This window comes from Mauremys reevesii, linkage group 25, assembly GCF_016161935.1.
Source record: "Mauremys reevesii isolate NIE-2019 linkage group 25, ASM1616193v1, whole genome shotgun sequence".
In the NCBI taxonomy this organism is placed as follows: Eukaryota; Metazoa; Chordata; order Testudines; family Geoemydidae; genus Mauremys; species Mauremys reevesii.
The window spans coordinates 13,465,624-13,523,170 of record NC_052647.1 but is presented as its reverse complement, the minus strand read 5'-3'; the positions used below and the strand labels follow the sequence as shown (position 1 = coordinate 13,523,170).

The window sequence follows — 57,547 nt, the reverse complement described above, 5'->3', positions numbered from 1 at the left end:
CAAAGTGGATGTTAAAACAGTGCTAAATCAGACTGGAAGTGCGTTGTACCCACGTTGGGCAGGTGTAGATAGATGATGGCACCGGTATTTGTTGCCTACAGGGACTGTAAGCCATAGATCTCTGCTCTACAGGCTGTTCTTCTCCCTTTGCAGGATGTGGGTGTGGCTGGAGCTGGAATGCTGCTGCTCATGCAAAACAGATGTCCTTGGGGCTGCTGTGTTTTTTTGGAGGGGTCGTCTTGCTTTCGCTTCTTGGAACTTGCATTTCCATGCTGGTGAAGGGAGAGAAGGTGCACCTTTCATGTGTGCCAGACCCAGTTTACCTTGAAATGCAGCTTTCTGTCTCTCTTTGGGCTGCCTGGGTTCCGCTGGGGCTGAATTTCTCTGCCACATCACAGGAAGGAGGTTGCTTTCTCAGTGTCTGTCAGTGAAAACAGTTAGTGGCAGGGAACTTAGGGGGTAGGTGTCAAATCCAGTTCCTCCCTTCCCTGACCACAGCTCAGCTGGTATTGACAGTTATTGTCCCTCTAGTGTGGACAGAGCCAGCTAAGTTTGGCCTTGGCTACAGTAGACTTTGCCCTAAAATTTCCCACCATTGCTAGTACTGGTATAGCGTCTCCATTGGGAATTGTAGCATAGCTAGGGAGCTGGCAGTGTTTTAACCACTGTGCTATCTGGATTTGCTGTTAGCTAGGTTATGTCACATGATAGTTAAAGCACTGACAACATTGCTACCAATTGTGCAGCTGCAGCCTGGAGAAATTTTAGGCAAAACGTCTGTTGCAGACACTGCTGTCATAGCAAAGTGTAGTCAAGGCCCTGGTTCTCTCAGGAATTGGCCAGGCTTTCTAACAAAGAAGCAGACCTTGGGTGACTCCATCCCGCACCAGCAGGACAATGGTTTTAAACACTGAGTGAGTGAATGATGAATGAGCTGCCTTTGCCACCCCTCATCAAGCACGCAGGATTTTCATAATTTCATAGGATATAAGGCCAGAAGGGTCCATTATGATCATCTAGTCTGACATCCTCCATAACACAGACCCCTGAATTCCACCCAGTAATTGCTGCATCGAGCCCATAACTTCTGGCTGAGCTGGAGTGTGCCATTTGAAAAGAAATCCAATTGTGATTTAAAGATTTCAAGTGGTGGAGAAGCCATTTCACCCCTTGGTAAGCTGTGCCAATGGTTAATTCTCATCCATGTAGCTTTCAATTGTTTAACTTCAACTTCCAGTCATTGGATCGTGTTCTGTCTTTGTCTGCCTTCTACCATCAGACACCTCCCTGCATTGGTACAGATAGACTGAGAGCAAGCCACAGGTGCTATTATTTTTCCTGGTCGGTGCTGTACCCCTGCTGTGCCCCAAGGCCCTGCCTCCTACTCTGCCCAATCCCCCAAGGGCCTGCCCTTACTCCATCTCTTCCTGTCCATGCTCTGCCTTTCCCCTTCCCCAAGACCCTTGCCCACTCACTGCTCTCTGCCCTTTCCTGAGCATCTCCACCAGCCACCAAACAGCTAATCAGTGGCCAGCCCCGAGGCTTGCCAAACAGCTGTGGCTAGTGGGTGCTGAGCACCCCCTATTTTTGTTCTATAGGTGCTTGAGCCCCAGAGCACCCAAGAAGTCGGCATCTATGGATCAAGCCACCACCTCTTAGCCTTCTCTTCAATAAGATTCTTTCCTAGCCTTTGCCCTGAATATGTGTTTTACAAATGGCTTTAGCAGCATTACACATGTCCCTGCAGGAGTCACAGCTATGTCACCAGTTCTGTAATAGTGTTTTTTTTGCTGTGTAGATGGGTTCTGACACAGCTTCTTCCTAAGCTCAGAGCAGAGGATCTGATCTCTGTCTCCCTGCCATTGATCTCACTGTCAACCCTTATTATATTAATAATACTCATATTTCCAACACATAAAAAGGCCTAAAAAATTTTCTCTTGATGGCTTCATCTGCATCAAATGTGCATAGAGTGTGAGAGCAACAATATCAGAGACATTTATTGCAAAGCATCATCTGAACATAAAACATCTCTTTGGATACAGTAAGAAACTATTTTTCATTATTTTTCCATTAAATAGATTTTTTTTTCTGAAAAGCACATTATCCACCACCCAAGCTGCCAGCTTCTGCCATAAATCTTGTCATCTTTGTACTGGCCTTCTTGTAAAATTCTGCCGTGGAAGCCAAAAAGGAGACAGGCCGAGATAATTAAGTTGTTATTTTATGTTTCTGGAACTGATAGCAAGTCGAGGAATAATGCAGTTGTTGAACTGCTGCTACTTTATTGGCCGTTACTCGTGCCTGTGCTTTGCATTTCCATGCTCTGGGGGAGGCTGCACGCCCTGTGCGCTCCCTGGCGGCAGCTGGTAGCCCTGGTGGAGTTGGGCAGTGTTAATCCTAGTGAGGAATACGGGGAATGAGGTCCCGTGTGAGGAAATTGCGAGCAGTAAGAGGCCAACACGTAGATCTCGCATGAAAAGGCACTGAGCTGCAAAGATGAGACTCTGGGACTGGAGCACCTCTGGATGAATGGTCGCCAGTAGATCTCTGGCAGCTATCTAAGCCTGGCCAGATTGCTGGTCTGGTGAGTCGTTGCTCATGGTCCGGTCCTGGTGAGCCTGGGGTGGTTGGTGTTGCCAGATTAGCTCTGGACCATGACTGGCAGGGCAAGTGATTTTGGATAGTCCTGCATCAGCCTGCACTAGGGAAGGAGGTGCTCAAATCCCACAGTGATAAGGATAGCTAGCAAACTAGATTAGATTACAGGTAGTGACTGGAGATGAAAATTAAAACCTACCCAGGAGAGTAAACCCCTGGTGTGAAGATGCAAGGTAGCAGCCATGGCCCATCAGTGGAAGTAACAGCTCCATCCCTTGGTCATTAGGAAGCCTAACAAATTAAAACCAGCAGTTACGACAGCACATGATGAGAAAGGCAGCAGTGACTCAGGCTCACAGAATCCTGACTTCTGTGATTCTAACATTGTTTCCGTGTAATTTCACTGACCAAAATATGTTCTACGCCTTTGTGACATGTACCTCCCCTCCCTCCCAGACTCAATCATCTGCTGTCGCATGGGGATTCAGCAACACCCAGGGCGGGGCAGATTTACCAAGCTTGGAGCAGCAGGCTCAGAGCTAGGAGGAAATACTATAGTATTATCCATAAAAATAACAAGTATCTTCCTCCTTGGTGCTGGGAGAATGGTGGCTTTGTTCGGGGCAGCAGCTAATAACCATTCTTTGCACTTCTGCATTGCATTGTTGGCTAAGGAGTTCGGATCGCTTTACAGATGTGTGTAAAGCACCCCCGCGCCTCTGTGAGAGAAGTAAGAATTATTACCCCTTATACTGAAACACAGAGTTGTGAAGCAAGTCAGCGGCAGAGCTAGGACGAGCCCTGAGGTGGCCTGACTCCCATATTGGCGTGCCAGCAACTCCCATGCCTTTCTCAATAGCAAGGTGTACGTCTCTAGTCAGAAAAGCCTGTCTCCAAATCAGCCCATCCCCTCATGTTAGAGAATTTCATCGCTACAGTGCCATTCCGTAGTCGTTCCAGCTGCCAAGCAATGATACATATAACTGCACCATGCATTACACCAGTGTACATTAGCTATAATTGGTACTCCTGGGGGAATTCTGTGCCACTGCAGGTGAGCAGAATTCATATCCCTGCAGATTTCTTTGCTTCCCTACAGAAAAATGACTTTCTGACGGAAGCAAAGGGACACTGCAAGAGCAGTCACACACCACTCCCTAGCTGCGCAGGTACATTGTTTCAGGCACTTGGAGCAGCTGGGGGAGAGGTAAATCACCACAGGGCTTGGGACCCCAGCCAGTGGCTCCTACTCTGAGCCAGAATCAGCTGCTAGTCCCGGCTGGACTGAAAGTAGGAGAGGACAGGACTTCCCTTTCACCTGTAAGGAGTGGTTGGGGCTGTGTCAGACCCACCCCCAGAAACCTCCCCCAGCTGCAGGAAGCTCAGCATCCTCCCCTGCTTCCTGCCCCCATTCCGCCTCATCTGCGGGGGGAGGGGTCACTGTACTGGGAGCTGCTCCCCCATCTGCCCAACCCCTGTGTATCTGGACTGCTCATACACAGACACCCCTGCCAAGCCTGACCCTCACCCAGAACCCCCCTAGCCATCCCTACCTGAACCCCATCCCATTGAATCTCAACCCCTACATCTAGAACCCCCCTGCACCCAGACCCCATGTCTCCGGACTCCCACCCCTGCACCCAGACCATCCCCCACTAAGCTCCCTGCACTCAAACGCCCACCCTGATAAGCCTGAGCCCCCAGAACCCAGACCCCCCCTGTTGAGACACCCCACACCCAGACCCCTCTGCTGAGCCCCAGCCACTTTCACCTGGAAGCCCCTGCAGAGTCCCATTGCCCCTGCACCTGGAACCTCCACAACAAGACTCTATGCATCCAGATCCCTACACACCTAGGCTCCCCACTGAGCTGCCTGCATCCAGATTGTCCCACACAGAATCCTCTCACCCCATGCCTGGATCCCCCCACACTGAGTCCCTCCACACTTGGATCCTGCCTGGTTGAACCTGGCTGCCCCCACACCTGGTGTGCCTGGGAAGAGGGGTAGGGCCCCAGGGTGTTTCTGGGGCAGGCCCAGGCCTTGTGCTGTGTTAGAGTCAGGTGCAGCCTCACTGAGTCCATGTTCCAGGGGTGGGGAGGCTGCAGGGTGATCTCCCACCTTCATGCAGCCTGTGGCCTATGTGCCCCACTGCCATGCTGGAGCCGCTGCATTTGTTATTGACAAATAAAACTTGCAGAATTTTGAAATATTGTGTGCATAATTTTTGGTACAGAATTTTTATTTTTTTGGTGCAGAATGCCCTCAGGAGTAAATTGGGCATGAGCAGGGCTTGACTGTGAGCTCTCCAACACTGTAGAACAGACCTTGTCACGTGAGCTAAAGGAGTCATTTCATTAAGTGGTAGCCATAGTAGGCTGTTATCCTCTGTATGCCCCAGCCACTGGGGGAGACACAGCACACGTAGCCAGTGTGTTATTCTAATGCAGAGGGTCCCAAACATTATGCTAATATGAGTCACCTCTTATTAGAGACTTAATTTCATGGCTACTGCCTGTTTCAATCACACAGCAACCGTTTAGTAATTCCTAGCCTAGAACTGTGTGTTGAATTGCATATATACATATATGGAATGTGCATGAGCTTGTGTGTGTGTGTAAAATGCTCCTTGGGGTTGCAGTGAAAGGAGAGGTAACCACCACACATAAAAGCCCTCACACACACAAAATCCAGTACCCCCCGACAAAAAACAATTGTATTTCACCCACCAAATGATCTCACCGCTCCTACCTGAGTATGTGCATGGTGTACACACAAACACACCACAGCACACAATAGAAATTAGACATTAATTAAAAATCATTTGCAGTTCCCAAATATTTAGTTTTGTGATGTAACATGAGGACAGTTTTGTACACATTTTACATAAAGCTGCATTACACTGGACCTGGGTCTGTGCAACAACATCAGTAAAATCAGGCTCCTTTTAGAAAACTAGCTGCTATCCATGAAACATTCAAGCTTGTGTAGTAGTAATAGGAGAGTCACAGACACTTGAACAGCTCCAAGTATTCCTTCCAGCAGGGAGAGTGGGTCACACACCCCAACACACACACTCTCTCTCTCACACACATACAGGCACACCCTATGAAAACACTCTGAGAAACAGATGGGGGGGATCTACATTTCCTTCTGAGACTGTGCAGTTCTCTCTCCAGATGGAACCCCTCACTTTTGTGAAACATATTATCTCCCTGGATCGCAAAGGCTGCAATCACTGGCCTGACAGTTGATCTAATCCCATCACTGTGCAACCATTTAGTGAAGCTGCAGCCCTTGCCACTGCCATTCCTGGAGATAATGCATGACTTGAAGGTGGGGAATGAATCGGTGCAGATTTATGGCTTCGTGGCTTCTCTCTCTGCAAAAACACTTGCCAATCAGGTTCTAAAGTTCTAGCGTCAATTTTAAAATTAACTTTCCTTTTCCTTTTTCCTTTTTTTTTTTTTTTTTTTTGCTGACAGGAGAGAATTCACTTGCTAATTATACCCCTGTCCATTTCCTATCGAAATGCGTGGGGCGATTTGTCAGAGGGCTGCAGACAGCTCTCCCTTGGCTGCATCAGCAAGAATGTTCACTATACAATTTAATTTCTTGTCATCTTTTAATCCTGCTCCTTTCCCCCACAGGCATCTTCTGAATGAGAAAAGCTGGTTTATTAATCATTTTTACTAAAAGGTGGAAAAATTTGGTGCTTCCTCCATGGTGTTTGCACTATATCACATCACTCACTATTCCCAGGGCTCACTGAATAGTATTGACAGCTACGGGGTCGTAAACACTCAGCCCTTTGACATGGGAAACTTAGCTCCAGCTTGGTGAAATCCTTTCAAGTGTACCCATGATGAACCAGATTCTGCCTTCACTTACCGTACTACTCAGGATTTAAAATGGTCTAACTGCAAGCAGGATCCAATCCACAGCTGGTAGGACAGATGCTGTAGAAAAGGACACCCCCCAACCCCCCAAAAAGAGTTACATATGTGCTTAACTTTGCATGCTGGAGGTAGTTGCCCTGTTGAGTTCAGTGGGATGCCTTCCAGTGTATAGAGCTAAACATGTGCATAAGTCTTTGCAGGATCAGGGCCTAATGTTGTATTGTAATGGTGCAATAGATGGAAGGTTCTGGGACTCTGCCTAGGAATGCAGGATCCTCTGCTAAGTCAGGGTAGGGTCAGTTGCTAGAACCTGCCTGAAGATGCAGAGTAAATACTACTGACATGTATTGGCAAGTAGCTCTTGCTAGCTCCATCCAGAATAGGAGTGATTAGACTGTCCCTCTGCTGGCTGCTGGGGCTGAGTACCAGACTTCAGCCCTACAGTAAGGGTGAAGCATTGGGGAAGTGGCCCATGGAATCATAGCAGCATAGTGAGCCGTTAAAGGGCCACAGCGGCATGTGTCTGGGACCAGAAGGGCCCAGAGAGGGCGAAACCATTGCCTCCAAGGTGGAAGCCCTGGGGATATGGCTTTGTTGCCGGCTCAAAGAGCCTGAGGCGGAGCAACAGCAGGTTTGTTGCCCGGTGTGCGTCGCACTAATTATCACACCAGGGTGGAGAAGCAAAACCAGGTTTATTTGAGCCCAAATATGGTGCCAGGGAGAAAAGCATTCTCAAATCCTGCACACCCGCGCGCAGGCGGGGGTCCCAACATTTATACCCCCCTTGTTTGTGTAAGCCTTTTGTTCGGTTTTCCCCCTCACCCCTCCCTTCCCAGCAGCAGCTACATTAGGCATTACATTTCAGCGTGTTAGAACTGTTCTCATTCGCATTCTTATCTCTGGCCTTCACAGTACAAACGCATACAGATTTTCCTCCCCCCTCTCCCCCTCCTCCCCGCCGCTTCTGCTGTTTCAAACTCCTGCATCTGCAAGCTGAAACAGCTGACAGTTACACATTTTGCTTGCTGTCTGTTAGCATCTTAGGCTGGTTAAAGTTCACAGCATGGAAGACCTCTGGTTCACTCAGGCCTGTAGCCACAACTTTGGTTTACTCAGGTCTAGTGACACCAACAGCTTGATACTGCCAAGCCTAGAAGCGTCAGGCTGTGACTGGGGGACTGCTTAAAGACTGAGAGGCCTTGTGATAGGTTTCTGTTGGACTGTCTACCCTGGCAGGCGTTTGTGTTGTTTGCATTATCTACAGACTGTGTGGCACTCGTCTGGAGGGCTGAGTCACTGAAATCGCTTGAGAAGCTGCTGATAGGGGTCACCACAGACTGAGAGAGGTGCAGACACACCTGGCCAGTGGGTGCTCACAAGGGGTGGGTGCCACCCCGTTACAGATTGCGATTCACAAAAGTTAGGATGGGGGCTAGTGCCTCCCCTGAGGTAGCCAATGGGAGGTGGGGAGCTGAGGCCCAAAGTTCAGCAGTGGCCGGGAAGGGTGGGCTAGCACCCCCACAATAGAAATGTAGTGGAGGCTCTAGACCATGCAAACACAGAATGCATTTGGTGGGGGCAGGACCAGATGGGCTGGTGGGGCCCAGGAGGCAGAGGACCAGTGCTTAATTTGTGCCAGGGCTTGTCTGGCACTTCTAGGCTTGGCAGTTCATAGCTCTACCACCTCTGGGCTTGCTGCATCAGTTATGAATGTAAAAAAGAATTGCTTGAGCCCTGACACCTCTTTCATTACAAATTACGCACCGCAGAGGACCCTCCCATGACTTTTAGCCTGGTGATTAGGGGACTCGCCTGGGGTGTGGTTCATGTCCCCCCTCTCCCAAGGGATTTGCACTGCCCTCTGGCACTACTTAGGTAAGGGCTCTAACTACGGGCTATGGGGTAGTGGAATGTGGGGTTCCCTCAGTCCCTTCTGTTGAAGCTGTTCTCTGTGGATAAACAATTAAGAAAAAGTCATTGGCCCGGGATAGTGGATTCTGGGTCTCCTGCCTCCCATGTAAGGGCTCTATCAGATTACAGAGTCATTCTCATGCTTGTTCTCTTGTCTCTGGACCAATGATTCTGCATAAGTTATTCACAGTAGAAGAGCTTGGACAGGAGAGCCCGTGGCTATGGCTATGCTATGAGCCAGGGCTGTGATTCCCAGCCCTTGTACAGTTACTTGCACTAGCGCAGTGAGTGCTAACAGGAGTATAAATCGTAGTGTAGCTGCAGTAGCACGAGCAGCAGTGGCACTGCTTAGCTGCACTGAGCACAAACCTGCCTGAAGACTGTGGCTATGTACTCAGCATGGCTAAGCAGGCCTGCCAACAGTGAGGGGCAAAGGGGGGCAATTGCCCAGGGGCCCAGGCGATGTAAAAGGGCCTGGGCGGGCCTCAGGGCCCGCTCTGCAGAAGCGGCAGGCTGGGGAAGTCGGTGGCTGCCCTGCGCCGCCACTGCAAGGAAATGCCTCCTTTCCACCGCGGGCACCAGCCCCAGGCAAGTAGGGCTGGGTGGGGCCCCAGGGATGGGACCGCGCTGTGCTCCCAAGCTTTAGCTGTTCTGCCTCCTAGGACTGTGCTCAGAGCGGGGATCCCTGCTCTGCGCTGGCTCAGCAGGGCTGGTGAGTGCAGCAGGGGGGCAGGACATGGCGGAGTGGATCTCTGGAGGGAGTTCTGGGCAGTGGGGGAGGTTTGTGTGTTTTGGAGTGATAGGCAGTGTGTGTGGGGTGGGGTGCTGGGCAGTGGGGGTGGCCTGTGTGGAGTGCAGTGTAGTTGTAGTGGTGGGGCTGTGGGGAAGGACATTGGGTAGTGCAGGATGGGGGAGATCTGTGTGTGTTGGGGTGCTGGCCAGTTGTGGTGGGGCTATGGGTGGAGCACAGTATAGTGGATCTGGGGGAGGCTGGGCATAGGGAGTTGGGGAGTGTTGGGTGGGAGGGGGCTGTGTGGCACGGCATGGGCCCGCCCCAGAGGGGAAGGGGTATGCTGGCAGCACAGGTCTGGGAGGGCCAGTGTGTGTCTGGCAGCTGCCAGTTTGTAAACAGTGCCCTCGCAATGGGCTGGGCAGAGTGGGGCCGCCCCCTCCATGCCATGCCCCATTGCCCCTGGCCGGCCCCTTGCTCTGGGTACTGACCTCCCCACACCATGTTCCATTACCCCCATGGAGGCCCACAAATATGTTTGTCACCGGGCCCACAAAAGGTTAATCTGGCCCTGGCTTGAAGGTCGCCAGGTGGGCATGGCCCTTTCAAGGGGACCCATTGACTGCTCTGCCTTGGGGCCCGGAATTGCTGTCCACAGGCCTGTGGCTAAGCCATGGCACCAGTGCTTGTGAAACTGCATCTTCACTACCGTTGAAGTGGCATGAGTATGTGTACAGGGGCTTGGCATCACACAGCCAGCAGTTTTGTGTAAGCTCACTTACAGGGGCCCAATCTGGTAGAGGAGCTCAGACCTTGCCTACAAGATCAAGTCCTGCAAGCGAGTTAGGCAGAGGAATGTCTATCTGCCCCCAGTTCATGCATCGCTCTGGGGTGTAGACATCCGGATGCCTTTTGTGGTCTGAGGCAGAAACATAGGCATGGAGGGAGCTTTTACTGGAAAATATAGGTGCTGAGTGATTTTTTATGTGCCTTGGCAGCTGAGCAGCGAGGGTTTTGTGAATCCTAATGGGGTCTGGTTCTAAAATGGCAGTCAAGTGCCTAAGTCCTTTTGTAAATCTAGCTGTGGAGTGCTTGTTTGGAGTGTGTACAAGGGCACAGAAGGGAGGAGGTGGCTTGTCCCACTCCGCAGGAATTCTGCCATATTAGATGTTCACAATGGAACATCTCCCATTTTCTGGGATCATAGGAGAACATTTTTAAAATGTTGCATTAGAGGAAAATGTGTGTGTGACTCCTCATGAGGAATTGCCTGTGCCTGGGAAATGACCCCAGGCCAAGGAATAATCCCTCTGTGTAGGGTTTGCTTCCTCTATTTGTCAGATGGGGACAGAGACTCTCACTGTTTATTTCCTCTCTCCTTTTTCCATTCTCCTCATTCTCGCTGCCCTCATCATCTTGTTTCCCCTACTCTTTCCTAGCACAAAGCTTTTCCAAACAAGTAGTCCCTAGGATCTGCATCTGGAAGTGTTTTAAGCAGTTACTTTTTCTGTCTCTGGAAAGATCATGTATAAAATTAGAATGTTGCTAAAACAAGTTCATCAGGAAGGACAGATTTCCATGAAGTTTTCATGGGATGGAAGTAAGCAAGAGCTAGTCAGGGCCTTGGAAAACCATTTTAGTAACTTATTTTTATCTCCATAGGTTCAAGTTATGCTCACGTGCTAGCGACACTGGAAAATCTAACCTACTCTACTCAAAATGGACAAAAAGAACAAGGAGTTCTTGTCTAACCTTAGAGACTAACAAATTTATTTGGGCATAAGCTTTTGTGGGCTAAAACCCACTTCATCGGATGCATGCAGTGGAAAATACAGTAGGAAGATATATATACACACACTGTGTATATATATCTTCCTAAAATATATTTGTTAGTCTCTAAGGTGCCACAGATACTCGTTGTTTTTGCTGATACAGACTAACATGGCTACCCATCTGAAACCTGTCAAAATGGACAGAATTCCTCTTGGCACCTTCTTTTGCCATTAAAAACAGCACTGGGAAAACTACATTTATTTCTGCAATTGTACCATCCTACAAACACTTAAGGAAACACTGGGGTTTTTCTGTTCCTTGTGCTCACTACAGTCACAGAATTGTATTGTGTTAAATTACAACTACAGCGAGTGGAGTCAGTTAAAATATTGGGTCTCGCAAGGTGGCTGGCCTTTTAAAGGGAGTTGAATCTCAGACTCAGACCCACCTGTGGCACAGTTAACTCACCTCCCCAGGTGGGGAAAATGAAGACTCATATGGCAGCTGGGTCATGTGATCCAATCAGTCCCCTGGGCTAGATAAGAGGGAGGGTTTCTGCCTACGAGTGTCCCTGATTTCAGGAGAAACTAGTTAGGAAAGGCTGCCTGTGTATCCGTGCTGCTAAGCCTTGGAGGAAAGACTCTTATGAAGGTTTATGTTCAGGGTTCTGTTTCTTGACTTTGTTGCCAGTCTGGTGGACCCAGTGGAAGGCACTATAAAGGGACCATGGAGAACCACAACATAAGCCCCAGAAGGAGAGCTGTGGAGTTGCTTAGCTAAGAGAAAAGGGTTTGGGCTTAGCTGGCTATTGGAAAAACTCAGTAAATTAGACCCCAGAAGGGGACACTTGTTTTTAATACTTTAGGTGGTGAATGGCTACTGATAGATGCAAGGAGGCACTGAGGTTGGCTTATCCACAGGGCTACTGCATGCCATGATGGTGTACTTCAGAGGGGTGTTTCTGTTACCTTGGGCATTGCAAATTTGTAGTTAGTATACACAATGATGGCTCATGTCCACCATTGTAAGTTAGTCATGGTTAAACCCTCTGGGATCAGGCTTCAACCATAATGCTAAATGTGGCTTCGCTCTGTCTATGCTGACTGAAAAGCCCTGGCCAGCATTGTGTTAGCTAACTCAAACACAATTTTTAACACTTAAGTAGAACAGTATTTCTTTCATGTGACAAGGCCATAGAAATCCTCAAAGGTGGACTTTATGGGCCACACTTTTAATTATTGGCCTCTTTTTTGGCACCCAAAACTTTGCAAGTGCAATCAGCTGTTAATATTTACAAAACTGGCCAAAATGAGATAACAAAATTACCATCTTAGGATATGGTAGAAATAGAGATTCTATCTGGGAGAGAAGAGAGAATCACAGAAGTATAGGGCTGAAATTAATCTCAAGAGGTCATCCCTTGCAATGAGGCAGGACTGAGTATATTTATACCATTTGACATCTTACCTGCATGTTACAATCTTTTAATGATACCTGGAGCATACTATGCATTAAAATCAGACATTGTCTGGGAACTGGAGAGTGGGGCTATTAACAAAATCACCTTGCTTCCTGTACACAGTTACCTTCCTCTTCCATGGATGGCATAAGCTGCTATGGGATCAGGGAGAAGTGGTTCTATGGAAAGGAGTCCAGAATGTGCACTATGACGGGCAATTGAGGGGGAGTTTTTTCTGTAACACTTTGTAAAATAGTTTTAGGGATTTCATTGATAAAACTAATTAAATTGAAGGACCAGAGGCCAAAGTGTTCATACCTGGATACCTAAAAGGAGGTTTATAAATCTATATTCGGACACCTAAATAGATGTCTCTGAAATTGTTTAAATGCAGATTTAAGTGTCTAACTTTAGTTATGCTGGTTTGAAAACTTTGGCCAGAGTGCTACAGTTCTGCCTTCTAATTTCCTTAAAGTAGTTATAGTGATAGACAGTTGTCAGGTATGCAGAAGTATTGTTTTGAAACACAGGCATCAACTAGGCAGTGTCTGATCCAGAGAGCATTAGGGATAGAGACATCAGCACCTAAGCTTCCTATCAATCATAAATAGGACAGTGTAAAGGAGTGGGGAGAGCAACAAGCTTTTCTGTTTCTAGGCATCAATATAGATTCTGGTCCAGGCACTGCACAGAACACACACACACACCAGTAAATATGAGGATCAGATCGATTGAGAGTGTTACTGGGGTTATTGTGTTCCCTGCAGATTTAAAGCTTCAGTCAGTTCAATCAATAAATGCACCAATACTAATAGAAAGGTAATGCTCTGCTTGGAAACACGATTTCATGGATGCCAGCAGAGTTCTGGGAACTCACAGCTGTATATTTGTGTTTGCTGATACCAGCAAGTTCCTTGAAGTTTTCTACAGATAAAACCTCTCAGCCTATTTGCTTGACACAATAATTGTCCCAAGTAATGCAGTGTTACTCTTATTTTGACCGTCAATATATATTGATTCTGGCAGTGTGGGTGTCTGTAAATGGTAGTGAGAATAAGATGCTCTCTGATTAAATGAAAGAGCCAATGCTGTATTTGGGATGGGATAAGGGTTTTCCCCACTTTCTATAGGTGGAAGGCTTTATTTTCTGCATCAGGTATGCAGCCTGGAGCCTAACCACTAGACATCCTTCCTTTCTATAACAAAACGTGGTCAGTTGTGATTCCCTGTCTTCTTCCTTGGGTGATCATGCCTGTCATATGATGATAGATATATAGGTAAGATGTAAGGATGTTATTTCCTCACTAAAAACATCACTGTACAAAACACAGACAAAAGACATGTAAGCTCTGTAGAACTGGGACTAAGTAGCATCCTGCATATAAGTACAGACATTGAAGAGGGAGTAACTCAGGTGGCAAAATCATCATGGGAAGCCCATGATGAAAGGGGCAGTAATTCCCACAAGCCTATTAAGCTTGAGTGCCTGCCCCAGAGAAAGTGTCTTGTTTACATATGTTCTTCTTGGTCAGGGGAAACTTGCACCCAGGTGCCAGGGTTCTTCATAATAAATTAATGCACCAGCTTATTCTTAGTTTCATCCAGCTAAATTTATAGGGAATTTCTTCCTAGGGAATGGGATGGATCTAAGTAGTGAGGCAGGTGGACTACTTTTGCTACTACATTCAGAGAAGACTATTGCCATACGTAGAGGTTGAGTAGAATCTAGAAGTCACTGTTGTAGATTTTTAAGAACCAAGTCTGTGTACTTTTTCAGTTGTCTTAAACACTTCTTGTCTTCTTCGCCTAAGGATTCAATATAAATGCCTTAATTAGTCAACTTCTGGACTGAAGTCTTTGCTTCTTCCAGTACTTTTTCAATTGATAGCTCTCTGATTGATCCAAATGTAGCTGCTTTTGCTGGACAAAGATCTACTACTGTTGTAGCAGATGCCTGGATGGCATTGTTTAATGACCCAAGTGATTTCAACAGTAGACTTATGAGAGAGAGAATGGCAATAGTCTTCTCTGAACGTAGTAGCAAAAGTAGTGCACCAGCCTCGCTACTTAGATCCATCCCATCTTGGTAGATACTTTCCAAAGCCAGTAATAACGGCTGGAGTAATTTTAAGACAACAGCCAAGGATCACTCATGAGAGAGCCAGCGGGTTTTCCCAAGTTGGACTAATTTTAAGTTCAGTCTCAGTGTTTCTTCTATCTTTTCCAAGATATTCAGTCTTTTTGGACTCTTGCTGAAAAAAGAATATAAAAGACATTAAATGTATAGCTTTTGTAATGTCTTTTGAAGATTCTGCAGTGCTAGTGCTAGTTGGAGTAGATGGCCTCTGCAGTGTGTATAGGAGAGATTAGGGTTACACTTTTCTCTGAAAAAGCTTGTACTCCACCATGTCTTCCAGAGAAGTTTGCAGCTCTATCAGATGCACAAGTAGCCATTTGTTTGGGGTCCAATTGACAAGCATTTAACTCTTCTAAGATGTGGGTTGTCACAGATGCAGCCGATGTGTCTTCTATAACTTGAACATCTGGAAATGCATCTACTGGCCTACCCCTGACATCAAGATAACATACACAATGACTTAATACTTGATGTCCATCTGCATTGGTGCATTCATCAGGCATGTATGCAAATTTTTTGAATGTGGTGAGAGAGTTCTTCACTTTTTCAACTGCTGAGTCTTTCACTGTTGCACCGCATGCTTCTAGCCAGTCAGTTGAGTTTCTTGCAGAAAGATAGTGAGCATTTGCTGGTCTTGTTCAGAACCAGTGTTCAACTTGAGGATGAACAAGTGACAATGCACTTAACATTGGCCTCCAGTTTGTAGTGTGTGCTATCTCTTGCTTAAATAGAAAGTAGGATGCCACAGCCATGTTTGTTCGCATGAACTGTGTTGTCTCTCCAGCATTCTTAACAGCCTCATTAAGTACTTCTAAAATTGGCATTGAAAGTGGGCTTATAAGGCTTTCTGCATGTTGATGCACTCCAGAGGCTTGGTGTTTTGCAGCCTTTTCACGTAGTTTGTGAGCATTGGCTTTGCTGATCGGTTTGACAAACCAAGCTCCTCCACTTTTACCAGTTACAGCATTGGGAAGCTTTTTTGCAAGAGGTGCACCAGTAGCCATCTTTTGTAACTTCAATAAATGAGAACTCTGTGACTGACAAACATCGGGAACTGCCTTTAGGTTTTGGAGACACTGTTTCTTCAGTAGGTAGCTGTATTTGTGCTTCGGGGTGGTCGGATGTAGATATACCACTTGAACCTTCAGATGACATGTTGATATATTCTTGGTTCTTGATGTGTTCTTCACCTTGGTTAGTTTTTGAGGCCTTTGAGTGGAAAAATTGTGGGTTTTTTTTTTTGGTCTTTTCATTTTCACTTTGACCTGCAACATATAAAAGAAATATGAATAAAGTAAATGTTTTGTTAGGATAATGCAAATTTAACATAAGGATAATGCAAATTACACCAAAACACATAACAGGTCTAGATTTCTAAAAAATATAAATTTAAAAAAAAATGTATTTAATTTAAATTGACTTTTGAAAAGTAAGCCATCATAAGATAAGAGGGAAGTGCTCTCATGGATCAGTAACTGGTTAAAAGATGGGAAACAAAGGGTAGGAATAAATTATCAGTTTTCAGAATGGAGAGAGATAAATAGTGGTATCCCTCAGGGGTTGGTACTGGGACCATTACTGTTCAACATATTCATAAATGATCTGGAAAAATGGGTAAACAGTGAGGTGGCAAAATTTGCAGATGATACAAAACTATTCAAGATAGTTAAGTCCCAGGCAGACTGTGAAGAGCTACAAAGGGATCTCACAAAACTGGGGGACTGGGTAACAAAATGGCAGATGAAATTCAGTGTTGATAAATGCAAAGTAATGCACATTGGAAAACAATCTCAACTATACATACAAAATGATGGAGTCTGAATTAGCTGTTAACACTCAAGAAAGAGATCTTGGAGTCATTGTGTATAGTTCTCTGAAAACATCCATTCAATGTGCAGCAGCAGTCAAAAAAGCAAACAGAATGTTGGGAATCATTAAGAAAGGGATAGTTAATAAGACAGAAAATATCATATTGCCTCTATATGCATAAGCTTTCGTGGGTATTCACAGGACTCTGTGGGTGCCACAGGACTCTTTGTTGCTTTTTACAGATCCAGACTAACATGGCTACCCCTCTGATACTTGAATACTGTGTGCAGATCTGGTCACCCCATCCCAAAAAATATATATTGGAATTGGAAAAGGTACAGAGATGGGCAACTAAAATGATTAGGGGTATGAAACAGGAGGAGAGATTAAAATGACTGGGAATTTTCAGCTTAGAAAAGAGACGACCAAGGAGGGGGATATGATAGAGGTCTATAAAATCTTGACTGGTGTGAAGAAAGTGAATAAGAAAATGTTATTTAATCCTTCACATAATACAAGAACTAGCAGTCACCCAATGAAATTAATAGACCGCAGGTTTTTAAAAAAAAAAAAGGAAGTACTTCTTCACACAACATAAAGTCAACCTGTGGAACTCTTTGACAGAGGATGCTGTGAAGACCAAAACTATAACAGGATTAAAAAAATAACTAGGTAAATTCCTGGAGAATAGGTCCCTCAGTGGCTATTAGCCAGGATGGGGAGGGATGCAACACCATGCTCCGAGTGTCCCTAGCCTGTTTGCCAGAAGCTGGGAATGGGCAACATGGGATGGATCACTTGATGATTACCTGTTCTGTTCATTCCCTCTGAAGCACCTGGCCGTGACCACTGTCGGAAGACAGGATACTGGGCTATATGGACCATTGGTCTGACCCAGTATGACCATTCTTATGTAAAAAATAATTATAATAATAAAAATGTTTAGTACAGAAACTCCCCAACATAATGACCTCTCGAGATAGCAACCATGTGAGATAACAACCTTGGCAAAATAATGCATTTTAAAAATCTTGGCCTACTAGGAAACTGTGAAGAAGTAGGAAGCACAGACTGTCTGTGCGGGGGAGGGGAGAGCCAGAGGTTTAGGTGAGATGCAGGAATTCAAAGGGTGAGTTGAGCCTGGCCTGGGGGAGGGGAGGACTCTCTGCCAGAGACAAAGGGAGGGAAGGGGAGGGAGGAGGAGAGAGGGGGAGAGGAGAGAAGAGAAGAAGAAGGTGGAGAGAGAAGAGAGGAGAGGCAGGGAGCTCTGATCCCGGGGGCTGGGAGGCCCCAAGATGGAGATGGAACTGGATCTGGAAATCTGTGTGCCTGCAACCTGTGTGTGTGTGTGTGTGTCTGCTCTCTAAAAACCTTTTTGCTGCTTTACTGGATGGCTGAGAGTGAGGTGAATCGTAGGGGGGCGGGGGGGCCTGTCCCCTCCCCCACCCCACAACTGGTGGTGGGCAGCGGGGATCGGGGCACCCGTGGGGGGGCGCCTGCAGCAAGTGACTGGGGAGCAGGAAAAGGAAGGGGCACCCCTGGGAGAGTGGCCAGAGAGAGAGGAGGACTGCAGTAAGGAGTCCCCCCCGGGGGGGAGGCAGCGAGCGAGGCAGGCGGGAGGCTGCAGAGCAGCCAGCCTGGCAGAGAGGTGACTGGCAAGAAGACTGGCACGAGTGACCCCCTGGCCCCCGGGGGGAGGCGCGCACCCGGCCTGCGCAGCGGCCAGCAGGAAGAGATGTATTCCCAGAAGCAAGCTGTGGCTGGTGGCAGTGCTGCGGGCAGGGGGGGCTGCCGAGTGGGCCCAGGCCTGAGCCTGATTGGAGCTGAGACGGCTGAGGGAAGAGAATGCAGGAAGAAACCGGTCCGAGGAAGCAGGGAAGCAGCCCCAGAGGAGCCCAGCAGGCAGGGCGCAGCCGGCCGCTGGGAGTGGCAGCCCCCGGGAGGAGCCCCTCTCGGGGAGGCCCCCCCCCAGGGGAGGGGGAGGGGAGCTAGGAGGCCCACCGTGCCCCTCGGACGCCCGGGCGGCCCCTCCCGGATCGCAGGGCAATGGAAGAGAGGAGGCTGAGAGAGAGAGAGAAAAGAGAGAGAGGAGGAGGAGCGGAGAGAGGAGGAGGGGAGGGAAAGCAGAGGGAGAAGTGAATTGAGAGAAGAAGAGAGAGGGAGAAGAAGGCAGCGAGAGAGAAGGAAGCACAACAGAGGAAGAGAAGGAGCGGGGAGGGAGCCAGAGAGCAACACTGATGGCGGCCCGGCCCTGCAGGGAGGAGGGAGGAGGCTTCCCAGAGGGGCCCCTGCCTGGCCAGAGCCCTGCGAGGCGAGGGGGATCCAGCGCACCTTCCTGGGGGAGACACCTTCCCACTGGGCGCCACCGCCTTGCGCCAGCCGCAGGCTGACCAGACAGGATCCGCGGAGACTCCTGTCCACCCACCTGGAGCCCACCGGCCAGCCAGAGGGAGGAGGGGAGAGGTGGGGGAGAGGCCCGAGGAGGCCCTGCCTGGACCGAAGCTGTTGCGCGAGATGTACCGAAGAGGGATCGGCCGTCAGAGTCCCGGGCAGGGACGGACCAGCAAAAGTCTCAACCGGCGAGGGCACACCTGCCGCGCAGGGACGTGGGCCTGGAGCAGGAGAGGACCTGGGACCTGCGGACCTGAGCACCAGCTGCTGGACCCAGCAGACCTGAGTCAGCAGTGGATGGACAGGCGAGGATGGAGAACAGGGAGCATGCAGGCGGCGATGGCAGAACGCATGGGCATGGAGTCGGGGGGGGAGAGAGCGGGGAGGAGAGAGGAGGAGTCCTCTCACAGAGGAGAGTCACCCAGAGGGGGGAGAGACCTCCCAAGGAGAGCAGGAGGAGGGCCAGATCCCCAGGAAGAGCCCAGGTCCAGCCATCAACGGACCAGCCCCTGCCAGGTCAGGCCAGGTCAATGGTGAACCGGCGCAGCGCGCCGGGCCACCACCGGGGCGGGTGCCCGAGAAACCAACCACACTAACACCCCCCCCCTGCCCCCAGGGGATGAGGGGGATGGTCAGGAGGTGGCGGGAGGGGCCGGGGGTAGGAGGGAGGGAGGGCGGGGGGGGAGGCGGGGCCTTCGGTCCTGGAGGTCCGAGGGGGCCCGGGGTTTGGCCCCCCGGGGGGGGGATACCCTCCGGTCCAGTGGGGGTTCTTGGGGGGGAGGGAGGGAGGGACTCTACACTGTGAGTGGGCGTGAAGGGGGTCACTGAGCGGGAGCCCGAGGGGTGAGTGGTGGCAGGGCCCGGCCAGGTGCCCCTGGCCCCTGGAGGGAGCCCCTGGGATCGCCCCGGAGACTGCCTTGCGGGGGGCCAGGAGGGGCCTCTGTCGGGGGACAAGGACCCCTGGTGGGGGGAGGTGGGGGGCGGGGAGGGAGGGGACCCACCCTCAGATGGGGAGGGGGAGGACACCGAGGGGGCGGAGAGGACCTACCGGTAGCGATACCGGAAGTCAGGGTCCACCCCGGCTGTAGTGACCCCCCGGTGACCCGGGGCCCCGACCCGCCCGCCCCGACCCCAGGACCGGGGGCCAGGGACAGGGGACCCCCAGCCCCGGGACGGGACCCAGCCTGCCCCAGGAGAGACAGGCTGGGGGCCCCTGAGGCAGGGCGGCAGGTACCAGGGGAGAAGAAGACCCTGGCCGGCCCCCCGGGCCCCAGGGAAGATGGAGTCAGGGTGGCCTCGGCGGCAGGAGGTGGGAGTGGGGCTCCTGGGCAGCTGCTGAAGCAGCCAGGTGGGGGAGCCTCAGGGGGCTCAGGGGATGGGGGGCCCATGGTGGGGAGCCAGGGAGGCCTGCTGCCAGCTGGCCAGGAGGAGCCCCAGCTGCCCCCTCAGGGCACCAGGGCCAGGCCAGGGCACCAGCCTCAGGCCCTGCCCCAGGCAGAGAGCCTGCCTGGGCCCTGCCAGCCTGTCTAGGCAGGAGGGGTCTCTGGCCAGGCCCGCCCCCCAGGAGGGCCGGGCCAGGGGGGGAGGGCCCAGGGGGGGGGGGCCCGGGGGGGGGGGGGCTCTGGGGCGAGGGCCCGGAGCCCAGGAGGGGGGGGGGGCCCGGGAGAGGGCCCAGGCCCGCTCCCCCCAGAAAGCCCCGAGAGGGCCCTGGAGGGAGCAAGTGGGGTGAGGGTGCGGGGGGGTCACTGGGTGGTGGTCAGCGGGGAGGTGGGGAGGGAGGGGGGTCCGAAGGCCTGGGTCCTGGAAGGGGGAGACCAGGAAGGAGGGGGAGGAGAGGGGGGAGAGGAGGAGGGAGGGAGGAGGAGAGGGAGGGGTGAGAGGGAGGGAGAGAGAGGGAGAGAGGGAGGAAGGGGAGGCAGAGGAGAGGGGGAGAGGCCTGAGGGAGAGGAGGAGAGGGAGGGAGAGAGGAGAGGGGAGGAAGAGAGAGGAAGAGGGGAGAGGAGAGGAGGAGAGGAGAGAGAGGAGAGGGAGGAGGGAGAGAGAGAGAGAGACTGAGATGGAGAGATCTGGGGTGGTGGGGCCCTGGGCCCCGATGGACCTAAAAGGGCTGGTGGGCCTGTGTCTGCAGCTGCGTGTGGGGCTGGCTGTGTGGGTGTCCTAAATAAAACCTTCAATAGAAACATATTTATATAAGTTTCCATTCCCAGTTACAAATCTAGCATTCTGGAGCAAAGTCACTAAATATAGTCCAACAAACAAATGTTTCTTTAACATGCCCCTCACTTTTCCCTCCACTGTACCCCACTCACCGGTGTTGTCCTTGGTCAGTGGAGACTCAAGAGTTCAGAGGTGCTTTCACGTGAGTACACCTCCCAGGTTGGGGGCAAAAAGGCACCTTGCTCGTTTCTCCAGCTGGTCACTGTTCACTCTGGCCACTGTTGTTTGTTGTGCCACCGTTCACTCCACCACTCTGTTGCCAATGGCCCTGCGCAGTCGTCTTCTGCTGCCACTGCCACTGTGACCTCTGCGAGTTGGTCTCGAGGTTCCACCCAGCTCTCAGTGATTTCAGCTGAGCTCTCAGTGGGGGTGGAGTGCAGTCTGGGCCATCTCTTCCACAGAAACACTGTCCCCACAGCAGGACTAAGCACTTAGACCTGATTATCAGTGATTTCAGCTGCAGTGGTCACTTAACAGAACAAAAGACTATCTATGGAGCCTAATCAGCTCTGTCTTTAAACAGTGGAGAGGGACAGGTCCCCACCTTCTCTCTTGGTGCCCTCAATCAGCACAGGCTAAGTACAGTTCTACTGCCTTTTACTCATACAATAAGAACAACAACATTTCATCCCCCGCTCCCCCGCGCATTCAAGTGATGTGTAACCCAACCCCAGCCAAAATCTATCACTTGGACAACACAGCTCTGTTTGCTGGATACCTAGGTAGATTAGGTGTGAATGTAAATACAATCTGGTCCTGAAGCTTTTCCCCACAGCCCCAGCTCATCACTAGCTGTCAGGGAGAGCTCATTTAGCCTTTGCTTACAAATAATTTGAAATTATTAGGTTGGCCAACATCACTGAAATAAATGCACTGGCATTGTCATAAAAAACAACAGCTGTATAAGGAAGCTAGTCTATGTTCATACTTTTCAAACCTATTATGCTTTTTCAGATACACGTATTTTATCATACACTGTATATGCTTTTAAAGTGTGTATTAATGTTTCAATTTCAATTCAAATTTCCAAATAGTCACTAAATTGGCATGTAACTAAAACATGGCAGGGCGGGGGGGTGTTGGGGAAATTCAGGGTGGAGGTAGGGAAATCACTGCATGTAACTGCTCGGAACAGTCCTGGAAACCATAAGATAAGAAGGAAGCTTTTCCACATAGAGAGAGTGAAATGTAAATTAATCAATAATGAATGAGAATAGATCACATTTCTGCAGGGTCTTTCATTGAAAAGGGCTTTCCAAACTGATATGTACCAGAATCACTCCTCTACTGATACCCAGCCACCTCTGGGGTGGAGGACAGCAGCTACCTGGGACCCAACAATAATCACATGGGAAGAGAAATTGTGATTAGGGACACTGAGCAATTAATAAAAGTGCTCCAAGATTTTTTGTAGCCCCTTAATTCCAGACTTCTTTGTAACCATGTACAGAACATGCCCGTTTGTGAACTCTTAGGAATTAAGGGGTTCATGCTCATACAGAGGGGATAGCATGTTGAAGTCTCACTAAAAGACATTCTCACCCCCAACCATCACCATAAACTTGCATAAATCAAGTAATGTCTGCAGTGTTGTTGTAGCTGTGTCGGTCCCAGGCTACTAGAGAGAGAAGGTGGGTGAAGTAATATCTTTTATTGGACCAACTTCTGTTGGTGAGAGAGAGAGAGAGAAGATTTTAAGTTACACAGAGCATTTTTTCAGGTTTGCAAAGGTGCAGCTGTGACACTATCTTTGCCAAACCCAAAGAAGAGCTCTGTGTAGCTGTAAAGTTTTTCTCTCTCTGACTAACAGAAGTTGGTCCAATAAAAGATATTACCTCACCCACCTTGTCTGTAAATCAGGTAATTCACCCCAAAGCATTGCTAAATGGAACAGGGGTTCCTGTCCTGCTTCCACTGAAATCAGTGGGAAAATGTGATGTCAACAGAAGCAAAATTGCTATTCTGATTACTAAATGGTGTCAAAGGTGGATAGAACAGGTATCACAAATTATTTTGGTTTTCTACAGCTACAGTTTGTGAAAGAGGCTGAGCCTCATGTAGTATCAATAGCTAGAGTCACTCGTAAAAATAAATGGCAACAAGGCACTCATTGCACAAAATCCATTTTCATCCTGGTTAACAAGACTTCCCTTTGACAATAAAAAGTCCTGGACTAGGAGGCTTGTGCAAGACTAAAACAATGTCACTGTTGTTGAACTGCTAAAGCTACAAACAAGCAGGCAGGACTGAGCTCAGGTCTTTCAACAGGATGACAGGAAGGGTCTACAAATTACTGGGCTTGTCATTTCTAATAAAGTTTTTGCTCGTAGACTCTTGTGAGTTGCTACAGAAAGGGAAAATGCAATTTCATGTTGACACAACACAATTCCATCAACTGAACAATTGCCCATATGCAGCACTTACTCTGTACAGAAAATCCCCAGAGGGGAAGCCACATATAATTTCTCAGCATATTCACTGTTTGTCATCTTGAATATGATAATTGTCTAGGAACAAAATGGGAAATGTTTTGCTGAACAGCCAGAGATGCTGACACTACTAAATGGTGCAGAACAGGGTGACTAGACCTGGGCACCAGAAGTTTGAGGGAGGCATCAAGCCTAGGTCTTGTATGATAGAGCAGGACCATGACCATTAGTTCCCTGCTTTGGAATCTGAATACTTGTTTTAATATGTGTAAAACAGATGTTATTTGAAATGGCAAATGAAATTTAATGTGGATAAATGTAAAGTAATGCACATTGGAAAAAATAACCCCAACTATACATACAACATGATGGGGGCTAATTTAGCTACAACGAGTGAGGAAAAAGATCTTGGAGTCATCGTGGATAGTTCTCTGAAGATGTCCACACAGTGTGCAGAGGCGGTCAAAAAAGCAAACAGGATGTTAGGAATCATTAAAAAGGGGATAGAGAATAAGACTGAGAATATATTATTGCCCTTATATAAATCCATGGTACGCCCACATCTCAAATACTGTGTACAGATGTGGTCTCCTCACCTCAAAAAAGATATTCTAGCACTAGAAAAGGTTCAGAAAAGAGCAACTAAAATGATTAGGGGTTTAGAGAGGGTCCCATATGAGGAAAGATTAAAGAGGCTAGGACTCTTCAGTTTGGAAAAGAGAAGACTAAGGGGGGGACATGATAGAGGTATATAAAATCATTAGTGATGTTGAGAAAGTGGATAAGGAAAAGTTATTTACTTATTCCCATAATACAAGAACTAGGGGTCACCAAATGAAATTAATAGGCAGCAGGTTTAAAACAAATAAAAGGAAGTTCTTCTTCATGCAGCGCACAGTCAACTTGTGGAACTCCTTACCTGAGGAGGTTGTGAAGGCTAGGACTATAACAATGTTTAAAAGGGGACTGGATAAATTCATGGTGGCTAAGTCCATAAATGGCTATTAGCCAGGATGGGTAAGAATGGTGTCCCTAGCCTCTGTTCATCAGAGGATGGAGATGGATGGCAGGAGAGAGATCACTTGATCATTGCCTGTTAGGTTCACTCCCTCAGGGGCACCTGGCATTGGCCACTGTCGGTAGATAGATACTGGGCTAGATGGACCTTTGGTCTGACCCGGTACGGCCTTTCTTATGTTCTTATGTTCTTATGTTATGTTCTTATTTAAAGATTTGGAATCACCATGAAATGACTACATTGCAGCATTAAATTATCATTGCCTGAGAGGTGAGGAATCAAGCTACAGGGAAGATAACTGACACTCATGCTTGGGATTCAACTTTAATGAATTCTAAATATGTGGCATGTGCTTTAAATCTGGATTGTTCTGTTATTTTGAAAACATTTTGCACCTGTCCTTAGCGTTAGGTGTTTTAAAAGAAACATCTGCAAAGCATTTATCAAGATGGCCATGCATTGTGGTGTATAGTCCTTGGATTGGTTTTCTGCACAGAAGTGAATTTCACCTCCCGTTTAGATTACAGAGCATGTGTGTGAGGTGCTCTCTGCAAGATTCACAGCTTAAAAAGCAGCAATCTGCATTAGTTCTGGTTTCCAATATGTCTAAGGTGTAGATCATGTACTTAGAACATAAGAGCGGCCAAACAAGGTCAGACCAAAGGTCCACCTAGACCAGTATACTGTCTTCTGACAGGTTTCAGAGTAGCAGCCGTGTTAGTCTGTATCCGCAAAAAAACCAGGAGTACTTGTGGCACCTTAAAGACTAACAAATTTATTTAAGCATGAGCTTTCGTGAGCTACAGCTCACTTCTTCGGATGCATAGAATGGAACACACAGACAGGGGATATTTTTACATACAGAGAACATGAAAAGGTGGAAGTATACATACCAACAGGCAGAGTCTAATCAATTGAGATGAGCTATCGTTAGCAGGAGGAAAAAAACTTTTTGAAGTGATAATTAAGATGGCCCATAGAAGGTGTGAGGAGAACTTAACATAGGGAAATAGAGTCAATTGGTGTAATGACCCAACCATTCCCAGTCTTTGTTTAGGCCACAATATGCAAACTAGATACTATTAACTGTGGCCTAAACAAAGACTGGGAATGGTTGGGTCATTACACCAATTGACTCTATTTCCCTATGTTAAGTTCTCCTCACACCTTCTATGGGCCATCTTAATTATCACTTCAAAAAGTTTTTTTCCTCCTGCTAACGATAGCTCATCTCAATTGATTAGACTCTGCCTGTTGGTATGCATACTTCCACCTTTTCATGTTCTCTGTATGTATAAATATCCCGTCTGTGTGTTCCATTCTATGCATCCGAAGAAGTGAGCTGTAGCTCACGAAAGCTCATGCTTAAATAAATTTGTTAGTCTTTAAGGTGCCACAAGTACTCCTGTTTTTTTTGTCTTCTGACAGTGGCCAATGCCAGGTGCCCCAGAGGGAATGAACAGAACAGGGAATCATCAAGTGACCCATCCCCTGTTACCCATTCCTAACTTCTGGAAAACAGAGGCTAGGGACACCATCTCTGTCCAACTTGGCTAATAGCCATTGATGGACGTACCCTCCATGAACTTTTCTAGTTCTTTTTTGAACCCTGTTATAGTCTTGGCCTTCACAATATCCTCTGGCAAGGAGTTCCACAGGTTGACTGTACATTGTGTGAAAAAACACTTCCTTTTGTTTGTTTTAAACCCACTGCCTATTAATTTAATGTACAATGCATTAGATCATATTTTCAAAGTGACAAAAGCATCGGTAACTGTGGCAAGATCAATCTTTGAGAGAAAAGTCGCACTCTTCTCACCATGTACAGATTGAATAAAGCATCCTACTCCTTTGGACAGAGCTGCCACCAGAGTAACCCAGGAGCATATCTGTTCTGGTAGCCACTGATAGCAATAACCTTAGCTTCCGTACTTTGGCTTAAAGAAAGCACCTCTAATGAGCTCTGTGGATAAAAAGAACACTATAAGAGCTAAATGTTGTTAGTTATTGTTATTACTTATTACTTTATAATTAAATTGACACATTGTTTCCCCCCCCCCTTTGGGTGGGATGCTACAACGGCATTTGATGATTAAACGGCTTTCCAGCCATGCCTATGAGATGGATCAGTATTGTTGATGTTTCAGAGGACTCCCAATTTAGCTGCTTTGATGAGCTCCAGCTGGGTGGAGTAAATCAGTTCAAGTGAAAGCAACAAAGAATCCTGTGGCACCTTATAGACTAACAGACGTTTTGCAGCATGAGCTTTCGTGGTTGAATACCCACTTCTTCTTCACTTGCATCCGAAGAAGTGGGTATTCACCCACGAAAGCTCATGCTGCAAAACGTCTGCTAGTCTATAAGGTGCCACAGGATTCTTTGTTGCTTTTACAGATCCAGACTAACACGGCTACCCCTCTGATACTTCAGTTCAAGTGAAGACTTTCCATGAGTTGGAGAGAATGAATCATTGCAGCTGGACAGCTAGTAGTGATTTTAATTAATGAAGTAGAACTATATAGCCTGCATCTCATGTACATGGGTTTTATACTAATTAAACTCCATTTTCTTTAATGGAATTATTCCTGTTTTACATCAAGGTAAATGAGAGGAGAGTTGGGATCATTAAGCTGTCAATCAATACAGAATTCTGCTTTACACCAATTGTCTGAGAATGATAGTAGTACATTTAGCAGAGAGTAGACTCTATGCCTCTCAGATAACTGATGATTCACCTGTTTTCATTGTCTTTCTAGAGCAATTAATCAGATCAGAGCATTTCTAATTGGAGAACCTGTTCTCTTCCTGGAAGGAGCTCACACCTGCAGGCCTGCCCATATAAATATGAATACAGATATAAGAATGGTTAACCACAGCACCAGCATTACTCTGCCTGACACAGAGCCTGCTCTTGCAAGGTCCAGAGTGGCCTCATCTCAGAGTGAAGTTAATGAGAATCAAGGATGCTCAGCACCTTATGCAGGGGCAGCTCCAGGCACCAGCACGCCAAGCGCTTGCTTGGGGCGGCAAGCCACTGGGGGCGCTCTGCCAGTCGCCATGAGGGCGGCAGGCAGGCTGCCTTCGGCGGCATGCCTGTGGAGGGTCCGCGGGACCACAGGACCCTCCAATGCCTGCGGGAGGTCCGCCGAAGCAGCGGGACCACAGGATCCTCTGCAGGCATGCTGCCAAAGGCAGCCTGCCTGCCATGCTTGGGGTGGCAAAATGCCTAGAGCCGCCCCTGACCTTATGGATTAATCCACTGGTGGTCAGGTACACTGCCAACCGATGATGGCAATGGGAAGTGCAATTTGCACTGGAGTAGTTGAGAGTGGCAGCAGGGACTGGGATGATCCTGGGCCCCTATAGCAGGCAAATGCTGGCTTGCTGGTAGTCCAATCTGGTTGTGCTGATGTGGCTGAATTCCCATGATGAGGATCAGAGGGACATGGAGTGACACTGTCTGGGGCTATTTGGAGTGTGACCAGAGTGTGGGAGGGTGATGCCTCTTTCCCAGGAGAGGAAATGGAATGTGGTATCAGGAGGTTCTGTGGCACTTAGGGCAGTTTGAATGGTGACAGTTGGGCATGGCAGGTGGGCAGTTTGCAGTAGAACAATTGGGCATGGTTGGTTGGGGGCAGTTTGAAATGGAACAGCTGAGATGTGATCGGTGAGCCTGGCCATTGGCAGTTGGATTTGGAGCAGTTACTTGGGAGGTGTCAGTTGGAGGCATTTAATTGGGGGCAGTCAGAAGGTGACAGTTGGGGAATGGCCAGTGGGGGCAGTTGGAATGTGACAGATGGGGGCAGTTTCAGGGCAGATGGGAGGTGACAATTGGAAAATGGCTGTGGGGGCAGTTAGGAGATGATAGTGGGGGATAGTTTGAAGGGGACAGTCAGGAGGTGGCAATTGGAGAATGGCCATTGGGGGCAGTGGGAGGGGGCTGTGAGGGGCAGTTTGAAGGGGGCAGTCGGGCGGTGGCAGTTGGAAAATGGCCGTTGGGGGCAGTTTGGAGGTGACAGCTGGACAGTCTGCACTGCAGATCTCAGAGGCAGGCATTGCCCTGGGGCAGTTGGGATGTGACGGTTGGAGAATGGCTGTTGGGGGCAATCTGCAGGGGGCAGTGAGAAGGGGGCGGTGTGGGGCAGTCAGGAGGTGACGGTTGGGGAATGGCCATTGGGGGCAGGCGCGAGGTGACGGTTGGAGAATGGCTGTTGGGGGCAGTGGGAAGGGGGCGGTGTGGGGCAGGTGTGAGGCAACGGTTGGACAATGGCCATTGGGGGCAGTGGGAAGAGGTCGGTGCGGGTCAGGCATGAGATGATGGTTGGGGAATGGCCGTTGGAGGCAGTGGGAAGGGGGCGGGACAGGTGGGAGGTGACGGTTGGGGAATGACCGTTGGGGCGGTGCGGGACAGGCGCGAGGTGACAGTTGGGGAATGGCCGTTGGGGGCAGCCCGCGGACACTTTGCCCTGGTCCAGGCGCGAGGGGCAGCCGCCCTCGGGTAGGTACGTGCTCGGGGCCCGGCCTCTCCCCAGCCCGGGGGCAGAGTCAAGAGGAGGGGGCGGGGCGGGGCGGGGCAGGGCCTGGGTTGAGGATGGAAGGAAGCGTCCCGACGCGTCGCGCCAGGGAAGGGGCGGAGTCCCGTCACGCCGGGGCGGGGTCACGCAGGAGGGGGCGGGGCTCGCAAGGCGCTGGGCTGGGGCCTGTTGTGTGTGAGGCGCTTGGGCCGTACCGGGAGCCCGTTAGTGGCTGCTCCGGCGCCCTCCCCACCCCCGTCCCAGCCCCGCCGCCTCCCCTCCCCCCCACCATGGAGGACCCGTCCCGGCTGCTGGCGGCGGCGCACGGTGCGGGGGTCTCCCTGCCCGGGGGGATCCCGCCGCCTCCCTCCGCCGGAGACCCGGCCGCCGCCGCCCCCCCACCGCCGCCCCCGCATCGGCTCCAGCCTGGGCCGCCGCCCCCCGGGCACCAGGATACTGGGGACATCCTGCAGCAGATCATGGCCATCACCGACCAGAGCCTGGACGAGGCGCAAGCCAGGTACCGCAGGGGACGCGGGGTGCGGCCCTTCGGGCAGGAGATCCGGGTCCGAGCAGCGCCTGCGGGGAGGCTTCATGGGTGGGCGGCTAGCGCCGCGGCCAGGCGGAGGGGGGTGTCCGGGCGCGGGGCCGGGGGGCGGGGGCCTGACTAGGGGACCTGGGCACTGGAGGCTGGATGGAGTCTCTGAAGCTCGAGGCTCTGGGGGCTGAAGGGTCTCGAGTCCTGGGGCTTTTCGGCATCAGGGCCTGGGCTGTGTAGGGCAGTCCCTGGGGGCTGGGTGCCAGGATATGGACAGAGTCTCCAAATCCTGGAGTCTTTGGGAACCAGAGTCTGGTTCCAGGGGATGGCAGTATGTGGCACTAAAGTGTAGAGTGGGGTAGTGCCTGGCATCTGCTTTAGGTGTCCTGTGAGCACCGGGTGATCAGGCTCCTGGGTACTAACTTCCCTGCCTGTTTCCATCTCCCGTATTGCTTGTGAATTTGTACGCTGGGCAAGGCGTGAGGCAGCCTGATTTAGTTTCACAGAGGAACTTCGCTTAAAACGGTAGAGTGAGTTTTATGGGTACCTGGTAATGTCTTAGGAGCAAACCCTCAGTATAGGGTTACAGTTTATTTAAGGGACTTTAGTGCTGCTAAAAGGTGTCTGCCTGAAGTTTCCTATACATCCTCAGGGCAGGTAACAGTTCAGGCAGCAATAAAGCAAACTTTCCTCAGGCACTGTTTAGTTAGTGTGTCTCATCCCTGCCCTGGAGAGACCCCCACCTCATGGATGACAGCAGTCCATTTTTTATTGGCCCCTCATTCTTTGACTGCTGCTGAGACTGCTTTTGGGGCATGGGAAGTTCGATGGTGGAGATTTTTATGGTATAGACACTTATCTGCTAGGAATAGAGCTGAGACCCATGAGTTTATTTCACACAGGTTACTTAATGAAGTCACCAAATGGCAATGCCTTTGACTCAGTAGCTGTAGTGGCACAAGTGACCTGGAGATGAACAGTTATACGTTACTGAGTTCCTGAGAACATGGAGGATTTGAGGCTGTGGATCTAAATTTTGAATTTCTTACTTGCTAGTTCTGCTCAGGGGAAATTTTTAACTAGACTTTATTTTCCCATCCCAGTAAGAATAAGAGCGTGGAGACTTTCAGTATGGGAATTGAACAGTTGATTTGTATATTGACTGAGAGGATCTTGTACCTTTGTCCCGTTGATAACAGACTGTGAACCGTTTAACGCTTCTTATAATTATTTTTTAAAAGCTAGCCTGTCTTAATAATGAATTGTCCTTTCACTACTGCAGATGGGGGTTCAAATCACAGCTCCAGTCACAAGTGAAAATGATTTTTTTTTCTGTCTGTTGCACAACTACTGTATAATTTGGCCTAGGAGTAGAATAAATGCAAGGTTGTGATTGCAGCTCAGGATTGAAGTGCCCTGGCAGAGAGGTGTGTGTGTGGTAGGGAGAGGCACGTGCACACAGGAACTGAATGGCAGGTGTATTACATTTCAGGTCTAAGGTGCTTTGGCAGAGCTATGTGTGAGCAGTTTTCACAGCACCTGGCAGCACTATGTCTGAATCACCCCTCACTTGGGTGAGAACTAACTGTACTTGTGTTTAAAGAGAGAAGCCTACTTGAGGAGTACATTCTCTTCTGTGCATATTGTATGCTCTTGTGATCCTCGAGGGGATGTAAATAATCAAATGAATAACATAACCTGATGTAAAAACATCAGCATAATTCAAGATCTTGTAGTTTCTTTTCTCTACCCTAGAGGTGTCTGTGCCCCTGATTGGCTTTCTGTAATTATATGTTTTGCTTACTTGGTATGTACGGGTTGTAGAAATTATGTAGACTAGAGGAAGTAGTTTGGAAAGTGGAGGATTATAAAACAGATCTGGCTTATAAAATTAGCAAATGAATAGTTATGCATCAGATTCCAGACAGTGATTTATGACTTTGGTTAGCAGTCTGGCTGACTTTCCATTATAAATTACCTAAACCAAGGTTTATTTACTCTGAGAAGTTTCTTTGGCCTGACATTTAAGCCTTGTCTATGCTAGGTAAACTACCTGTTGGTGTTAGCAGCTGAGCTGGTGCTGAAAATGGTTTAACTTGTAAATGTAGACACTGGCAAGTCATGATCTGTACTGTTTCAGAAACTGTAGAGCAGGTTTTAACTACACCTTTGGAAACCATGTGAAAGTGATTTATGCAAGTACGCAGAACTACTGAAAATAAACTCCAGGCCCATAAACATGTTTGGTATGATCTGAAGATAAGTTCTAACCAAATAGTTATTGATTTAAAAAAAAAAAAGAATGTTGATGGGGCTTCCTAGGAGAGAGTTTTGTGGTAAAATTAGAGTTTTCTAGACTGTATTTACTGAGGAAAGATATTGTTCTACCTTATAGTTTTTCAAACAATATTCTGGACTAGTCTGAGTCAGAGGGACTCTTCAGAGGTGCTCTTCTGTGTTCCTCTTACGCCAAAACAATGCATGTTGAAATGAAAAAAAAAATACTGAAGGGGATGCTGCTACTATTTCAAGCTCCTTACATATTTTCCATTACTGGTGGTGGAATGAGGCATCCCCTAATATGCTCTCTCTTTTTACCAGTCACTGCAACACAAAATTAAAGCTGTTTATAGTTACTTCATAGTAAGTGCATGCACAGATTAATGTGTATGTCACACAAGGCACTGCAGTTCTGTTTGATTTTCAAAACTCATCTACAACAGAGCTGAAAAAGTTGAGTGCTTAGGAAGCTTCTTTGTTTTGCCTATAAACAATAATTTAATTATGGGGTCATAGTGCTTTTTGTGTAGGCTATATTGCTTTAGCTATTTTCAGTGGTTTTAGAAAACAGAAATCTCTAGGAAAAAAATGTTATTAGGTCTTTTAGGCACAAAGTTTTTGAAGGCTCAAACTTTATAAGAAGTGCCCTTGTATATGAGATGATTGTGCATGCACAACACAGGTTCTTGCATTATAGAGAATAATGGGTCCATCTGTGCAGTCTACTTGCAAACAGAGAATCTTGGTAAGAAGGCCTATATGTCATTGTAAAGAAAGCGAAGCAACCCTCCTCAAATCTAGTGTAACCAGTAGCACAGATGCTTCAGGGATGTTAGGCAGAGTGTCCTGGAATATCTATCTATCTGCAAGATGGCTTGGCCATGATTTAGCTCCAGCTGTTTTATTTGCTAGAGTTTAATTTTACTCTATATTTAAAAAAAATCTGCATATTGAACTGTACTGGGTTTCAAATCCTCATAACTTCACTGGGGCCTCTTGAGTTTCAGAACTTTTAGTATTTATATTCTAAATTTTAGACTGCAAGCTAAAAACTGAAGAGAAGTTGTTTTATTTAAAATAATCTGCCAAAAATTACATTAAGTAACCTGCTTAATATCAGTGTTAATCAACTTTATCATTCTACAAAAGAATAAATATTGGCCATATTAGCTATGTAATGACTTCAGGACAGCCTGTTTCTGAGAACTTATAACACATCTAGCTTATTTAGTGTGAAAATCAGCTTTTTTAGCCCTATTTTATGGGAGCTGAGTTTTAAGGCCTGGAATTGGTGGTTTGTCATCAAGCAAGGACAATAGAATCCACTTGGCTTTCTTTTCAGCTGCCTTTGTTCTCAGGCTGCTTGTCTGTGGGTAGATATTGATCTGCTTAGATATCTGATAATGTGCATTATGCCTTTCTTGGTTCCATGTATTGAAGTAAACTGGTCAGTGGACTTCAACTTGTGATATTTTGCTTAATTCTTGTATTGTATTTGAATATTTATGGGAGGCTTGCAGCTACCTGTTGTAAATCTTATTGATGGGGGATTGTAAGGAAATTGAGTACCCTTTTAAGCCCTTACCCATAGCTTGAGTAAGGAATATCAGGATGATCTGTATTTAATAAAGAGAGCTTCTGAAAAGGGGTTACTCCTGGCTCTGAATGTACTTTAATTAAATAAAAAGAACAGGAGTACTTGTGGCACCTTAGAGACTAACACATTTATTTCAGCATGAGCTTTTGTGAGCTACAGCTCACTTCTTCGGATGCATAGAATGGAACACACAGACAGGAGATATTTATACATACAGAGAACATGAAAAGGTGTTACGTATGTATAAATATCTCCTGTCTGTGTGTTCCGAAGAAGTGAGCTGTAGCTCACGAAAGCTTATGCTGAAATAAATGTGTTAGTCTCTAAGGTGCCACAAGTACTCCTGTTCTTTTTGCAGATACAGACTAACACGGCTGCAACTCTGAAACCTTTAATTAAATAATAAATTAAAAATTACATAAGGGGTTGTCATCACAGGAGGTGGTGGTAGAGGGAATTTTTAAAGGCACAAATGGCAGGTACCTAACTCCCAACTTCCAGTGGAAGTCAGGTGCCTAATTGCCATTTGTGCCTTTAAAAATCTCCCCCAGAGAAATGTAAATTTTTTTAGTATCCTGTTCCAGAGAGATTTTCTAACAAACTTCGTGAGGATTGTTCATAGTTTGCAATTGCAGCTACATGTCTGGCTGTAATTGAGAATATGGCATCACTTTTGGGGTGAGCGTTACAGCAATGGCATCAGCTCTGGTATCTCTTCAGTGAAGTAGTATGGTATATAATATTTTTCAAATAGCTTAAGTATTCAGCTGTGTATGAAGATCCCTCAGCAAATGTCGGGGGGGGGGGGAAATATGAAGGTACCAGAGCCTATAAGAACACTTGGCCAAGCTTATTTTTAAGGCTTCTGAATGAGACTGAAATAAAATTTAATGCCTTCTATTACTAGAGGAGAGACCAACTGAGATTGTAATGGAAAGAGCTTTACCATTGATAGGGAGAAAAGCAGATATTACTTGCTGTGGATGTGAAAAAAGGGCAAAGGAATTAATTTCAGCATTCTTGTATATTTTGGTATTAGGAAAACTGTATTTTTACTGATGCAGAGTATATCTCATCAGGGTGTTTGAAAACTCCTTTTGTAGTTTCTATCTCAAACTTCTTATGATATACAGGGGTACAAAGAGTGTGTGCATAGGTAAAAAAAGAGGATTACAAAGTTCTTTCATATTTTTTCACTCTTTATAGTAATCACTTGAAAGTGTGAAACTTGCTAACATTACCTCCTCCCGCCATGTTGATGTACACAAGATTGGTTCCAAATGTAGTAAAACACTGTGAAAATAGTTAACTTTAACTGGGGGGGGGGGGAGTTTTGGATACTACACTTGCCACTCAGTTTCTTATCAATTTTTGTGGATTTATATTCACATGTTCTGCTTTCTAAAATGTTCCCTTTGTTTTTGAATGACCCACACAGACTGGGAAAACTGACTATGCGGGGGAAACAATGAATGTTTATGTGGGTTCTGTCAAACAGGAATAAAATTACTTGTAATTGACAGAGAGGAGAAACAAATCATGTAGTGGCTGCTTTGAATAGTAGATTAAAAACTTTTTTGATAGAAGTGATTTTTTTTAAGTTGACTTTGTCCTCTTAAACTATTAGCAGCATTCTCTAAAACAAAGTTTTTATATAGAGATTTGCATAAATCAATTTCCATTGCATACCAAAAAAAGAATACTTTCCCATTTAAAAGAATACCCTACCAACAAAAAACTGTACTAACAAGACATTTGCCTGTCATCTCCCTGATTACTTAGTTTGTATTTTATATCTGTCTATCCTACCCTTCACCTGTTTTGTCATGTTCAATTGTAAGCTATTTGAGGCAGCTACTGCATCTACAGTGCCTCTTGGGCATTACTGAACTACAAAATAAGAAATATTTCTGGAGTGATAACTTAGATTTATTTAGAGGGTACATTGAAATAAAGTGGACATTGGCCATGAGTAAACAGTGATGTAATTTAATGTACTCTCTCTTTCCACAAACAAGTGTAACATACTTATTAATCTTTTTCCCCTTCCCATAATTTCTGTTTGGAAAAACAAGGACAAAAATGTGGTGGTATCTGTCTCAAACACTGGAAGCATCAAGTGGCTTCTGTCAAAGGAGAATGTACTTTAGGTTGTTTGGAAAAGTAGATGGACATTCTAGTGGGGCTTGAGTGCCCCTCCAGCTACAGCTGTGTCAGAGTTTCTATTGTAAATCCCTTTCTTTGATAGAATTACATGGGTGCATCAAGGTGAGGTGTAGCTCATAATATGCAAATGCTGCTTTTAATATATTCATAACAAACATAACCGCTCCAAAGAAGCAGTTAATGTATGCTATGATTTCATACTAAGGATGCAGTCAGACACATTCTGTATGGTATTCCACATTATGAATGTATAATTAGTTACATATGATGTGGCTTCTGGCACTAGGTCCTCCTGCTTGCACAGAGGTGTCCCTTAGACAGCCAGCTTGCTCTTGATCAATTAAGGCCTACCCCTCCTTAAAAAGTATCTCTACCTTTCATCCTTCTTGCCCAGAGATCCCAACAGTCCTCTGGGTGCAATTTCTTCCATTTCTGTTCTAGGGGAAGAACAGTCTCCTTTTGTTTGGAGACTGATACTTATTTTGAGTTTGATTAAACTAAAAGGAACAATATTTGATTTGATCAATGGTAATTGAGTTCTGTTTTGTTTTTAATGTTCAGAATCTGTATAATGTAAAAATGTGGATCTTTCTCATATTTTAGATGGACTGCTTTGTTAGAGCAATTGGAAGAATACTAATTCAGAAAGCAGCCATTTGTTGACATCATATAAATATACTTTTGGTAGAGTTTTTAACTTCTGTTTTGCTTCTGCTAACTATAAGCAATTGAGTATTTCAAGGCTATAAATTATTCTGGTAGAGAGTTTCTGGTGACGACCTTGAGTGAACTGTGTGACTAGAACTTCTAAATGTACATTAATCTTATGCTCTGGTTTGCTCATTTTTATAAATACATGGAATCTATTTTTTATAAACCTTGGCACTCCTGCCTCTTTCCCCTTCCACTCAGCATTCATCTTTTCTTTCTCTCCTTTTCAGAAAACATGCTTTGAATTGCCACAGAATGAAACCAGCTCTTTTCAGCGTGCTGTGTGAGATCAAGGAAAAAACAGGTGTGTTGTTGGAATTTTTCAATGATTTTTTGGAAAGTTGGGTATCAGAAATGAACAGCTCCTGGGTCAAGTGGAATTGAAATAGGTCTTTGCTGAGTGAATGATTTTTACAGCTTAAGGCTTTAATGGTGATTTCCTGGCCCATTGTGCTTCTGTAGGTTGGAGATCATTTGTAGCTTGCTTCCTACAATGTAGGCTGTGCCATGATTTGAAGGAAATATTACTGCTCATTGCTTTTTGATTTGAAAAACAAAATAAAATGTAAACATTACAATTATAATCTCTGAGTAGACATGTGTAGACACAAAGGGGTGACAACCAGAATGTCTTTAATAGAATGCCCATATCATGCTATTTCTTGAAAGAAGATGGTCCCAAAACTGTGGAGGGACTAGGAGATTAACACTGGAAAATGAACTAGACCACAGAAAAGAGAGGCTGTGAGGAGAAGCAGCAGATAAATGGGGAAAGAAGACAAAAGCAGCAGGAAACTGAGTTGACAGGTGGATTATGTGACTTATTTTCTTTGTGAGCAGGAATGGGGTGGTTAGGAGCGAGTGGATTTTGATTTTGGCCACCCAGTGTATCAATTGTTCATCTATAAACTCCCGGGCAGTGATGTCGGGATGTTTTATTGTGCTTTGTGTAAACTTTTGAGCTTACTGAATTTGGATGCGATATTAAAGGATAATTACTTGTAGAACCTGTTTAATTGTAGAAAATGTATTCTTTATGATATAAGTTGCTTAACATTAATATCCTAATACTGCCCTTGGTACTGAACCTATACTGAAAAAATAACTTGTAATTATCTTGTATATCAATTCATCTAGTTTTATCTTCAATGATGTCCTTAGCATCAAAGACAGTATGTGATACTAAATGAAATGCAACACACTCTCACTTTTGTGTTAAGAGAATGTTATAGTTGACATATTTTGAGTTCTCATGGCAGCAATTTTCTTTTGTTGTAGGAAAATTTTATAGGAATAGAAATTTGTGACCTGTTATGCTATAGTCTCTTATGTCTGTTTATCCTGTGTGGTTTTTTTCCTTTGAGCAGGAGCTAATCTTAGGACAGATAAAAGGAGACTAATCCAAGCGCTACAGCACACTTTTTATTTGTTTTTCCATGTTGGGATTTGCTTGCTCTGTGTTATAACCTGGAAGTTTAACTTCTATTTGACTTAAACATATTTGTAACTAGAGACTTCAGTACCTTGGCTACGCTGGATTTGTTTTGGTCTCATAGGTTTTTGAATGTCTGATGGCCTGTCTGTTCCTTATTTAAATTATGGAGAGCAGATGTTATGGCTTCAAGCAAATAAAAGCCTGGACATACTGTAGCATAAGGTTTAGGCTTTCTTTGTGACCCAGGCGCGCAGGCTTCCTTTCTAGCTCTGAATCAGTTTAAAACATGTTTGCCCCCCAAACCTCTCTCCCACATTCCCTTTGTTAGTGTGCCAGTGTCACTCACAATAGCTCAGGATAAGCCATGTGCCCCTCCATTGAGCAGCCAGCTGGAAAGTGTAGAGAAATTTTCCCCAGAAAGTGCTTTTAAAAAAATACTTGTAAAAGTAACTATTCTTCTTTACCAGTTAAATTGATATATCCAAATCTAGTCTTCTCTCAAACTACTGTTTGAACTCTGGATTATGAGATTTCTTTTATATTTTTCTTTTTGGATTAAATAATTCAGTCACTGTAGTTTGTAGAATGACTTTTTTATTTCTATACTTCACCAGGAAAAATATACTGAAATAGATATTTCACTTTCAAGTATGTCCTAGATACACACACTCCACACACATTTATTGAAGGTACATCTAACCCAAGCAATGTATGAGGGGGCAGACAGTGCTCCCTCAAGGAGCACAACAACACATTGCTCCACTGAAGTCCATACTAACCTCCTTCACAATAACACCCACTTAGTTCTTTTGAGAACTGGCAAACGTACTATTCTGTCTTAGAAGATTTTAAAAAACTGTTGTAAATAAATCTGTCTAGCAGACTCTTTTCTTGGTGTTCAGCTGCCATGGACATCAGATGCTTGACTCCAGAAAGCTATGCTTGTCCAAATATTAAAGCTGTTTATAGCTTTAATGTCCAGGTGTGTACATCAATGGAAATAAAAGCAAATATTATCCTTGAGGATTTCCTTTTTCTGACTGATTGCAGCAAACACCTGAGTATGTTGGGTTTCAAGCTCTTTAGGGCAGGGGTACTGTCTCCTTATGTGTTTGTACAGTGCCTAGCAAAATGGGCCTCTGATCTTGATTGAGGCTTCTGGGCATGACTGCAGTACAAAGAATCAATAAGTATTTTGTTTAGCAATTTATAACACATACCATTTTTTTCCCCCTCCCACTGACTGCAATACCTTGTCCTTCCTCTAACATGCTGATTGTTCAAATATGTTCATTCAATTTGTATTTTTTCATTCCATTATAGAACCTGACAAGTGCTGTGGGGCTAAATGGGTGTTTTCCCTTTGTCACTGGGTTTGTTGAAATTCCTACATTGTTGTCTTGTTCCTTAGCACTCAGAATCATACTTGTCTTCCTTCTGAATTAGTTTTCTTCTTCTGTGGTGGAGAATCTACAAGACCTTCAGATATTGACTTTTAAGAAAGCTCTGGCCTGTCACAACACTTGAGACCAGTAGAGGAAAAGTGGACTCTCCAGAGTGGAGGTGGGGGTTGAGGGCTGTTGTTCTTAGCAGAGGGTCATTGGCTGTGGAATTTGCTTCCTCTTGTGGCTAGTGATAGCTTGGATTTGATAGCCTTCAGGGTGCAATGGGAGGCCCATTTGTTAAATGATGCGATTATGAGGGTTTCCTCTCTTGGTAGCAGTAAGGGATGGCTTGTAGTGATGTGTGTGGAGATTATTTAAGAAAAAAAATTGTATGGCTTCCAAATGCCATTGCGATAGGCACCAAGCCTTAAAATAAATAAAATGTGTACATTTTCTACATGCAGTTTAGTGCTGATTAGTTAGTCCCAGTTCCTGCTGAGAGCCAATTAATTATTCTGCAGTTCTATTTAAAAAAAAGACTGTTAAAAAGGAATCTTCTTACTCCATAGATTCCCTCATGTCTCATCAGAATTGTTTATTAAATTCCAGTCAGTCAACACCTGTACAACCCTCTGAGTCCCAGTGCCTTGCGCTTTGTGTAGTCATTTTACACCTGTACAAAGTGTGCCAGTAAGACCGGCATTTTCAAATTCACCCTATCCCTCTTCTTCTAATGCCTTGAAATTCAGAGAGGTTAACATTCAAGGTTCTGTTTTTGTGTGCCGTACAGCCAATAGATGTATTTACCTCTAGCTTTTCTGCTCTGTTGCCACGTGGAAGAAAATCTGGAGAGGAAAACAAGCCTAAACAAATTGCATATCATTTTTATTTTGGCATCAGTGATCTCATACAGTTCATTACAGAACTGCAGATCTTTAATTAATGATATGTAAATATATTGTAATGATTTCATTTGCATATTGAGTGAGGTTTCAGTACCTTAGGTTGTGATGTATTTTAATTAAGGATTAATTAGAAATGATGGGAATTTCATTTGGCTTAGTATAATTATTTTACATTTTGATGAATATCTAGTGGGTGTTGTGCTGGGGAATGTATAATACTGTGTTAGTGTATATGACAGCACCGGTTTAAAAGGCTTTATGATCCTGAAGGGTGTTTGTTAAAAGCATTCATAAATATGATGAATGGATAGAGATAGATTTGGGCATAATACTAAGCCCGGACAAGTCTGAGTCATGCTTAAAACATTGAATATGTGATAGTTAACTACATAAGCGGAATGGCAGAACATTTACTTAGAATTGTCTATCTACTGGACAGATAAAAAACCAAAATGAATAAATGTCTTAATTTGTTTGGTCCCAAGTTTGTACCAAAAACTAAAGTAGGAACCCATGAATTATATTTTTTCTTTTATTCACTCATCCTCTGGTACTGTACATGGTAATTACCTTTGAAAGTACAGTGCAACTGCTAGAAAAAACCCAACTGTTCCCACTTGTTCAATAAAGTCTTGACACACAACCCCATAATATTAATGTTGTTTATTGTACATCTTAGTGTTTTAAAATGCAGTACACACTAGTGTAGCTGCAACTTAAAAATGTTGATCTTTTTGTCCAGTTTGATATGTTGATCACTTATTAAGGTATTGATACAGTGATGGACAAATTGATCTAATTAGCATTGTGGTCCAGTGGGCTACCAAAAGGCTAAACATTGCTAGCCCACCTCTAAACTTAAGTGACCGAACCAATCCACACAGTAACATATGGGGAAAATGATGTGGGATACCCATGTTAGTTTAGAAGTTTGTGATCACATTAGTGATTTTTCTTTCTTTCTTTCTAATATTTGTGAGAGACTACCATGTTCTCTTTACTAGCTTTGGGAGATTGATCAGATTGGGGCAGCTCAAGCTAAACTTTTCGCTTTTGATTTGTCTATATCAGAGAAAATAGTGCATCATCAATTGTCATTGCTTTTAATTAATCATTGTTTAATGCCAATGAAAAAAGCTTTTTTTTAGGGGGCTTTAAAGGTTCATTTGTGCTACAAATGTCCCTGGTTTTTTTGGGGGAGGGAGCAGAGGAAGGAGCATATTGACTGGTGGTTTTTGTTTTGTTTTGTTTTTTAATGCTTCCACTTTACTTCTGTCAGGTCCTGAAGCTGGTGTTATCTTGAGGAGACAAAGATTGTGTTGCGGGCAGACAGATGGGTGTGGCAAATGATGGTTGGTAGGGATGAGATTGGCCTGAATTTGAAAAAAATCAAAAGTATGAGGAGATTCACCTGTTTCTTAACAGACTCTAAAATCCTGGCATTGTTCTTGTCTCTCTGTCATAGGCTTGAATTTGTTTAAAGAATCCATAGCTTCTCACTTTTCTACTGCTCCAAACACTTTCTTTTTTTGGTAGAAGGCAAACCAGTACTAAATCCAGATGGTGTCAACTGAAATGACTTACAGGCAGCTTGTGGTATCTAAATACCCTTCCACAAGCTGGTTTTAATACCACCCTGTACAGTGGATGTCCTGGTTATGGTTTTGTTCATCCAATCATCCTCTTCCATGATTACTGGCTCTAGAGGTTTGTTACATAAATGAATACAACTTTTGTTCTCACTGATTTGAACAGGCTGCTACGTGCTGCAAATTCTTGGTTATGAATTCTTCAAATAGATTGTTTTGAATGAATCAGACATTTTTTATTAATACCAAAAGTAACTCAAATGTTAAACTAGTTGAAGAGGGATGTTGAAAGTATTAGGCCTAAAAATTGGCCACCTATGACAGCTGCCCCAGTGAAGGCCTGACTTTGAGGAGTTTAATTTTAATGGCTTTATTTAACTATTAAAATATCTGATCTTTGGGGCAATTATATGTATAATTTAAGTGAATTTCAGATAAACCAGGAGGAGTTTAAAATAAATGTTGTGTAGTAGGTTTTTAAAAAGAGAGAGCTCAGTTGTAATGCTTAGGTTTAATCATCTTGACAGAGTTCCATTAAATAAACATTTGACTTACCAGTATAGAAGTGTAGCCTACAAAATGTTAATTTTATCTAACTCCTCTCTAGTTACTTGTGACTTACTCGAGTCAGCCAACTAAATTCTTCCCTTGAGACTTTACAAGCATTTCATACATGCATTTCAACAGTTGACTTGAGATGAGCCTATGTGTAATTGATAACTAATGTCTAATTACCATAATTAGACAAGTGACAGAAAATTAAGCTGCAGCTGGGAGCTTGACTCTAGCACTGAGGCAGATTCTGATATGCGGTATAGTACATATGGAAAAGGGTTTGGCAGAATTGTTTTCAAATAGCAAGCGAGACCCAAATATATCTGCTCCTCTTAATTGTATTTGTATGTACCAATCAAAATACTTTAATGTGAATTTTAGCCAAGATTAGTTAGCAAATGAACTCTGGCTCACTTGCCCCTGTGGTTGCAGTCCCAATGGCCAACCCATGGTTCAGAACTATTTGAAAATAGAGAACTGGCAGTTAAAAGAACAATGATTTTTTCCCTCTTGTTTCCACGTTACAAAAATATCTAGTAATGGTCCTGTTAGAGGAACGCTTTTGTGTATAGTCTGCAGTAAAAAAATATGCTTTCCTTTGTTTTATTTTCTGGTAAGAATTTGAATGGCTGCTGATTTAAAAAATATGCAACAGTTTCCCTTCCTTATCCTCCTTTAGCAGAATTTCCCACTCATGTTTTAATGGAGAGCATCTTTTCAGTTTGCTTTTCATTTTCTTCTTTCTGTGGACCTGGTTTTGTTCCATTTTCCGTGTCTGAATCTTGGAACAAGAGGCCATTTACACCAAGGATGGTGAATTATAGAAGTCAGAGGAACAGACTTACTAGGTTGAAAGTGAGAGAGTAAAACAAAGTTGAGGACCATGGAACTGCTAGCTATGGGTGGCAAGGCAGTGTTTGCTACATAAATGGTGTTTCACTATGCACATATGCATTTTAAACCCATTTAAAAGTGGAAAAAACTCTTTGCCCATTCTCTAGAGTTAATGCAGTCTGTGTTGCCCAAGATTTTGTCTGAAACCCTTCAATAAATACGGTACACTGTTTTAAGGCTGAATATGTAGTAGGGGAAGTATTGTATCTAGAGGAAATGGTGTAATCCATATCAGTCTGTTACACACACTCTTGCTTTCTTGCAAAGAATATGCAAAAATTAAGAACTGTATTCTGTAGGTGATCTGAAAGGAATTCAGGACTACTTCCTGCTGTTGGAAGATGGTTGATTCTTTTTCTTTTTCTTTTTCTTTTCATAGAATCAGAGAAGATTAGGGTTGGAAGAGACCTCAGGAGGTTATCTAGTCCAACCCCCTGCTCAAAGCATGACCAACCCCAAGTAAATCATCTCAGCCAAGGCTTTGTCAAGCCAGATCTTAAAAACCTCTAAGGATGGAGATTCAACCACCTCCCTGGGTAAACCATTCCAGTGCTTCACCACTCTTCTAGTGGAATAGTTTTTCCTAATATCCAACCCAGACCTCCCACACTACAATTTGAGACCATTACTCCTTCTTCTGTCTTCTGCCACCACTGAGAACAGCCTAGCTCCATCCTCTTTAGACCCTCCCTTCAGGTAGTTGAAGCCTGCTATCAAATCCCCCCCTCACTTTTCTCTTCTGCAGATGAAAATAAGTCCAGTTCCCTCAGCCTATTCTCATGAGTCATGATAATAGTTATAATAATAATTTTTGTTGCCCTCTGCTGGACTCTCTCCAATTTGTCCACATCCTTTCTGTAGTAGGGGGCCCAAAACAGGATACAGTACTCCAGACGTGGCCTCACCAATGCCGAATAGAGGAGAATAATCACTTTCCTCAATCTGCTGGCAATGCTCCTACTAATGCAGCCCAATATGCCATTAGCCTTCTTGGCAGCATGGGCACACTGTTGATTCATATCCAGCTTCTCGTCCATTGTAATCCCCAGGTCCTTTTCTGCAGAACTGCCACCTAACCAGTCGGTCCCTCCCCAGCCTGTAGCGGTGCATGGGATTCTTCCGTCCTAAGTGCAGGACTCTGCACTTCTCCTTGTTGAACCTCATTAGATTTCTTTTGGCCCAATCCTCCAATTTGTCCAAGTCACTCTGGACCCTATCCCGACCTTCCAGCATATCTACTTCTTCCCCCCCATCTTAGTGTCATCTGCGAACTTGCTGAGAGTGCAATCCATCCCATCATCCAGATCATTAATGAAGATGTTGAACAAAACCGACCCCAGTACCGACCCTTGGGGCACTCCGCTTGTTACCGGCTGCCAACTAGATATTGAGCCGTTGATCACTACCCATTGAGCCAACGATCAAGCCAGCTTTCTATCCACCTTATAGTCCATTCATCCAATCCATACTTCTTTAACTTGCTGGCAAGAATACTGTGGGAGAATGTATCAAAAGCTTTACTAAAGTCAAGGTATATCATATCCACCGCTTTCCCCATATCCACAGCACCAGTTATCTCATCATAGAAGGCAATCAGGTGGTCAGGCATGACTTACCCTTGGTGAATTCATGTTGACTGTTCCTGATCACCTTCCTCAACCCAAGTGCTTCAAAATGGATTCCTTGAGGACCTGCTCCATGATTTTTCTAGGGACTGAGGTGAGGCTAACCGGTCTGTAGTTCCCCGAATTCTCCTTCTTCTCTTTTTTTAAAGATGGGCACTATATTTGCCTTTTTCCAATCGTCTGGTACCTCCCTTGAGCGCCACGAGTTTTCTAAGCTAATCGCCAATGGCTCTGCAATGATCAGCCAACTCCCACAGCACTCTCAGATGCATTGCATCTGGCCCCTTGGTCTTGTGCATGTTCAGCTTTTCTAAATAGTCCTTAACCTGTTCTTTCACCACTGAGGGCTGCTCACCTCCTCCCCATACTATGCTGCCCAGTGCAGCAGTCTGGGAACTGACCTTGTCTGTGAAGATCAAGGCAAAAAAAGCATTGAGTACTTCAGCTTTTTCCAACTTTTGCTGGAGTTGTATAACTTTTTTAACGTTAAGCAACTGAGGTTTAGTTGACATCAGAGAACTATTTTTGATTAAAGCCAATGCTGTTATGTGGAGCAAGGCTTATGGAGCAAGGTTTTATGTTGACACCCTGGTCCTGTGTGCATGCCCTTGCTCTACTTTTTTTTTGCTGGCAAAGGTAGAAAGAATGGGTTCAGGGAGGTGCACTTTGGAGAAGAGTTTGACTACATTGGCAGTTTATAGTAAGATTGTATATTGTCTGTCTTTTCACTGTCTGCATGGCTTATAGTTTCTATATGGTTTGTAAAATATTGTGAGACTCAACAAAAGTTAAAGGTTAATTTTTATTGTAGTATGTGTGTTTTCAGAATTGTAAATGTTTGCTTTTGAATTTCTAATTGTAAGGTAACCTTGATTTTTATTTATATTGTATTTTGTAATCTGTGTATATTAAGTGTCCGTGTACTTGTTAATCTAGATCCTGGCCTTGCCTACAGTGAAAGATGGTCCCTTTACCCAGTTGCTTCATAATTATGGCATCTCCTTCATCTTGAATCTTTGTATAAAAAAAAGTGTCCTTGGTGTGTGAATATTATAGGATATCAAAGCTGTGCAACCTTCAGTCATTTAACAAAAATTGTCTAGCACCTACTGTTCTCTTGAGACTAAAAATTGTAATTAACAAGCAAAGAATAGGATTTGAATTAGAAAGAATTGAAAAGTGTTTGCATATGTATATTGCTCAATTGGATTAGCTGTCCCTCAAGCGCTTATTTAGAATTGAGATTGCCCCCAATCAGCTGTTGAGACAAAACATAGTTGGGAGAAGGAAATCATTAGTAGCTTTTTTTAAAAATAAACATGTTTAAACAATCTACATATGTAGAAGCATGTAAGTTCATAATCAGCTCTAAAACTTGGCTCTCTTGCAGTTAGTAGAGACTTATGAACAATTCAGACATAAGTATAGGACTGTTCTTGGTGGTTTTAGATTATTCACAAAGTAATACCTCTAGGTCTGATTTCTAATAGAAATTCAGAGGTGTCAGACTTGGTGACATAAAACAGACTAGGCAAAATTCATCCCTGTTGTACAGACTTTCGTAGAAGTTTGTACTTTTGTGTCATTCTTTTCAGTTACATGTCTAGGAATAAAGCAATTGCCATGGTGGATCAGACCCAATCCAGTATCCTGTCTCCAACAGTAGCCAGCACCATATGCTTCTGAGGATGGTGAAACCCTGCAGGGGCAAATGGGGGGGGGGGTTATCTGTTCCATGAAGTTCTCAACCTAACCTCTAATGGTTAGAGATTAGCCTAAGACCTGAAGCATGAGGTTTTAAGTCCCTTCCAACATTGTTTTAATGTTAATTACTATAACTCTGTATATTCTTGTTATACATATAAATGTATAATCTTTCTTTGAATTTTGGTAAATTCTTGGTCTTAGCAGCATCTTGTGAATTTAGAATTTGTCATCTTTCAGCTTCATTAACTGTCCCCTTTTTCCTTGTACATGAAGACATGACTGTTAAAATCTGTGAAGAGAATATAAATCACCGGAGTTAAAGCTGACTTTTTTCCTACTTCAGAAATAACTTGTTGATCCCTGTTTATATTTATCTAGTGTTAAGTATTCGCGGTATTCAGGAGGAAGATCCCCCCGATGCTCAACTAATGAGACTAGATAACATGTTGCTGGCAGAGGGTGTCTCCGGGCCCGAGAAAAGAGGAAGAGGAGGACCTACGACTGTAGCAGCAACATCAGGTGGCTGTCCAAATGACAATAGCATTGAACACTCTGACTACAGGGCCAAGCTGTCACAGATCCGACAGATATACCACTCTGAGCTAGAGAAATATGAACAGGTGATCTTTCTGCATGGAAGAGTTTTTATCCTCTCAATTAAAAAAAATAACCATTTTTCCTTTGCTGTTGGTTGTAAGTGCAGAACAGGGAGTATAATCTATTCATATGAATGCAAGGATGGCAAATTCAATTAAAAATCTTTCAGCTCACTATGTTAGACTAAAATGAAAGGACTTTTGACATTCATTAATTTACCTAGTCTGATCTCTAAGCTAACTGAAAGATTATACTTGTTGCAATACTTTTAAGAGCAAATGGAGGAGTAAAACTAAACATGAATTAAAATATTCTGGATTTATTCACTTGGGGAAATTAAACTGAACTTTAGGGGTACTTTATTGTGTTTTTTGTTTAATTTATTTTCAGGCATGCAGTGAGTTCACCACCCATGTTATGAATCTTCTCAGAGAACAGAGTAGAACAAGGCCAATTTCGCCAAAAGAAATTGAGCGCATGGTGAACATAATCCATGGCAAATTCAGCACTATCCAGATGCAGCTGAAACAGAGCACATGTGAGGCAGTGATGATCTTGCGCTCACGATTTCTTGATGCAAGGTAATAAACAAGCACAGCCCAATGGCAACAGCTATTGGCTCTGACCACATTTTCTGATGTTTGTTGCTTGATGCCAGTAATTATAAGAGTTACAATGCTTGCATTTACAACCTTGAACTAGTATAAATATCTTTAAATACACACCACATGTCGTGGGTTACGAAGTATGCTTAGTTATCATTAATATTACAATCTTTAATAGCTATTAAGTCTGTCTTGCATATTTGCTGAAACAATATAGAGTAGATTTCAGAGGAGTTGAGACAAATCCCTGTGATATGTTCTTTAACTTTTTTTTTTTTAAGCAAGAATAACTATTATGTATTTTTAGGCGTAAACGGCGTAACTTCAGCAAACAGGCAACAGAAGTACTGAATGAATATTTTTATTCCCACCTGAGTAATCCTTACCCCAGTGAAGAAGCCAAAGAAGAGCTAGCGAAGAAGGGTGGCATCACAGTCTCGCAGGTAAACAGTGCTTTATTTGAAATTGCTCTCATTGTGAAGATGCTTTTTTATTTTAATGTGTGTTTTTTGTAAAATATCAATACTTGTCTGTCACTAGGAGACTTGCAATTAAACTCTCATGGCTCATTGTTACCATCTATTATGGTGAAAGATGCTTTTATGCATCTTATGATTTTTGTTAGAAGCTGTATGGCAAATTTTTCCCTCTAACCTTAGTTTAAAGTTACCTTTGGTGGTAGACTCAGTAACTACTAGGAGATAATGATAGTTTGGTCAAGTACTGACAAGGATGTTTTTCTAGGTCTCCAACTGGTTTGGTAACAAGAGAATCCGGTACAAAAAAAATATGGGGAAGTTCCAGGAAGAGGCTAACATTTATGCAGCAAAAACAGCAGTGGATGCAACAAATGTGGTGGCCCAGGGTAACCAGGCAAACTCTCCATCAACACCAAATTCTGGTAAGAAAGAACCCCAGTAGGGAAAAGCTGCCTTTAAAAAAGGTATTTCTTGTGTTCTTGCTTTGAGAAGCCTTTCTAATCCAGAGCCAGAGGCTTCTCATTCTTGTTGCAAATGGCCCTCCTAGTCTCTATAGCACAGTGTCAGAGCACCACAGAGGATGAGAGACTGTATGTGTGTGTACTGATACTTCTGACTAATCATATGGACATTAAAAGATACAATTGAAATTTGTTAATTCTCACTTTCCTAATCTGTCCCACATAATTTGTGCATCCCTGACCACATCTATCTGTCTCAGAAAAAATTAGTAGCGAGTTCTATAGGGAAGCCTCATATTATACTCCTGAGGGCATTATGCACCAAAAAATTAAATTCTGCACACAATATTTTAAAATTCTGCAAATTTTATTTGTTAAATAAATGTGGAAGCTATAGCATGCCATTGGCTGCACAGAGATGGGAGAGCACTGTACACCCCACCCCACCCCAGGGACACAGACTCAGCAGTGAGGTTGCACCCAGCCCTGACACAGAGCAAGGACTGGGCCTGCCCCAGAAACACCCCAGGGCCCTGCCCCTCCATGCCAGGTGCACCAGGTGTGGGAAGGCAGGATCCAGGTGTGGGTTGAGAGGGGTCTGTGTGGGACACTGGGTGCAAGCAGCTCAATGGGGGATCTGGGTGTTGGGGGGGATCTGGATGCACAGGAGCTTGTTGGGGGGGAGTTCTGGGTGAAATGATGATGGGACTTTGCAGAGGGGTTCAGGTGAAGGTGGTTGGGGCTCTGGGGGGGATCTGGGTGTGTGTGGGGGGACAGAGTTCAGCAGGGGGGGTCTGAGTGTGGAGAGCTTAGTGGGGGGGTCCAGATGCTGGGGGAGTGGGGCTCAGTGGGGTGAGGATCCAGGTGCAGCTGGTTGGGGCTTGGAAGGGTGGGGATCTGGGTGCGGGTGGCTCATTTGGGGTGGTCCACAGGCAGGGGGAGTGGGGCTCGGCGGGAGGGTCTGGATATGAGGGGCTCTGGATGCACAGGGGTTGGGCGGATGTGGGAGCAGCTCCCTGTACAGTAATCCCTCTGTCACGCAGTCCCTGGGTGATGCTCTGGAACTGCTCCCTACAAAGCCAGTCAGGACTCTGGTGAAGTCTCCTCTCTGTGAGCAGACTGTCTCCAGGGCAAGAAGCTCACACGGCTTCACCTTCCTGGGTCTGAGCTTGGAGCATTCAGCATCCTCTGCCCCTCCATGCACTTCCCACAGTGAGTCCGCCCTAGCGGGGTCCTGGGGAAGCCAGAGGGTCCTGCACCCCTATTTCGCAGTCAGACAGGACTCTTAGCTAGCCAGTAAAACAGAGGTTTATTAGATGACAGGAACACGCTCTAAAACAGAGCTTGTAGGTACAGAGAACAGGACCCCTCGGCCGGGTCCATTCTGGGAGGCAGTGAGCCAGACACCCACGTCTGCACTTCACTCCTCGTCCCCAGCCAGCTCCAAACTGACTTCCCCTCCAGCCCCATCTCCTCTGGGCTTTGTCCTTTTCCAGGCCAGGAAGTCACCTGATTCCTTTGTTCTCCAACACCTTCAGCTATCACCTTGCAGGGGGGAAGGGCCCCGGCCATTAGTTGCCAGGAGACAGAGTGTCGGCCATTTATGCACACTGGCCTTTATCCCACCACCTAGAGACTTAAGAAATGCATAGGGGAAACTGAGGCACCCCTACAATATTTAGAGGAAACATTAAGAACAGTCCCGCTTTGTCACACCCTCCCCCTGCAGCTGGGTGCAGGAAGCGTGGTGGTGGGGGAGAGTTTGCAGAGCTTCCTACAGCTGAGGGAGAAATCTAAGGGTGGATCTGATATGGCCCTGAATGCCGTGCAGGGGGAGGACTTCCTCTTCCCAGCCCAGCCGGGACTAGCAGCTGAGCCCAGCACAGAGTAGGAGCCACCAGCCGAGTCTTTCCCAGTCCCGCCCCTTGCCCAACAGTGAATTACCTCTCTGCCGGCTGCCCTGGGCACCTGAAACATACTGCTGGGAAGGGTCGCATGACCACTCTTGTGGCTTCCCTTTGCTTCCCCATCAGAAAGCATTTTTCTGTGGGGGACATTAATTCTGCGCATATGCAGTGGTGCAGAATCCCCCAGGAGTAATATTACCAACAGATATTAACCAAGAACTAAGTATTTATTACTTTAAAAGTTATACTTCAGAAGGCTTACTAAGATATTACAGTACAAAATATTTCATAAATCAAATCTAAGTTAAATGTGTGAGATGGTGATCCGTTATCCTTGGATATTCTGTTTGCTTACTTGGGTAATTTCAGTAGACCAGTGAGACTTCCCATCAGCAGTGCACATTAGTTTGGCTTTACTGAAGATTGTCAAAGGAAAAACCTGAAGTGTTTTACATCAGGGAGTTACCACCACCTTTTAGACAGTGACTAGAGGAGTGGAAAAACTAGATCCATTTTGTAATGTTAGAGGTTTAATTTGGTGGTTTAAAAATAAAAAGACATTACCGCTTTCCTCTTTACATGGAAATATGCCCTTTGTAGGGCTGTCACACTATCATGTGACTTGAGAGGTTTGTTTTATGGAGGGTTATATCCAGAGCCTAATTTGTAGTGAAAGAGGTGCCAGGGCTCAAGTAAAAATTATTATTATTTTTTACATTCATAACTGATGCGGCAAGGCCATAAGTGCTAGAGCTATGAACTGCCAAGCCTTAAGATGCTGGGGCTCAGCCCTGGCACAAATTAAACACTGATTATATCTCATAGACCCAGGTGTGTGTATCATTCTTCCCATCCATGTGTTATACCTTTGGGACCAGATCCTTGGCTCTCTTCCCCCCCCCCCCCCAATTGGAAGCTGCCCATAGGGAATTCCCAGGGGGCATGAAGCCATGGGGGAGGGGACATGGTGGCTCGCATGCCAGCAATCCCTAGCTAGGGGAATGCTGCTGTTGGCATGGCTGCTCTGCACTGGGGATGAGTGCAGAAAGCATTTGAGGCTCAGTCTCAGAAACATGCATAAAACCATCTTTCTACCTCTTACCTCCACGCTTGGGTCTTATATGCTGCTTAGCCAGACCCAAGGATTGGCCTTTTAATCTCTGTTCATGTTAATTGGAGTTTTTGTTTTGAACACCTATTAACTTAATTACTTAATTTGAGTTCTAGGTTGTAGACGGGGCCAGATTGTGAAAGGTATTTAGGTAACTAAAGATGCAGATAAGTGGCCTATTGGGATTTTCACAAGCATCCTGATGCTGAACTCCCATTGATTTCAGTGGCAAGTTTGGTACCTGGATGCGTCTGAAAATCCTACCAGGCACCTGTCTACATCTTTAGATGCCTAAATACCTCTGAAAATCTCAAGTGCAGCCCATGTTTTAGTAATCGCTGTATCATGCCTTCTTTATAATGGCGTATCCTTAATACTTACCAAACAGGAGAGTGTGTATCATGGACCCAGATGGCTTGTCTTTTGCCAATAAAGACAGTACTTGTATCAGTTTGTTTCTCTTATTTAACCTTTAGTCACTTTCTGAAGGGTATACTTGCCCTGGGTATCTTTTGGCAGTGTTTGAAAGTTGCCTTTTTTATATGTATCTATTTTTTTGTAGTTTTTCTTCAAACTTGAGAACATAATATTTCTGCTTTTGAAGAAAGAGCCAAACAGTTTCTCTGCATTTGGCTAAATTTTATTCTTGCTTTTTTCAGGTTCCTCTGGCTCTTTTAAGATGACAAATTCTGGAGATTCATTTATAAACTTGCAGTCACTGACTTCTTATCAGAGCTCCCCAGTGGGAGCCAATGTGCAGTCACAGGTAGGCGTGTGGGAGAATTGGCACATAGCTTCGTCAACAAGGCAAATGTCTCATTTGGTACTGTTCTTCCCTGGACCCAATGGCTGCAAATAGATTCAAATTTGTAAAATTAAATAACTGGTTTTGCACATTCAGTATTCATACTTTAATGAGGATAGAGTAGTGATTCCCACCCCCCACTTCCTAGCTCTCCTGTATTAGAACAGTGCTCTATTGGTTAGATTTCAAGGAATGATTAAAGCTGAACAAAGTTGGGTTTTTTAATGTGGAATTTGGAGGTTGGGGGGAACCCTTCAAGGACCTATTTTTCTTGAACTTTGGCTTTATAAACTCTAAACTTGGGGCCTAAATTGTTCTAACAGTGATCCCATACATCATAGAATCACATATTAGAGTTGGAAGAGACCTCAGGAGGTCATCTAGTCCAACCCCCTGCTCAAAGCAGGACCAAACCCAACTAAATCATCCCAAGCTGGACCTTAAAAATGTCTAAGGATGGAGATTCACCACCTCCCTAGGTAACCCATTCCAGTGCTTCATCACTCTTCTAGTGGAATAGTTTTTCCTAATATCCAACCTTGACCTCCCACACTGCAATTTGAGACCATTACTCCTTGTTTTGTCATCTGCCACCACTGAGAACAGCCTAGCTCCATCTTCTTTGGAACCCCCCTTCAGGTAGTTGAAGGCTGCTATCAAATCCCCCCTCACTTTTCTGCAGACTAAAATAAGTCCAGTTCCCTCAGCCTCTCCTCGTAAGTCATCTGCCCCAGACCCCTAATTTTTGTTGCCCTCTGCTGGACTCTCTCCGATGTGTCCACATCCTTTCTGTAGTGGGGGGCCCAAAACTGGATGCAGTACTCCAGGCGTGGGCTCACCAGTGCCGAATAGAGGGGAATAATCACTTCCCTCAATCTGCTGGCAATGCTGCTACTAATGCAGCCCAATATGCCATTAGCCTTCTTGGCAACAAGGGCACACTGTTGATTCATATCCAGCTTCTAGTCCACTGTAATCCCAAGGTCCTTTGCTGCAGAACTGCCGCTTAGCCAGTCGGTCCCCAGCCTGTAGTGGTGCATGGGATTCTTCCGTCCTAAGTGCAGGACTCTGCACTTGTCCTTGTTGAATCTCATCAGATTTCTTTTGGCCCAATCATCCAATTTGTCTAGGTCACTCTGGACCTTATCCCTACCCTCCAGCATATCTACATCTCCCCCTATCTTAGTGTCATCCGCGAACTTGCTGAGGGTGCAATCCATCCCATCATCCAGATCATTAATGAAGATGTTGAACTAAACCGACCCCAGTACCGACCCTTGGGGCACTCTGCTTGATACCGGCTGCCAACTAGATATTGAGCCGTTGATCACTACCCGTTGAGCCCGACAATCTAGCCAGCTTTCTATCCACCTTGTAGTCCATTCATCCAATCCATACTTTAACTTGCTGGCAGTAATACTGTGGGGGACCGTATCTCAAGCTTTGCATCTTAATTTACATTGTAAATATCAACATTTTCTCATTTTAAAGTGAATCTTGCTTCATACTTTTAAGGAAAGTTTGACCTGTTAACAATATTTTAAAATTTGTTTTTTAATTTTTTTATTTAAATAAGCTACTCAGATAATCCAACTGATAATATGAGCAGCAGTCAGGAAGTCTACCTTAAACCCCCATAGGTTTAGACTTTTCATTTAGTTTTGTTAAGAAATATTTTTGCCTTTAAAAAAACACAAAAACCTGTTATCCCCACCTTTTGTAGAGAGAAGAGAACCATGAAGGCAATTCCCTTCATACAAGAAAACCACTTGAGAGGTGCAAGTTAAAACTATTTGGCCCGCTACATCTTTCCTTGCCACATGCTCTAGGCATCAGAATGCTGTGTTACAACCACACTGCTTCATTTCTTATCAGACCATTTCCCTTGTTAATCCCATCCCATATGTGGTCTTGTTACAGATGGATTCCTTACATCATGTCATACACCAGACAGGAAGATATGACACCATTGTGGGGAATCCTTTGTATACGACGCAGCGCATTGATGTAAGGAGCTTGATTTCACTTTCAGTAGATAAGTGAATTTTTAGCATGAATTAGAGAATGCATTTCTTGTGTTACACACAAATCCTGTGTCTTAACATAGTTGTAAATTACTGTTCGTTTATAAAAAGGTGATTTCCAGAACCTAGTGGTCTTCTGCTATTCCTGCTCTATCCCCAGACACTAAGGGCTTGGCTATATGTGCGAGTTACAGTGCATTTAAAGCAGCCCCGGGCGCACTAGCTCACTACCCATCCACACTGGCAAGGCATGTAGAGCGCTCTAACTCCGTGGCTACAGTGCTGCTGGTACTCCACCTTGGCAAGTGGAATAACATTTGCTGCGCCCCACTGGAGCACCATGGTGCCAGTGTGGATGAGTGTTGCATTACTGCGCTCTGATCAGCCTCCGGAAACGTCCCATAATCCCTTTAAGTCAAGTGGCCACTCTTGCCATTGTTTTGAACTCGCTGTAGGAATGCGGATATGCTGTTTGAAAGCTCCGTTTCTGACAGCTGGCTGCTTATCTGTTCCAAGACAAAACAACCATTAGTGTGGACTGTTGTGTGAGAGAGAGAGAAGCGGGGGTGGGGGGAGAGAAGGGGAGGGCTGCTGCTGTCTGAATTTACAAGACAGCATGCTGACATGCTCTCAGCGCCCCACAAACCCGCTCTCCCCCCCACATACACACCACACACTCCCTGTCACACTGCACCCCACGCCCCCCCATTTGAAAAGCACGTTGCAGTCACTTGCATGCTGGGATAGCTGCCCATAATGCACCGCTCCCAATGCCACTGCAAGTGCTGCAAACGTGGCCACGCCAGTGCGCAAGCAGCTGTCAGTGTGGATGGATTGCAGCACTTTCCCTACTGCGCTCTCCGGAGGCGGGTTTAACTCACTGCATTCTACATCTACAAGTGTAGCCATGCTCAAAATGATTGTCTGTGTAGCTAGAGGGGCTAGCTAGCCTCTTTGAGTTACTCCAATGGAAAGGCTATTGTCTCAGAGGTCTGCAAAGTGTGGGGCATGCCCCCCTATGGGAGTGTAGAGGGATGTCTGGGTAGGGTGTGGTAGGGCCTGGGCCAGTCTCCATGGGGGCAGGAAGGGAGTGCCACCCAGCTCTGCTCTGGTCCTGTACCCAGCTGCATCCCTGCCCCCCAGTGCTGTGCCTGTCCCTGTCCCCAACCTCAGTGTGGCTCCAATCCTGGGCCTGCACCAGCCTGTGGCTCTGTTCCTGGCCTGGGGATGAGGCTGGGGGCAGAGCTAGGGATGGACCCATACCTGGCCGCAGGCCCAGACACCGGCCTCTGCCTCTACCCCTGTCTCTTCCACCACGCCATTCCCAATCCTGCTCCCAACCCTGGGTGTGGGTGTGTGTGAGACACTCAAAAGTTTGGGTACCGCTGGTCTATGCTTTAAAAAATACCCAGTGGGCTATAAATAGGCTGACCAGATGTCCCATTTTTAAAGGGACAGTCCTGTTTTGGGGACTTTTTCTTATATAGGCGTCTATTACCCCCCCATCCCGTCCCGTTTTTTCACAGTTGCTATGTGGTCACTCTAGCTATAAAGGAAATGGCATGCTGATACCCCACTCAGCCTAGCACTAGCATTTTGCTTGGCTTATGAGAAATTCCTATCTGAAACACACTTCTTTACAAGCACAACAAACTTCATATCAGTTTCAGGCTACCTAATGACCTGTAAATGTTATAGATCTTCCTGTTTTTGTTTTAAATTGTGCTTTGAATGTTCTTTAGTGGGGTGAGAGAAGGGGCCTGATGTGGCAAAGAGGTTAATGCACCCATCTTTCGCTTCTGGAGATGCAGTTAAAATCTAGGCATAGGTCACCAGTGAGATTTTGGTGCGTCATGTCCTAGTCTCAGATTCATGCATATTACAATCTATATCTGGAATAGAAGAGCAGTTGGTGTGATGCAAGTGATTGAGGTACACTCGCACAGAAGAGGTGTATGTAGGAGGAGCTTTCATAGCACATGTCTGCACTGAGCCCTGTTCTAATTGTTTAATTCCTCACTTTCATAAGCACAAAACTGTTCTATTGAAATGTGGAAATAACTAAAATGCTTTATCTTTTGGATGCAAAAAACATCTTAAGGATTTAATGACAATAGATTTATTCCCCTGTTCAGGCTAATGGCAGCTGGCAGGACGCTACCACCCCTTCATCAATTACTTCACCTGCTGGAGACCCTGGAAGTGTTAATTCGGATGCGTCTAATTAAGTTTTTAGGACCTATTGATGAGAGGAAAGAGGTCATTAGTGTAACTTGTCAATGTTGCTCTCTTGCCAATACTATTGTTTATACAACTTGACACACAGCTAATTACCTCAGAAAAACCCTGGAACCAATAGAAGATTGTGATCACAGTGATACCTCTCTACCTCTCAGCATGACACGGTTGAGTTCTTTTTACTTCTGCCCATTGGGATGTGAAATTGTTTTAAAAGAACTTGCTTCATTTTCCTAGCCAAATTCATTTTTTAAATATCAATTTTATGGTAAGAATCTGAAAGTATCTCTTCTAAGACTTGGCATTTGTCTCAGATTTTCCAGTTAAAGTTGACTTATTTTAATTTCCATAAGATTTTTTTTACTATGAAATTTCTGTTCTAGTTGATAGTTACTAACAATTAAATCCCCTGTATTGTAATTGTACGCGTTCTCTGTATTGTAATTTTGTATAGGAAAACAAGCTTTTCTTTTATTTACTCAAATTCATTCTGAACTAATTAACCAGAACAGAACATTGCTTTACCAAAACTTTCATTGGACTTTGCTATTGAATAGGAACTTCCATTTTTTGTGTCATTTCATGTAGTTCTAATTTAATGTCTAGTGTAAACTCAGACTTCCCTGTGAATAGATTTTGTGCATTTATGAAAATGTTAATACAAAGTCCTCATTTTCAGTTGAAATTTTATCAAAGATAATAAACTTCCAAAGCCTTTTTCCTTCCTGCCTTTTCATGAGCCTCCCCGTATCCTTATGGACTTGCTGGTTAGTAGCAGCTTAGTGCAGCCATTTTGACAATGCAGAAATCTCACTATATATGAATGCAAAAACAACCCATGCACCATTACTCAAAACAGCATTTGCTAAAATGACCGGTTACATCTGCCAGGGTACGATCTGGATCGTAGGACAGTGGTGCCCCCTTAATTCTCCAGTCTGATGTACACTATGCCCTGCTTTGCTGTGTGAGCTGCCACTCTGCCCACTCACCCCAGCCTTTAGCATGCAAGTCACCCCCAGACCTATACCAGAGTGTTATGCCCAG

The 57,547-nt window shown here is 45.2% G+C and overlaps 1 protein-coding gene across 5 annotated transcripts; it reads left to right on the top strand.

Moving 5' to 3' along the window:
* The first annotated feature begins 27,925 nt into the window (after window positions 1-27,925).
* On the top strand, window positions 27,926-57,221 carry PBX4 (PBX homeobox 4). 5 transcript variants are annotated; one of them, XM_039514916.1, is made up of 9 exons: window positions 27,926-27,963; window positions 36,409-36,482; window positions 46,652-46,893; window positions 47,261-47,451; window positions 47,783-47,918; window positions 48,220-48,376; window positions 52,093-52,199; window positions 54,159-54,245; window positions 56,398-57,221. In XM_039514916.1, exons 1-9 carry the CDS (start codon window positions 27,941-27,943, stop codon window positions 56,488-56,490), a joined length of 1,110 nt encoding a protein of 369 aa, XP_039370850.1. In that variant the 5' UTR covers window positions 27,926-27,940; the 3' UTR covers window positions 56,491-57,221. The 5 variants fall into 5 exon arrangements, with proteins under 5 accessions (XP_039370850.1, XP_039370849.1, XP_039370852.1 ...); XM_039514915.1 differs by having other exon boundaries at window positions 27,962-28,039; XM_039514918.1 differs by lacking the exon at window positions 27,926-27,963 and adding an exon at window positions 28,801-28,870.
* Window positions 57,222-57,547: the final 326 nt, after the last annotated feature.

Excerpts from the sequence above, each read along its gene's own strand:
- PBX4 (XM_039514914.1), top strand. The coding sequence starts at position 29,177 with ATGGAGGACCCGTCCCGGCTGCTGGCGGCGGCGCACGGTGCGGGGGTC. Across the intron at positions 47,452-47,782 it reads TCACGATTTCTTGATGCAAG|GCGTAAACGGCGTAACTTCA; the intron begins GTAATAAACAAG and ends ATGTATTTTTAG. Across the intron at positions 52,200-54,158 it reads GAGCCAATGTGCAGTCACAG|ATGGATTCCTTACATCATGT; the intron begins GTAGGCGTGTGG and ends GTCTTGTTACAG.